Raw genomic sequence first — 72,089 nt, 5'->3', positions numbered from 1 at the left:
TATGAGGTTATTTCTCCTTGTATTTATATGAGCATTATACTGGACTATATGTGGTTTATATGGCTGTGATTTCATTGGTATTTTCGTTGCTATTATGCTGGTTATGTATGTGTTTTATTACGGTATCTTAGATCTCGTCATGTTTTTACTTGTAAATGAATGGACAATGTATCTATGACCTAATGGATGAAAGGACAGTTAATGTGTTAAGGCATCAATGTTACTTAGCGATTCTCAACTAAGTATGAGATCCCTATGCCTAGATATATTATTTACACTTGTAGATTACATATTCGTGATATGTTTGAGGAAATACCTGTCATGGCTAGTATGGGTCCAGTCAAGGTCTCATTCAAGTGATTTCATTTATACTTTGGTTTCCTTGTTATTTTATGGTTCTGAAGATGTGATTCAATTTTGGGCAGTGACCTGGGCTCTGGGCTTGAAAAAGTGGCTCAAATCACCAAGATGTTGGCATATCACTATGCAAAAGAGTCCCTAGACATTGACTTGTAGGCCTGTGAGAGTGTCCCTAGGTCCCTAGATGCTTGCATGCCCATAGAATGAGAACGTTTAGAGATCAAGTGGTCCAAAAGCTTAGTGGGACCCAGGGTTGTTTGGAAGAAAGGTTGGATTGGTTCCTGAGGGTCTGAATGCTGATGTTGAATGTCTACATGGTGTGTTTCCATTGGTTCCACTTCCTTAACATGATTTAGGAAATCAGATTATATCATAATGGCATCTTGTCACATGTTTACCCCAGTTGGCCAGTTGCTTGGGTAGATGCAGGAGGAAGGGGTTATAGAAACTATTTATAGCTTTATGATATCCAAAACCCTAACTACTAGTGGTCACTTGCATAATATAGTTTAACCACTTTATTTATTGACGATGGATCATTTATAACTAATTGTGGTCCCTTTTCTATAATGCAAGTCAACCACTTATAATTATTGTTAATGCGGATAACTGCTTATGGGATTTATTGACTCAACTAACTAACTATGACTTTGACGAGGCCCCTTGGGCTTATTACATAAATAAAGCGGTTAGGGTTGGACCCTAACATTCAAGCATGACCGAGGTTGAGTTCAATGTTGCTATCATGGCTAGCTATGAGGTAGGTTGAAAAAAATATTTGGAGACTTATTTTGAACAAGTTAATGATGTGAAATTGATACATTGAAATGATAAAGAGTGGGATCCAATTGGTAGAGATTCCCATATATGTTTGGGACTAAGATATCTTCATATATTGAGATAATGTTGAGGTACGCGACAAGCTTAGGCTTGTGGTCGTTGCCTCCGTGAGAGGGAGGATGAATAAGGTATCCTTTTATGGTGTATATATTTATTCTAATATAATATTTGATTTGATGTCCTGCATGAACAAGACACTGTTGTTATTGAGACATTATTCTTGAACTCTTCAGTGAGTTGTTTAAGTTGATACTAGATATGAGCACAATGATATTTTTTTTATCTATAGAAATAAAGACTAATCGAGGATACTGGGCTAGCTCTTCCCCTTGTTTGAGCTCCCAGAGTAAGGAATTGAGATGGAGGGCTTTGGAGTCGAGGGATCTGTGGAAAATAGGTAATCACCCCTATATTTTACGGATGGGGTCGAAGATGTTGCCCCTCTATATAGGTTTATGCAGAGTACACCCCATTTTGCATCATACCCACAAGCTAGGCTTGCTGGGATTACCGCTCCATGTCTCGCCAACGATTTGAGAGAGTGCTTGGAGGTATGTTACCGAAGATGGTTATGATGAAATTATTCTACCACATGACTACTAAGTGTCATTGTTGGGAATATCGATAGGAAATATGATGGTCGTGATCCTTACTTCATATAGCAAGTGGTATCTCGCCCATTGATTACATCATGGAATGGTTTTGATCCTTGCTTGGTAGTTTGTATCTCACATATTGCTCGACCAGATGACATGGGGAGAGAGTGTCTAATAGGACTTTCCCCACTCTCATGGACATGAGGTGAGAGTTTCCAATAAGACGTTCCTCATTTTCATTGGATTTCAGGTTGAGATGTGCTCCCTGATGTGGTTCCAATTTGAATAAGGCTCCTTGATGATATGTTATTTGATGTTTCCTTGGTGGTAGCATTGGGTTACCCACTGGCAGTGATTCTAAGTGGTGGCAGTGGCACCCTAATGGATAAAGGGTGGTAGCTTGGGCTCCCCTCCAAAGTAAAATTATTTTTCTTTTAGATTCAAGGGTGTTCAACATACGAGCAAAGAGAATGAAGAGATAAGCAGGAATAAGCAGAGATGAACTGAGATGAACAATGACGATATTTGATGACGAGATACTTGAGATAGGACATGATATGATAACAAGATTCGAATTTCTCCCTAGCTGAGAGGGAGTGTTAATTTGGCACCCCAGTGACGAATTCTAATAATGGGACTAAATTCCTCTTTTCGAGAGGCCCAATTTTGACTATTAGATTGCTTAATTTGGACAAGGGAAAGTGTATTTTTGAATTGAATGCCACATGTGAACAAAAGGACAGGTCGACCCAAAAGAGAAATTGGATACCCATGGATGGATATAAATACAAGTCAAGTGACCCTCATTTGGACATCATCATTTTGATCATTATTATTTCTTTGGGTTTGGCTCACACAGGTCTTAGGCTGGGTCGTGGAGGTTGTTTCATACATGTCCAACATTGCAACGCCCGAAGCTTGCACATGCGTTTAGGGTTTTGATTTCCAAACGTAGACATGCTTCAGGTAAATTTCGATTTCAAATGTAGGAACACAAGCTCATATGTGTGGTGTAAGGGTTTCAGCTGCATGCACATCACTCTTTGCATGTGGTTGGGAGCTAGGATTTGAATTTTATAGTAGATCGAATATTTCATCAGTTAATCGCAGAGTTTGGCAGTTGATTGTAGACATTAACAGTTGACTGTAGGCTTATGAATCAGGGTTTTGATTATTAATATTGTTGGGTTCATCTCATGGATGTTGTTTAGTTGATTTTGGTGGATAAGATTATGGATGAAGATATGGATCATTGTTCTCTCTTTTGTTGAATCATTTAATGACAATCTAATAAGAAGAAGAATTTGAAGGGGTTTTCTTTGTAGTGGGTTTTGCCCTAGTCTCCGACAAATCCTGGTGTCTCTATGTGTGAATGTTTTTCTCCTATTTTTCCTTTACGTTTCAATGCATTGATGATGATAATGTTATTTCTATATAATTGCATATGTTGTTGAATAATGATGTAAATTTGAATAATGATATGATGTTGTGGGTTGAATTTAATATGCAAGTGAAGTAATGCAATTATCTAAAGCAAAGAATAATATTGCCCATAGAAAATTTAACACCTTTAAAGGTTGGTATATGAAATGTTACAAAACTAGGGTAGTCATATAAATTAAATCGTTGATAAATCCATATTCCATAATGAGCATCAAAACACTTACTTCATTATACAACCCACCTAGTTAAAAATTAAAAATACCATAAAAACTAATTAAACTATAACTTTGATTATTATTATTAAAAAATTAATATATAAGTTCCCCTAGGGGTGTAGCTTGTTGGCCATCGAATGTATTATTAAGGCGTTCATGCCTCTGTTCAGGTCACAAGTTCAAACCTCGTCTTACTCGTGTGTTGTGCTTGGGGGTGGTGCAGTTGCACCTGGAGGTTATAGTGGTAGCCGTCGAGGATTGAGCCTGTATCACGCGAGTATGAGTGTCAGCACGTTACCAATTCCATTGATCACAAAAAAAAGAAACAAACAAACAAAAAATAATATATAAGTTAAACATTTATACATTTAAAAAAACATGGAACAAGGTTCTTATCCAAAATATTTGCCTTCATTTTAATGCCCTTTTTTTAATTAATCAATTTAATTAAAAGGGAGAAAAAGAACATAACTACTCTAAAAAAAAAATATCAACATTGAATTGTGTCTACTATTAAAAATATTATATTAAAGTTAAATCTATACCATCCTAATTAAATAAAATTATTAAAACCCAAAATATACCAAAAACTTAATATACATATAAACATTAGTAAAATAATATATATAAACATTATATAAAATACCCCAAACATTACTAAAATACCCCAAGGAGATGATTTTGAAATTTTTAATTTAATTTATGAAATGTTTGGATTTTTTAAATTATTTTATTTTAAATGCCGTATTTTATATTTAAACGTCCTTGACTGACTTTAAAGAAGAGTTTCTGGATTTTTCGATTTATTTATCAATTTTTTTAAATTTATTTTAGCAAAAGTGTGATAATTAACGTTTAGGTGATATTGACTTGAATGTTTAAAAGAGACTCTCGTTAGTTAGTGAGAGGCGGAGAGATTGGCTTTTGATTAATATTATGCTAGTGCGCTCTTGTCCAACCAATACTTTTTATCAAAATTCGTATTAAAATATCATCATTAATTAATCTCGAAAAGATCGTTATTGTGATTTTCTTATGCGAATTACATGGTCTTCCACGAGATGCGAAAAAGGCGCGAGGAATGTTTAGGGGTCGTCTTCAATCACATCTTTAGGGCGCCGAGATGCGAAGAAAGCGCCAGAAAATTGTTAAGATAAGAAGAGTTTCTGGACTAATTTTATGGAATTTTCGATTTATTTATCAATTTTTTTAAATTTATTTTAGCCAAAGTGTGATATTTAACGCTTAGGTGATATTGACTTGAATGTTTAAAAGAGAGTCTCGTTAGTTAGTGAGAGGCGGAGAGATTGGCTTTTGATTAATATTATGCTACTGCGCTCTTCTCCAACCAATACTTTAATTCGTTAATGTGATTTTGTTATGCGAATAGTAGACTCGTGTGTATTACGACAACAAGATGGTCTTCCACGAGATGCGAAAAAGGCGCGAGGAATCTTTAGAGGTCGTGTTCAATCAGCGAAGAAAGCGCCAGAAAATTGTTAGATAACTTAATAGTCTTCGTTAGATAACTTAACAGTCTGACCTTTTGTCGTGCGTATTACGACAACAACATGGTCTTCCACGAGATGCGAAAAAGGCGCGAGGAATCTTTAGGGGTCGTGTTCAATCACATCTTTAGGGCGCCGAGATGCGAAGAAGGCGCGAGGAAATTGAATACGTCCAACCAATACTTTTTTATCAAAATTCGAAGAAATTGAATACGTCCAACCAATACTTTTTTATCAAAATTCGTATTAAAATATCATCATTAATTAATATCATCACGAATTTTACGCGTCGTGTTCAATCACATCTTTAGGGCGCCGAGATGCGAAGAAGGCGCGAGGAAATTGTTACATAACTTCATAGTCTTCTTTTATTGAATACCTGGACAAACAAACTTCATTTTCTGACCTATCTGGAAACACTCCATTTTCTCATCTAAGCGACGCAGATTTTCTGTGTTTGTTCTGTGTATTACGACAATATGGTGGCTGCTGGTCTTCCACGAGATGGAAAAACTTTGGAAGAATGTTTACGGGTCCATTCAATCTCATTTAAAATGAAAATTAAAATTGGACGGTTGAGCGGGTTGGGCGAACAGTCTTCAATGGCATCTAAAATTGGACGGTTTGAGCAAGGTTGGGCCAAGAGTTTCTGGTTTTTAGTGGCGGGCAATGAGAGTGTTTTTACTAATTTTATGGACTTTTCGATTTATTTGTCAATTTTTTTAACGTTGAGGTGATATTGACTTGAACGTTTAAGAGAGTCAGAGGCAGAGAGATTGTCTTTTGATTATGCTAGTGCCCTCTTGTCCACCCAATACTTTGTCATTACTTTTATCAAAATTCGTATTAAGAGATCATCATTAATTAATGGATCATTAAGGGACCAGATTTTCTTATGTGAATGGTGCGATATAGCTACACAGAAACTCCATTTTCTGACTCAGAGATGCAGATTTTCTGTTTTCTAGTGTGTATTACGACAACATGAGGGTCTTCCACGAAGATGGAAACACTTTGGAGGAATCTTTAGGGGTCGTCTTCAATCACAACTAAAATTGGAGGATTGAGTGGGTAGGAAATTGTTAAATAACTGAATCGCATCATTGTTTAAAAGTCTTCTTTTATTGAATAGGTGGACAAAGAAACTCCATTTTCTGAGGTATCTTGAATCAACACAGATATGCATATTTTCTGACGTATCTTGAATCAACTAAGCGATGCGGATTTTCTGTTTTTTTGTGTGTATTACGACAATATGGTGGCTGCTGGTCTTCCACGAGATGTAGAAACTTTGGAAGTTTGGGCCGCCCAGATGAGAAGAAGGCGCATAGAAAAACTTTAAGGGACCATTAAGGGACCACATCTCGAAAGAATGTGATGGTCTTCCATCAGATATGAAAACTTTGGAGGAATCTTCAATCACAACATCTAAAATTGGACGGTTGAGCGGGTTGGGAGAAGAATCTTTAGGGGTCGTCTTCAATCACAATTAAAATTGGAGGAATTGGAGGATTGAGTGGGTAGGAAATTGTTAAATAACTGAATCGCACCATTGTTTAAAAGTCTTCTTTTATTGAATAGGTGGACAAAGAAACTCCATTTTCTGACGTATCTTGCATCAACCCAGAGATGCAGATTTTTTCTCTTGTCGTGTGTATTACGACAATATGGTGGCTGTTGGTCTTCCACGAGATGGAAGAATCTAAAACAGATTGCGTGGTGGTATAATTGGAAGTTTGGGTGCGCCCAGATGACAAGAAGGCGCAGGGAAAAATTTTGGAAGAATGTTACGGGTCGTCTTCAATCACAACATCTAAAATTGGACGGTTGAGCGAGTTGGGCGCGAAGATGACAAGAAGGCGCGGGGAAATTGTTAAATAACTTTATTGAAACTTAATGGCATCCTCTTGGGTCGAGAGGAGTTTGTGAACATGGAAAACGATCCTCTCGGTTTGAGAGGATGTTAGCCTCTCTGAAAACAAACAACGTCCTTCTGGCCCACTCAACTCTCAAAGTCGAAGGGTTGATACTAGTGGGTAAGATTATTTGTAAATCAATTCCAAACATCAAAATTCTAGAGACAGGAGTTAGTGATGGACTTGCATTCATATTGCATATTGCTTGTATCCTCTTACATTAAAGAGGTATAGGTGACATATAAGTGACATGTCCACGAAAAAAATTTAAACATGAGATTTAAACACAAATAAGACAAAATATTAAATTAATTAATCTTTTAAGTTATTTAAATATTTGATTTAAAACATGTACCCTTACCCCATAGGAGAATGAGATAATGCACCTGAAAAACCTACCTCACATAATGAATTTTCCATTTGGGAAAACAAGAATAGCAAGGCTTATGCCTTGATCACAACGTCTATAAATGAAGAGGTCAGACGACATTTTTTTCCAATTTCAAATGCCTTTGAAGCCTTAAAGAAGTTGAAGAAATCAAATGACTCACACTCTGAACTTGAAGCTATTCAGTTGATGATTAATTTGTTTAATCTTGAATTGAAAAATTAGGACCGTTTTGCTTTAGCATCAGAAGTAAGATCCATTATTCATGACATAAAAGCCACTTGCGTTGAAATAGATACTCCTCTCATAGCTTATGTCAAGGCATTATATCCTACCTATTCACATTATCTTAACTCATTGCAAGCAAGTGGAAATTTTAACGAGATTACCTTTGACTCCCTTGAGAAGAAGTTTGCTAAGAGAGAGAAGGATTTTAAGAAGAAGACAATTCATCGAGCTACTAAAGAAGTTGTGTTCATTTGTTAGAGTCCAACCCTAGCCCCTTTATTTATGTAATAAACCCAATAGGATCAAGTCATAGTCATAGTTATTTAAAGAGTCAATAAAGCCCGTATTAATAATTGTAAGTGGTTGACCAGCATTTAAGAAAGGGGACCATAGTTAGTTGCAAACATGCCATAATTAATAAATAAAGTGGTTAACCCATGTTATGCAAAGGACCACTAGTCGTTAGGTTGTTGAAGGTCATTTACCTATAAATAGTCATAGTTAGAAGGGAAATATCACCGAGTCTTATTTTGTAATTGAGCTCTGCTCTGCTGGAGGTTGCCCCCTCGAAGAGGCAAGTGAACATTGCTTTTATCTCTGAATAATAAAATACTTGTTGGTTTTCTCATTTTGTTCTATGTTTTGGGTTGTATTTCTTCACATATTTGGTATTCTGGGATTTCTCGCAAGTCAAGAGCATAACAAGTGGTACCAGAGCGAATTTCTAGGGCTAGTGATACCTCTATTTTTGCATAATTTTTTTTTAGGCTAGACACGTGTTCTCGCGTCTTTAAACCACAGGATCTGTCATTGAGCACATAAATCGGCAGATTTGGAGAGGCATGCATGCAGGAAATACAAGAGGTGGTCACGCTTGTTGGACTCCCTTGTAACCCCTGTGGGTACCCCTTCGAGTAGTAGCGCATTAGACAAAACCGTGCACGGACTGCACTTCCACGTACCTTCTGGGTATATCAGAAGCCCCCTAGGCTCACCTGAAACCTGACTGTAGATAAGTCGTCGGTCGTCTTGCTGCTACAGTACACTGAGAACAACACTCAGGGAGATTACTCGCGCATACGATAGGGTAGTCGGGTAGTATGACTAAGGGTACGGTTGATCCTCCTTAGTTAGTGCCCTGAAAGATTAGGTTGAGTACTATTGCTAGACCCTTAAGTATATTGTGATTTGTAGCACCTGACACTCCTTTATGACCATAGTTCCCTTGGCTCTCTGAAGATCGGCCATTATCTTATCTACCAGATCAAATCCACCAGTTGGGGTTCTACTGCCGCTGTTCAATTCAGATCTACCAGTTGGGGTTCTGTCGCCGCCGCACCATTCAGATCCACCAGTTGGGGTATTGCCACCGCAGTGCAACACACATTCAGCAGTTGGGGTTTTGCAGGCAGATCTAACTCTGCACAATGAGGCTTGTTGCTGCTATAGTCTTGGCTGATTTTCGTAGGACATTGCGTAGGATCAAGTTTTCTTGAATTTGGCCACTATAGTATTGATCCGCAGGGAGTAAAACTTTGTTCAGAGTAAAAAAAAAAAAAGTCTCAGTCCTCCCCAGAACGCTTACAAGAGACTTGGCGCATAATATTCAGGATGAAGCACTGATCGCAGTGGTACCATTCATTGGTAAGCCTCAATTTTCGGGCAGTCCCAAAGTTTTTTGGAGTGACTTCAAGTAACCGAGATCTGTGCATGATAGAAACCACAACTCAAGTCATGGTCAATGAGAAGATCAAGCGCCTTGAAACAACGTTGGATTCGTTCAGGGAACAACTGGACAACATTACAAAAACGCTTGAACAATTCACCAAGAGCAGGATGGGGTATCATCAGGAGGTGCCTAGTATTGATGAACACCTTGAAGGAGAATCCAGCCATCATATTCACTTCCATGGAAATCACCAACATTCCCACCCTTAGCCACCCAAGCTGGACATGTATAAATTTGATGGCTCTAATCCAACAGTATGGGTAGCAAAAATTGAACAATATTTCACTCTGAATGATATATATGACGATCAAACTAAACTATCTATGGGAGCCATTTACTTGGACCAAGAAAGATGGCAATGGTGGCAGTGGCATTAGAAATGTTATCCCGAGAACATAACGTGGCACGTGTTCTCAAAAGCCCTTTGTGACCGCTTTGATAGAGAATCTATTTTTTTGGTCCGTCTCACTAAGCTCCGACAAACAAGCACAATAAAAGACTACATTGTAGTCTTTGAGACATTGGCCTTCATAACGGAAGGTCTAGGAGATGAATTCTACTTGGAGTTTTTCATCAGTGGTCTCAAAGAAGCGATCCAAGCACATGTCCGAATGCACCACCCTCCTACATGGATAGATGCTTGCAAAAAGGCTGTCAAATTAGAACTTTCCTTAGCTGCCCAGTCTACTCGTCCAAATTTCATAGCCAACGGGCGTTCCACCCAAGATCAGGGCTCTACCCAAACACTTAAAGTTCAAAAGGTGTCTCCAGCAAAAATGGTTGAAAGAAGAAAACAAGGATTTTGCTACTACTGTGATCACAAATACTCCCTAGGGAATAAATGCAATGAGCTAAAATTCTTTCAAATTGATGTTACAGATCACATCGCATCTGAGGAAGCCCCACCGCTTAGGGGGCGAGAGGACGAAGTTGAGGAGACCCAGCAGGAGAATGATCTCACAACTACGCCAAATGAACTAGTTATCTCGCTACATGCTTTGGCGGGCATTTCTGCACCCCAAACTCTCAAAATCAGAGGTTTTCTTAAACATCGCCTTGTAGTAGTATTGATTGCTAGTGGTAGCGTTCATAACTTTATCCATAAGAGAGTCGCCGAAGTTATTCATTGTTTTGTAAGGGCAATCTCTAATTTCCAGGTCCTTATTGTTGATGGGGGTACAATGAAATGTGAAGGCCAATGCGAAAATATTAAACTTAAGATGGGAGACCACCACCTAAAGACCCACATGTTTGCGATTAACATGGGTGGTTGTGACATTGTCTTGGGTGCTGAATGGCTTCGCACGGTTCCAGGAGTTATATATGAGCTTCAAGCAGAATGACCACATTTATACACTCAGTGGACTCTAGGAAGGTGCGCCTTCTATCATCAACTGGCATTGAATGGAAAAGTTGTTAAAAAGGGGCCATCATGGAGTCATCACCTAGTTTAATGCCATCCGGGCCATAGAATCCACTCCTCTTCATATTCATCGTGAGATGCAACAGGTCTTAAACCACCACCAACCTGTATTTGACAAACCTAAAGAGCCTCCACCCTCTAGAGGGGAACATAATCATAGCATCACTTTGGTCCTTGGGGCCTAACTGCCTATCAATATCCTTTCACCCAAAAGAATGAAATTGAAAAAATCATTAAGGAACTCCTTGAAGTCGGTGTTATTCACCCTAACATTAGTCCTTATTCATCACCAGTGGTCATGGTGCTCAAGAAAGACGGGAAATGATGCATGTTTCCAGACTTTCGGGCCCTCAATAAGCTCATTCTCAAAGACAAATTCCCTATCCCGATTGTTGATGATCTTCTTGATGAACTACATGGTGCTCAACTCTTTACCAAGTTAGATCTTCGCTCTAGCTATCACCAAATACGCATGAAAGAATTAGACATTCCCAAGATTGCTTTCCGCACTCATGAAGGCCATTATGAATTATTGATCATGCCATTTGGTCTCTATAATGCTCCATCCACTTTTCAAAGCCTCATGAATCACCTGCTGAAATCATATCTTCGAAAATGTGTCCTCGTGTTCTTTGATGACATTCTCATCTACAGCCTAACCTGGGAAAAACATCTTCATCATGTAGACCTGATCTTGCCACTGCTCTAGAATCACAAATTATTTGTCGAATTGTCCAAGTGCTCTTTTGGCGTGGAAGAAGTTGAGTATTTGGAACACATTGTGGGTCGTGAAGGCATTAGGGTTGATCCCAAAAAGATACAGGCAATGCAAGATTGGCACCAACCAAAAACCTTGAAGAGTTTGAGGGGATTCTTGGGCCTCACTGGCTACTATCACAAATTTGTCTGCAATTATGGTCACATTGCTAGACCCCTCACTGACCTTCTCAAGAAAAATTCATTCCTCCGGACTAATGCAACACAAGAGTTGTTTGTGGTTCTCAAATAGGCCATGTGTTCCACTCCAGTATTAGCACTACCTGCCTTCACCAAATATTTTGTGATTGAATGTGATGCTTCATGTACTGGGATTGGTGTTGTCTTAATGTAGGAAGGTCAACCCTTGGCTTTCACCAGCCAACAACTAAGTGGGAAACATCTGGGACAATCTACCTATGAGAAAGAGATGATGGCCATCTTACATGCAGTAGATACCTAGCAACCATACTTATTGGGACGACATTTCCAAATCCACATAGACCATCAAAGCCTCAAATATTTTTTGGAGCAACATCTATCATCTCCACAACAAAATAAATGGTTGGAAAAAATGTTGGGATATGATTATGAGATAATTTACAAGAAAGGGCATGACAATGTAGTAGCGGATGCTTTATCGTGCCAATTTGAGGATGAAAGCACCCTGCTATCAATCTCTCTTCCCATACCAGATTGGATTGAAGAAGCCCACAAGGAATGCTTTTCACACCCCTCTCTCCCATCTCATCAATAACTTGAGAGAAGATCCTAATTTCTCAGTTGGCTACTCTTCGAAGGATGAGATTCTTCGTTACAAGGATCAAGTAGTGATATCGTCGACATCCACCCTCAAAACTTGCATTTTGGCAGAGTTTCACTCATCTCCCATTGTCGGCCATGCAGGCTTTCAAAAGACTTATGTGCGCATTCGTCATTATTTCTTTTGGATGGGAATGAAAAATAAAATTCTTACCTTTTGAGCTGAATGTGATGTGTGTCAACGCGACAAAGGAGAAACATTCAAGTTACCAGGAACCTTACAACCATTGCCAATCCCTGCCTCCATCTGGGCGAATGTTTCTATGGATTTCATTACTAGTCTACCAAAGTCGAGCAACAATTAAGTCATCATGGTGGTTGTGGAACGACTTTCTAAATATGCTCATTTTTGTGCTCTACCCCACCCATTTACCCCCACTTTGGTGGCTCAAGCTTTAATGGACCAAATCTTCAAACTGCATGGCATACCAACTTCCATTGTGTTTGATCGTGACCCGACTTTCACTGGAAAATTTTGGCAAGAACTTTTCAAGCTACAAGGAACCCAACTCCAACTAAGTACTACCTATCATCCCCAAACTGATGGTCAAACTAAAGCAGTCAACAAATGTTTAGAGACATACCTAAGGGTGCTTCACTTCAGAAAAGCAACATCAATGGGTACAATGGCTACCTTTAGCTGAATGGTGGTATAATACCAACTATCATGAAGCCACCAAGATGAATTCATATGAAGCAGTGTATGGCTAACTCCCATCTTCACCTATTTCTTATATCCCTGGATGCTCTATGGTGCAAGCCGTCGATCAACTCCTACAAAACCGTGCTGCCATGATATCCTATCTCAAAGATAATCTCCATCAAGCTCAGAATCGAATGAAGCAGCAGGCCGAACAACATCATTTAGAGCTCACATTTCAAGAAGGGGATCAAGTATTCCTTCGAATGCAACCATATAAGCAAACATCACTCAAAGAAAAGGGCTGCCCAAAATTATCTCCCAAATTCTACGGACCTTATCAAATAATTCAGCACATTGGATTAGTAGCCTACAAGCTGGCCTTGCCACCAACTTCAAAAATCCATCCAGTCTTCCATGTATCATGCCTCAAGAAAGTGGTGGGGAACAATTGCAAAATTCAAACTAGTCTACCCGAATTGGATGAGGAAGGTTCACTTTGGCTCCAACCAGAACATGTCCTTGATACTCATGAAAGACATCTGCATGACTGCCTGATCAAGGAAGTCCTCATCAAGTGGAAAGACACCTCTCCAGAAGATGCAACCTAGGAACCAACCACTATTCTTCAATAGTTTCGCAGCTTCAGCCTTCAGGACAAGGATGCTTTTGATGGTGGAGGGCATGTTGGGGTCCAACCATAACCCCTTTATTTATGTAATAAACCCAGTAGGGTCTAGACATAGTCATAGATAGTTAAAGAGTCAATAAAGCCCGTATTAATAATTCTAAGTGGTTGACCAACATTTAAGAAAAGAGACCACAGTTAGTTGCAAACGGACCATAATTAATAAATAAAGTGGTTAACCCATGTTATTCAAAGGACCACTAGTCGTTAGTCGTTAAGTTGTTGAAGGTCATTTATCTATAAATAGTCACAGTTAGAATGGAAATATCATCGAGTCTTATTTTGTAATTGAGCTCTAACCTGCAGAGGTTTCCCCGTCGAAGAGGCAAGTGAACACTTCTTTTATCTCTGAATAATAAAATACTTGTTTTTTTTCTCATTTTATTATGTGTTCTGGATTGTATTTCTTTGCATATTTGGTATTCTAGAGAAGAATCATGCACAAGATTCTTCTAGAGGAAGAGGTGGTTGAAGAGGAAGAGGAAGGAATAATTTTAGAGGCAAGGGGGGAAGACATTTTCAAGGAAAATGGTATGATATTCATTGCATACGATGCAATAGAGATGGATATGATGCTTCCACATGTAAGTTGCCTTGGGACAGAATTGCGTAGGAAAGAAATGAGGGAAAAGGTAAAACGCCTGACAAAGGGAAAGGGAAAGAACCTGAGTCCCCTTGTTATGTTATGGCGCATTGCAACATTGGAGTAAATAAATACTTATTCAATGCTTCACTTGCTTCATGGAAATATGCTTGGTTGCTTGATTCTGGAGCAACTTGCCACATGAATTTCAAAAGAGATTTCTTTGAAGAATTCACTAATAATGTTGATGAAGCAGTATACTTTGCAGACAAGTCAAAACTCAAGCCATTAGGGCTTGGCACCATTAGACTCAAACTACCTGGTCTTCCATAATTTCTTCCACATCATGTTCTATACCTCCTGGAGGTGAGGAGAAATTTGTTGTCTTTGGTCCACATCTGCCAACAAGGACACTCCATTCAAATATTTGAATGCAAAGTTAAGGTCAAAAAAGCATTAGATCACTCGCTTGTCATGATTGGGATAGAAGAAGAAATACTTTTGAAGCTACAAGGAAACTTTGTTCGTGCACAAAACTTTTCATACAATTCTAATCCAAGAGGATCCTCAAAATTCTCAAAGTTCAAAATTTTTAGATGCCTGCAAAACCAGCACCAACTCGTATAACTCGTCGCGCTGATTCTAGTTGTATATTCGGTTTTGAAAATGGCCTCAGTATGAAGGAGAAAATACACTCTGAAGTTTATGTTAAACATGTAAAAAAAAAATGAGGCCTTTGCAAGCCAAGTGGCAATCTCACATCATGACACATGGCAAGTCAAAGTCAACAGTGAAAGTCAACTGGCAAGGTCAGGGCTCAAACCCTCAACCTCTGACAAAACAGTACAAAACTTTACCAACACACCACCACAGTGTGTTGAATGACATTGGCGCAAATGTTATTTTAAAATTTATTGTATTATGTATTGCAGGGTGAGTTGGTGGAGCCCGAAATATCTGGTAGGCCCGCCAACTCAAAGGTTGATATATATATATATATATATATATATATATATATATATATCTATATATATATTGGCGATAGCAAAGTTGGAGCGAAGTTGTTGAACCATATAACAATTGCATCTATATATATAGATATATATACCACCGTCAGAGTTCGTTAACCGCAAAGCCACAGGTCAATGGTTGGAGTTATAAAATGTTATATATGGTATATATATTACCCACTAGGCCTTTGTTAAACTGTTGGTTCCAACCAACATGCCACGGGACGGGTTATGGTTCCAACCATAACACTGTTGGTTGAAAACTATACCAGCAATATATGTAGCCGCCAGGAAGTAGCCGCCAATCCAGTAACAAAATTGCACGGACAGATCCCAGTTAGCCGCAAGCCTAAACTGTTTTGATCATTAACAACAAATTCCATAGGGAAAGATACAACAAGTGCCTGTGTTTGAATATATATCCACTGACTTATGGTTTTAAACCATAATCTATGTTTATATATTGTAAAACAAATATATGATATATATTGCAATGAATTACTATGTTTTTCATTCAAAAGCGTGGATGGTCTGCGGATTTGACCTCAGGACCTGCCCATGGCCTTATAAAAGATTTTCCACTGCACCATTGCAGAAGGAGTTGTACAATGAGTTTCAAAACCAGGTTTTATTGGTGCCTGTAAATGCCTTTTTGGGCATAACTTGGTCATCCTTGGGCCTTTTTGAGAAAGGAAAGTTGCGTTGGAGAGCAGAAGTCAAGGCTTTCATTCTGACAGTAACCATTGGTGCCTGCATGCACAGTCCAGAATGGCTAAATTTTATGTAAATAGACTTTTTTAGCATTCCTAATACAATGGATGCCCACTTGGAAGCGGACTTGGAGATGTAGTCCAGGAGGGACGAACTCCGTCATCAAATATCTTGAGTTTGCTTCTTATTTTCTCTATTGTTTATGATTATGTTAATATTTCAAGCTTATGTTTAAAGGCACTTAAAATATCAATTTCTCTCATTCATTCACATAAAAGCAACCTTAGTTAATATTTGGTGAAATTGAGCAAATAGTCAATCCCGTGTTTTTTTATCATATTTTGGTATCAGAGCAAGGTTGATCATGTATAAGTAGGATATTTTCCAATGTGAATGTTGACTAGATCTAGGTTGCAAGGTGGAGAAGGGAAACTTGAAGAGTTAAATCTAGAGATTGGAAGGAGGAAAGTCTCGCAAAAGATGGTAGGTTCATATGAAGGAGAAGCTCCTGAGACAAAGGGCGAGGAGAAATTTCAGCAGGTGTTCCTTAATATGCAAAGGATGAATTCAGAACTTTATGAAGACAAGAAGACTAGAGATGCAACTTCATCTTCTAAAGACGTGAAATTGAAAAAGGGCAAGGAAAAAGCTGATGGTGATGAACCTCCTTCTCCTCCATCTTCCTCTTCCTATTCTTCCTCATCCTCTTATCATTCCAGTTCAGATTCAGACTCACAAAATAAACCAAAGAAATCTCCCTTTTTGAAGCTTGATGTTAAGTTTGAATTACCAATATATGATGGTGAAATGAATCATGAAAATTTAGATAACTGGATAAAACAACTTGAGGTGTATTGTAGAATTCAGAATATTGTTGATGAATCTGAAAAAATTCAGTTAGCTACACTTAGAATGGGGGGAACAACTTTGATTTGGTGGGAAAGTAAAAATCAATCAGATTTGAAGCATAAAGGTAAAATTATCTCTTCATGGTCTAACTTTGTTAAAGCTCTTAGAAAGAAATTATATCCTTTAGGATATATGAAACAGATTGTAATGGATTGGTAGCATATAAGGCAAGGTAAAGGACAGAGTGTGCAAGAGTTTACACAGGAATTCAGGAAAAAGGCATTAGCACTTAATAATCCATTAAACACATGGGATAATTTTTGAAAGTATATTGGAATTTTGCATCCTTATTTGCGACATACATTTCTTATGTTTAATCCAACTGACTTTGATGAAGTGTGTGTACAAGCCATTCATATTGAATCAGGTGGCAGACCTTTCCAGACAAACTTTTCAAAGAAACCATTCAAGCATTCAAAGAACAATGATTCCAAAGAAGGAAAAGGGAAGAGAAAGTTGAAAGAGGAAAAATCGACAACAGTTAAGAAAGAAGGAGAAAGGACTGCTTGTACTCATTATCAGAGGGTTGAACATGATGACTCCAAGTGTTGGAAACTTCATCCAAAACTTAAGCCAAGAAGTTCCTTAAGAAGAAGGGTGAGATGAAATCTAATGTTGCAGTCCAACAAAATTTGGGATCTGACTCCGGTGATGAAAAGAAGATAACCACTATGGATTTGACAGGTAATCCTTCTGAATCTAGCTCTAGTTGTACTTGTTCTATATCTTCTTCAAAATCTAATGATGTGATTGAAGAAAAGAAGAAAGTTGAATTGTTTGATATCAGGATTATCTCCAAGCACACTAAGATAGATACATTATTTGATAGTGGATCACATTCAAATCTAATACTTGAGGAACTAGTAAGGAAATTGGGATTGGAAACTAACCATCATCCAAAATTATATCCTTTAGGATGGTTGAAAGAAAACAGTCAGATGAAAGTCACAAAACAGTGTCATTTAAGGTTTGCAATTATAGCTAATTTTGTTGATGAAGTTGATTTAGATGTGATTCCTTTGGATATATATGGAGTTGTGTTGGGTAGTCCTTATATTTATGATAAAGATGCCATATTTCATAGAAAGGAGGATAAGTATCATCTCTTTAAAAATGGAATTGAATACATTGTCAAGGCGCACAAAATGAAGACAATCTTGGATTTAATCAATGTAAATCAAATGAAAAGACTCATAAATTCAAGTAAAAATTATGTTCTCATGTTTGTTAAAGAACAACCTAAAGATAATTATGATGCTTTTGAAGGGTGTGATTCTAAGTTTAAGGACAAATTGGTTGAAATAGTAGATTCATATAAAGAATTGTTTAAAGAACCAAAAAGTCTACCTCCTAAACGAGAAATACAACATGAGATTCAATTAAAATTTGATGCCCCTTTTTTGAATATTGGCATGTATCGTACGTCGGTCATAGAAAATGAAGAAATTAAGAAACAAATTCAAGAATTGGTTGATAAAGGCTTCATTAAACCTAGTTCTTCTCCATGTGGATCATCGATCATATTAGTCCCTAAGAAAGATGGAACTTGGCGAATGTGCATTGATTTTAGAGCCTTAAATAAAATCATCATTGAGAAGAGGTATCCTCTTCCGAGAGTAGATGATTTGCATGATCAATTAAAGAATGTTGTTTACTTTAAAAAACTGGATTTAAGAAGTGGTTATCATCATATTCGTATTGCAGAGAATGATATATGGAAAACTGTAGGAATATACAAGGTACGTTCCTTAGATAGAACACCAAGGGACACTGCTCACAAATAGATCACAGATCAATACACCAGTACTCTTGACATGGTTAAAACCCTGAAAGAGGGAAACAGTCCACGGCTTGAGCCAACACGACCACTTCAAACAATTTATTAATGTAAAAGAAAGAAAATTCACATAAGCTTCTCTCATGAACGGTCACCTTATAAATGACCCTCCATGCTCTTTAACTAGAGATCATGGCCCAATCAGGTGTTAATCCATGGATCAAGTGTCAGTAATACCGAGGAGAGAATGAACCGTTTGATCACTTCATGTCTAGAACATATCGTGACCGTCGGATTGTAAGTTACAAAAGTATAAAGTAAAGAAACACACTTTACCTAACTCTACACTAGACCAAGTTATACTTAATTATTTCCTATGTGTCGAAATATCCTAACATCCCACCTTAATAACAAATTGGGATAGGATTGAAGGATGTACAAATAAGACACAATAGGAGAAGGAAGGAAGCATTAGAGCCTATCTCCCCTTAGTGACAACTTCCTAAACTCCAACCATAAATTGAATTTTAGTAAACTTCGCCTCTGTGAGAGCCTTTGTAAAGATGTATACAACTTGATCATCAGTTGAACAATATTTCACTTCAAGAACATGGTCATGAATGAGATTTTTGATGAAGTGCATGTGTAGTTCAATGTGTTTTCTACGTTGATGTTGGACTAGATCTTTGCATAGTTGAATGGAACTTTGATTATCACACCAAAGTGTAGTCGGATGTTGCTGCTAAAAGCCAAACTCTGATAGGATCTAACGAAGCCACAAGGCTTCCTTACTAGCTTCTATGACACCATGATACTCTACTTCTGCTAAAATGACACTTTGTTTCTTGCAAGCCCATGTAATAGGTCCAGAACTAGACTTCCAATGATCAGGGTCACCAGCCCAATCAGAATTAGTGAAACCAACCAATAGAGGAGATGCTTCTGCACTGTAATGAATCCCAAACTGAAATGTACCTTGAACATAACGAAGTATTCTTTTAGCTGATTTCAAATGACTTTCATGTGGGTTTTGCATAAACCAAGAAATAAGGCCAACAAAAAAGGAAAGGTCAGGATGGTATGGGTCAGATACAAAAGTTTTCCTACAAGCTGATGGTATAAGGTAGCATCGACTTCAGGGGAAGTACAAGTGACTAAATTTTTGGCTCCAGACTGAAAGGGAGGAGGGATTGGATTACAATCTTCCATGTGAAAGTGGCATATAATATCACAAGCATACTTAGACTGGGAAATGGAAATACCTTCTTTGGATTACAAGACTTGAAGACTAAGACAATAATGCAAGTGTCCTAATTCCATTATTTCAAACTTATTTTTATGGTTGGAATTCACATGGTTTATAGGGTTGGGATCACTACCAGTAAGGATAAGATCATCAACATAAAGAACAAGAATGATAAGATACTTACCCAATTTCTTGGTGTACACAGTATTGTCAGAATGACGCCTAGAAAATCCAGTATCTAAAAGAAAGCTATCCATTTTGGCATACCAAGCCTGAGGGATTTGCTTGATACCATAAAGGTATTTCTTAAGCCGACATACAAGGTTGGAGTTTATTTGTATAAAGATAGGAGGTTGTTCCATATAGATTTCTTCATGTAAGTCCCCATGCAAGAAGGTAGATTTAACATCCATCTGATGGACTTCCCATTTGAAAGAGGCAAAAAGGGAAAGAACAAGGCAGATAGAGTACATTTTGGCAACAGGGTAAGTTCCCTAGATATAACACCGAGGGACACCGCTCACAAATAGATCATAGATCAATACACTAGTATTCTTGACGTGGTTAAAATCCTCAAAGAGGGAAACAATCCACAACCTAAACCAACGCGGCCACTTCAAGAAATTTATTAATGTAAAAGAAAGAAAATTTACATAAGATTCTCTCATGAACGTTCACCTTACAAATGACCCTCCATGCCTTTTAAATAGAGATCATGGACCAATCGAGTGTTAAGCCACGGATCAAGTGTCGGTAATATCAAGGAGATAATGAACCGTCAGATCACTTCATGTCTAGAACATATCATGACCGACGGATTGTAAGTACAAAAGTATAAAGTAAAGAAACACACTTTACCTAACTCTACACTAGACCAAGTTATACTTAACTATTTCTTATGTGTCAGAATATCCTAACAAAAACTACATTTAAGACTAGACAGGGGCTTTATTAATGTTTGGTTATGTCGTTTGGTTTATGCAACACTCCAGCAAAATTTATGAAAGTGATGAATGATGTTTTTCATCCTTTTCTTGATAAGTTTGTCATAGTCTATATAGATGATATTCTTATTTTCAGTTCAAGTTTGGAAGAACATGGAAAGCATGTTAAACATGTTTTGGATGTGTTGCAAAGAGAGAAAACGTATCTCAAATTTTCTAAGTGTGAATTTGGGAAAACTTCCTTTGTTTATATTTGTTACATAGTTGGAGGAGATCATCTAAAAATATATCCAACTAAAATTGATGTAATCATTAAGTGGCCAAGATCTCAAAATGTGACAAAAGTTAGAAGTTTCTTGGATGCAGTTCAGTATTGGAGGAAATGTACTTCTGATTTCTCTCTTATTTCATCACCACTTCATGCTTTAATAAGTTCTAAGGTATCCTTCCCGTGGGGAGGAAAACAACAAAAATCATTTGATACTCTAAAGCAAAAAATTGTGACAACTCCAACCTTAGCATTACTATACCTTCAACAGGCATTTGAAATATAAACTGATGCTAGTGGGTATGGAATGGGTGCACTGTTATTGCAAAAAGGGAAGCCTTTTTTGTTTTCATTTAGAAACATTTTCTAAAGTAGTTGCTAACTATCCAACATATGATAAAGAATTATATGTGTTAGTGGAAGGTGCTAAAAAATGGAAACATTATTTAATGGGAAAAGAAACAATGATTCATAAAAATCATCAGCCACTTCAATACCTTCAATCTCAAACTAAGTTGCAGCAGTCTCGATATTATAGATGCATGGGGTTTTTGCAACAATTCCACTTAGTAATTAAATATGAGGAAGGTACCACCAATAAAGTAGTTGATATGTTATCAATACCTTCTTTGAATGATTCAGTTATTCTTCAAAATAGTTCTTTAGCACATGAAAGTTACATTGAATAGATATTGATTTCAAAGATGTTTATGAATAACTAACTCATGTTTCTCAAGTGGAAGAAGTGAGTTATCATGTTCATAACAAGTTATTGTACCATCTTGGCAAGCTATGCATACCACAGGGAGAAAGAGTGCTTGTGATCAGGGAATCACATTCTTCTCATATTTGAGGGCATTTTGGTGTAAGACAAACAATGGCACAGTCATAAAGGTATTGCTATTGGCCTCAAATGAATGAAACAATTGCTAAGTACATCAAAGGTTGTGTCTTGTGTTCAAAAAGCAAACCAAACAACAGAAAGTCAAGTTTGTATATGCCACTTCTAGTTCCTTCTAGACCATGGGACAATATATCTATGGATTTTGTAGGAGGACTTCCTATGTCTAGAAAAGGGCATGATTATTTGTATGTTGTGGTTGATAGATTTAGAAAAATGTGTATTCTTGTTCCATGTAGAAATAAAGTTACTACTGAACAGACTGCATAGTTATTCTTTCAAATTGTATGGGTTCATTTTGGGTTGCCTACTTCTATCATTTTAGATTGGGACTCTCATTTCATGGGAGAGTTTTGGTCCACTTTGTGGGGACTCATGGACACTAAGTTGAAAAAGAGCACATCTTTTAATCCACAAATCGACGGTCAAACAGAGGTGGTGAACAGAAACGTGGTACATCTTCTCAGAGGCTATTGTAGCAAGCATCCTAAGTTGTGGGATGAATCCTTACATTATGTCCAGCATGCTTACAACCAAGCCTTGCATTCTTCTATAGGTAGATCTCCTTTTGAGACATGTTTTAGGTACCTACCAAAATCACCAATGGACTTCATGTTTGGTGAATAAGATAAGGAGGATGGATATGGGGATGTCGACAAAGAAATCAAGTTCAAAGAATCAAAATTATTCATGAAGCAGTGCATGATCAATTGGATAAAAGTGAGGCCAAGTACAAAATGCGCCATGACAAGCATCGGGTGGATCATCACTTCGAGGTTGGTGATTAAGTATGGCTACACATCAAAAAATAAAGGATGAAATATGAAATTAAAAAGTTGAAACCTATTAGGTATGGCCCATTTAAGATTGTTGAAAAGATTGGGCACAATCCATTCTAGTTAAATTTACCTCCATACATGCACATGTATTCAGTTGTAAATGTTGAAAATTTGAAGTTGTATGAACCTCCAATGATCATGGATCCAGAGGAAAATGTTCAAATTCCAACTGTAGATGATTTTGCACCTGAATGTAGGACTGTGTTATAGGAAGATACCATCTTAGACATGAAGGTATGCACTTCCAAGTGTGGAGATGTTGAGTATCTTCGAGTGGGGCTCAAAAGCATGAATCCAAGCAAGGCAAGGTGGATGGAGATCAAAAGGGTGAGAGAGTTTTACCCTCACCTCATGTTTGCTTAAAACCAAAATTTAGGTGGTCCAACAGGTTCTAGTGGAGAGGAATGATCTTGGAGTATCCTCAAAATTTTCAAAGTTAAAAACTCTCAGATTCCCACAAAAATAGTGCCAAGTTGAAGAGCTCGTTGTATTGATTCCAGTGGTATATTTGGGTTTGAAAATGGCCTTCGTATGAAGGATAAAACACACTATGAAGTTTATGTCAAACAGATAAAAAAAAATGAGGCCTTTGTAGGCCATGTGGAAATCTCACATCATGACACATGGCAATTTAAATTAAACTATGTAGGTCAACTGGCAGGGTCGGGGCTCGAACCCTCAACCTCTGAAAATACACTACAAAACTTTACCAACACACTACCATAGTTTTTTGAATTACATTGGCGTAAATGTTATTTTAATGTTTATTGTATTATGTATTGGTGGGTTAGTTGGTGGAGCCCAACATATCTAGCAAGCCTGCCAACTTAAAAGATATATATATATATATATAGATATATATATATATATATATATATATATATATATATATATACATATATATATATATATATATATATATATATATATATATATGTATATATATATATATATATATATAGATATATATATATATATATATATATATATATACATATATATATATATATATATATATATATATATATATATATATATATATATATATATATATATATATATATATATATATATATATATATATATATATATATCGGCAATACCAAAGTTGGAGCGGAGTTGTTGAACTATATAATAATTGTATATATATATTAATACCACTGTCATAGTTCGTTAACTGCCAAGCCAAGGGTCGATGGTTGGAGTTATAACAATGTTATATATGGTATATATTACCCGTTGGGCCTATGTTAAACTGTTGGTTCAAACCAAAATGCCACAGGGCAGGTTATGGTTCCAACAATAACATCGTCAGTTGAAAACTATACCAATGATATATGTAGCCACCGGGAAAGTAACCGTTACTCTAGTAATAAAATGCCATAGTCAGATTCCAATTAGCTGCAAACCTAAACTATCGTTCAACCATTAACAACAAATTCCACAGGGAACAATACAACAAGCACTAGTGTTTGAATATATATCCACTCACCTATGGTTTTAAACCATAGTCTATGTTTATATATTGTAAAACAAATATATGATATATATTCCAACGAATTACTATGTTTTCCATTCAAAATCTCAGTAGGTCCATAGGTTTGACCCCGGGACTTTCCCATGGCCTTATAATTTATTTTACATTACACCAGTGTGGAAGGAGTTGTACAATGAGTTTTAGGACATGGTTTTATTAGTGCCTGTAAATGCCTTTTTAGGCATAACTTGGTCATACTTGGGCCTTTTTTAGAATAGAAAGTTGCATTGGAGAGAAGAGGTTGAGGCCATCATTATAATAGTATCCATTGGTGCTTGCATGCACAGTCCAAAATGGCTAAATTTTATGTAAAGAAACTTTTTGAGCATTCCTAATTCAGCAGACGCCCACTTGGAAGCGGACCCGGAGATGTAGTCCAAGAGGGACGAACTCTGCCATCAAATATCTTGAGTTCGATTCTTATTTTCTTTGTTGTTTATGCTTATGTTCAGATTTCAAGTTTATGTTATAAGAAGGAGGCTTGGGGTTCATTTAGAAACAAACTAAGAGAAAAAATTGATCTGGAGTTCAATCTCTAGGGCTAGGAAGCTAATAATTTGAACTGAGTGATCAATTGCAGCAGAGGGGCAGGGACAGTTTGGGAGTATTGACAAAGAGGTGGAGAGAAGCTACTGAAGGCATCACGTCAGCTAAGAGGATTAACGTTGGGCTAATCTGGGCCCACGTAGGCCTGACGCTTGGCTAATCAGGACCCATGCAGGCTTGACATGGAGCTAGAAGGGCCAGCGCAATAGAAGAATTTTCCCTACACCCAGAAAGTTTGAACTGTTGGAACGGCTATGAAGGTTGACGTAGTAGGCAGAAGAGACAATGAGGGTCCTACGCAGGGCCAACACAAAATTAGTCGAGGTTAGCCAGTTTTGTTGCCGGATCAGCCAGGTAAAGTGAGGTAAAACTCACAAAGTTTTTCTGCCATTGTATTTTCTCTGTCACTAGATTGCGAGGAGGGAATCCAAGATTTATATTCAAAATTACTGCTTAATAATAGAAAACCCTCAGAGTTGTTGCACTGGCATTTGGCAGTAATTTAAATCCCCTTGAAGGGATTGCGCAATCCTTGTCGGGAAGAAGATATTCCGAGGAAATCTCTCTCTGAGAGATTCAACATAGAGGTATGATTTCTAGTTCATGAGTTTGTAGAGGTAGAGGGAGTGACGCAGAGCCTCATCACAATGCTTGAAGGGCGTAGTTTCTGCCAGGGCAGAAATCCATCGAAAAAGAGAAAAGACACATAGAAGGGGAATTTTCTCCTCTGAGAATTTTTTGCCAAAAAGTTTGAATTTCTCTCTAGCAGTTAAGCAGTGACTAGAGGAGTCAATTCGACAGATTGGGTGTGATGCAATCACATGGGCTCAAAGATCAAGATAGCTTGGAAGGAGCTTCCAACTATGTCATATGGAATACCATAATCTTAGTTGTTCTAGAGGAGTATGATCTCGAAGACTATGTCAAGAGTGTTGTGGTTGTTCCCTCTGACAATGATGATGCAGGAGCATTCAACCCAAGAGAAAATCAGTGTAATTAAGTAGATTTAGGAGGGGAACCAGAATTAGTTCAACAAAACTTTCTGGGATAAATATAAGCCTACGGGCAGAGCTCGAAGAGAAGCCACTGATATTGAAAACCAATCCTGTGCAAGACAGAGAAGTCTCGAATGTAATCATTTGTTTATACATATATATACAGAGATTTATTCCTGACTGTGTTAGTGTGTGTGAAATGAGTATTTCATGAATGAATTACTTGTGAATTCATAGGTTCTATAATAGGGTTGCAGGAAGAATTCTGAAGGACGTGCAGAGGAGCAAAATGATTCAGAGGAATCATGAAGGTATGTTTGAATCGAATTGAAGAAATATAGTAAGCTCTGGAAAGAAGTTGAGAAGCAAGAATTCGCAAAGGAGTTCAGCTCAGAGGAAGTTGAGTAGTGGAAAGCAGAAGGCGGAGTTCTGAAGAACTATGCAGAGGAGAGGAACGATTCGAAGGATCATAAGGGATCGTTGAATCCATTAGAGGGATCAAAGCCAAAGCTCAGGAGGAATTGCGCAATAAAACAAAAAGAAGGCCGAAACCTTGAAGAAACCCGAGAACCATCGCAACCACTGAAAACAACGTAAAATCTAAGTAAACAAGTCAAAGGAAGAAGTGAAGTATGGTTTCTCAGCAGCCACTGGATCTTTAAGATCAATGACCAAGATTAAGTTGCATCGGCGAAACACTACTGCATCGCATTGCTTCAGTGGAGAGGAACCAGACTTGTTGAACTACCGAATTCCGATATGGCGATATAACCGGACCCAAAGTTTTATAACGGCGGATTTAAAATCTTATTGGGTCCAAGAGTAGGATCGCATCGGAGCTTTTATGTGTTATAGCATCGGCCCTTAAATACTTCGACGTGTGATATTGTGATGAATCGATGCACCGATAGCCGATAATCGACGATCGGATATCGTAGGGGTCAAAGAATGGAGATTGGCGCAATGGAAAGGCGATGGAATAAGAGGCGGACCCGACAATAATTGTAGGTGTGGGCTTATGATATTTGAAGTCTGACTTTGTGTTCTGGTGGAGTTTTCCTTTGTTTTTCGTATGTTTCCTTTGTAAACGGGATAGTAAAGAATTAAGCGCTGATAGTGTATTTCAGGAAGTGATATAATCGCATATCGAGGAAGAGGAAGGAGTGTATATTAATGTGACCAGCGGAGGAGCCGATGCTCGATTGCGATAAAGGTAACCTTGAGAAGTGTGTAGAGACCATACCAAGGCGAAAAGGTATGTTTGCAGGGTTTTCCTTTGTAAATGGGTTTTTCCTTTATAAATGGTTTGTAAAGGAAAAGAGTGCCAATAGAAGCTTTTATGTGATAAATATATAATAACCAAGGTTTTGAGAAGGGAAAGGTTATATATATGCGGGTAAAGGGATAATGAAGGTTATGAGGAGGTGAAAAGTCCCGATAGGAGATTTAAGCGGGGTGATTAATTTCTGATATAAGGAAAAGGTGGGTTAATGTTTAGACTTTGTTAAGTCTATGAATCATTCCACGTGTGACTAAAAGAGGGCCTTAACCATTAGGTATTTAAATGAATATTTGACTCCTTGGAGGTTAAATACCTGGGACTAATGTGTTTATGCATTTATATGCATACTGTGGGTGTAAGTGGGGTAACCATACCATCATTTGGTATCTGAGCAGATATGTAATTGAAACAATCGGTGTTAAAACAGAACAGAGAAATTCTATGTGAAAGAATTGAGAACAGAGTATGCGTTAAGATGTTTATGCAGGCAAGGAGGGATCAGATTTTAATCTGACAGGAAGAAGGCACACAGAGGTGATGTGTAGCAGAACTTGCAGATGCAAGAAACAGAGGAAAATCCATTAAAGGTATAGGTGGAATGGTGGAACAAGATCATGCTGAGATCTTGAAGGTGAGGTGATATGCTCTGTTTTGATTTGAGAATGTATGTTTATACATTGATATGCAGGTGACAGCATAAGAAGGTGTGAAGGTTGCAGCAATCTAGAGCAAGGAGTGCTCAATGGGTTCCAGAGTAAAGAAGCAGAGTGACGCTAAAAGACTGAGCTCAAAGGAGAGAAGCTTAGTGAGGCATATGTAGCATGAAGGAGACTTGTTACTGTGGAAGTATTGTTGCAGCTCACAAAGGTAATTCCACAGAGGATGTGGGTAGAATTTCTAAAGGAATGAAGGAAGCTGGTAAGACTTTATAAGTGAAGGAAGAAGTGGTCAGAACCAAGTATTTCATGCTGATTGGAATACAACAGGACAATTGTGTTATTGAGAAGTGCAGATGAGTTGAAGCCTAGAAGGAGCAGAGAGAAGTGCTCAAAGGAGGTTCCAGAGATAGAGAACCAAGGGCTTGCCAAAAGACCAAGTACAGAGGAAAACTTGGTGAGGTAAGTTGCAACAAGGAGAACTTGTTGTTGCAGAGGCTTTAATGCAGCTCATAGTAAGTGAGTGAGGAGATCATGAAGAGAGAAAAGAAGAAGATGGCTACTGATAGTCATAGTAGAGTTTCTGAGGAAGACCATAGCAGAAGAAAGATGAAGAAAGAGGATGCCCAGGAAAATGGCATGAGGATGAGTCAAGAGGAAATTGACAAAGAGATTGCCGAGTTAAGAGAACAACTCGATGCATTAAGGAGGATACTAGAGGAAAGCCAGAGACTAGGTTGGGTCTTGAGGAAGAAGCCAGTGAGGTGGCATGAGATGCAGAGAAGGCTACAACAAAAGCAAGTAAGGTGGCTGATGGAAAAACTCAAAGAAGCTGAGTTGGAAATGGAAGAGTCCATTTGTGAACCAGAACAAGGAGAAATTCTGGGAGAAAGTGAAGATGAGGACTTGAAGACTGAAACTTCAAGTGAGGCCAAAGCATCACATGGTTTTAAATATGACAATTTGTGTATGTTTGCAGGTGAAACATGTAAAGAAGGATAATTTGCTGATATTGTCATAAAGGAGGAAAAAGACAAGCAGAATCTAAATTATGTTCTAGAAGAAGATGAGATAGATAGGTCTCATATATAGTTGGGGAAGGATATCAAGAAACCAAGTGAAAGGCTTGAGGAGATTGAAGAGGAGACCATCAAAGAATTTCTTAGTCAAAAGGAGGACTTGGAATAGCAGGGAGATATGATGGCTGAACCATCAAGTAGGACCATAGAGTCTTATGTTTTTAAGATTGATAGTTTGTCTGTGGATGCAAAACAAATGAAGGAGAATAATAATACATATGGTGAGACAAGGATAGCTCTTGGATAACATAAACAACAAGAGACTGAAGGCAAACTTGAAGAAGAAACTATGTTAGCTGAAAACATAGTAATGGAAGTAGCCATGGAAGCTATTGAGACAGTAAGAAGAAAAGACAGACATCTACTGAAAGATGTTAAGGAAGAAGAAGTCTATGCAAAAGAATTAGCAAAGGGAGAAACAGAGTAGCAAACTGAATTATTGCCAAAGGAAGATAAGGCACAGAAGCCTTATGTTTTTTGTTTTAACAAGTGTTTTGTGAGTGCAGGTTTTGTCGCAGATGCTGAAGGAAATTTGGCACAGATGAGCAGCCAAATAAAGATGAAAGAAGAAGATTCTATGGAAGAATTTAATCCATGGAACATGGATCAATTGCTAGAAAGAATGCTGGAAAATCATGATTTAGTACAGACAAAAATAATCATGAAAGAGGGTAAGGATGATAGGGAGGCAGTAAGCATAAAAGCAAGAGGAAAAGAAGAAGAAAACGTAAACCAACAACTACAAAGTAAAAGTAACCAATTGCAGTTTGAAGAGTTGGTGGACAGTAGTAACAACCTGAAGCAAAGAGGAAGAGGGAGAAGTAAGAAGCAGAACATGGACCAATCCAAGGATTGATCCGGATTTAAGCAGGAACGCAATAGATTACATAGATAACCATAAATACAGAGATGCAATAACCATAAAAATAGAGATGCAATAGAAATAATAATATGTGATAACCATAAAAACAGATGGAATCTGAGTATCGGTTGTGGAGAATGGCGAACCCTAGCTCCCCCATCTCCTTGCCATCGGCCGCCGTCAGCTCCTGGAATGCGCTGCGTAAAAAAAAGTTTGAGAGATCGAAGCATCAATTCCGGGGCTATCTCTCTGCTGCAGACCAGCAACAAGGCCACCAGCTTCGAAGCTTCCAGGCCCCAGGCTGCCGCCGTTGGGTCACAAAACGCTCGAACCCCAGCTTTGAAGCTTCCAGGCCCCATGCCGCTGCCGTTGGGTCACAAAATGCTCCGACCGCGGAAGGATTGAAGAGATCTGGGCAAAGATCATGGAGCGTTGGGGCTGTAGATACAGAAAAGTCTGCGATCCTCTTATCGGAGAGCTCCGGGAAAACATGGCCCCGTCCCCCTGCTTCCACGGCGCGACGGAGCAGCCCCCTTTCGACTATTGAAGCAGTGGATAAGAAAAATCATGCGGCTCCCTCAACCTATCCTCGGACCAGCGCTTCCAGAAAAGAAGGGACGACACTAATCAGATGTATGCCGCCCCTGCACACCAGACCAAGGCCGGATTCGAAACTCTATCAGGGCATCTGCCTTCCCGCTCCTCATAACGGTTGGGGAAAAAAGCCTTCAGAATCATCCGCAGCTTTCCAGATTCAAATCAGGCTTCTTTCAGGAAAAACCATGCTTCAATGGGTTTGCCAGGCGGATCCAGTGCGGAATCTCAAACATGCATTGGATATCAAATTGGGAATCCCTTCGGCAAACCGACGGCTTCTCTACCAAGGTAAACATCTGGAGGATCTCTTTCCCATTTCTTTTTACGGTATTGAGAAAGATGCATCTATTATCCTTTCCCTTCGTCTTAGAGGAGGAGCTGGGGGAGAGCCTTCCTCAGCTAAGGGTTTTTCGTACAAAGATGCAGTCCATGGCAAGCAAGCTGAAAAGACAGAGCCACCAATACAGACTTCACCCAAGGCCTTTCTGGTTGACAAAATGGAGGAGACCCCATCAGTTGAAATCTCCTACCCTGATCTTGAAGACGATACCCAGAAATTTGCTGAAAGAGCCATCATCTGCAGATTCAATGGGCTCTGGCCACGCTCACAGGATCTTTATGACTGGATCAAAGCCACCTGGACGGATCGTTGTAAGGTTTATTTCTGTGCCAAAGGATATTTCATAGTGTTGTTCGATGACCTAGAACATTGCTACAATGCCCTAGACGAAGGCCCTTGGTTCATGGGATCAGCTGGTCTCTTCCTAACTCCATGGTTTCCCGACTTTGACCCAGCTTCAGCAGTCATCACCAAAGCCCCGGTATGGATCAGGCTTCCAAATCTCCCAGTTCACCTGTGGCGAACAGAAGTATACAGGCAAATAGGCAATGCCCTGGGTCGCTTCTGGATGGGAGACTACCAGAGAGAGAGGCAGGGTCTCTATACATACGCCAGAGTGTGTGTGGAGCTTGATTTAAGTAAGGGACTGCCAGAATACATCAATCTCAAGATGAAGGATGCTATCTGGACCCAGTTTCTAGAGTACGAGAACACTGCCTTCAGATGTCGTCATTGTCACCAAACATGGCACCTACATATCTCTTGCCCATCGCTGTCAGCAAGAGCAAAAAAGGGCCTCTTTGCTCATACTAAGCCCAAGCGTTGGGCCCCCTGCCCACCGCCGCCAACCGGAAGCTCCAGCCCCCCTAGTATGGAAAAGGTTCCAAGTATGGAAAAGGAGGAAAATCAGTCAGAATCAGATCAGATGCTGCAGATGATGGATCCGCCCACGAACATTATGGAGCACACCCATGTCTCAGCTAATTCCCAGAAACGTCCCCATGAGACTTCCTCCTCTGACTCAGAGAAGGAGTCCCCAATGATAGAGAACTCCAGTCTCCAAGTTGTTCTTGCCCATCCTCCTCATGAGGGCTGGACAAAAGTTAACAAAAAGAAAGGGAAAAAACAGTGTGGTGTAATCACTGTCCCGCTGGAGTAACAGCCTGACAGTTTGTATTTGTTATCGCATCTTCAGGTGTAGCAGTGTTCGTTTTTTCCTTCCGAGACCGAGGTTGGTGAATTTATCATTTCCGGTCTGTCGGTCTTTTGTCTTTCTTGCAGCTCAGGGCTTGTATCTCTCTTCCGGGACCGAGGTTGATGTTTCTATCATTTCCGGTCTGATGGTCTTTTGCCTCTCCTGGTTGTACCATATTGATTTCTCTTAATAGATTTAGTCTTTACCGATAAAAAAAAAAAAAAAAAAAAAAAAAAAAAACCATAAAAACAGAGATGCCGCGGAAATAATACTTCATTTCATTAATGGAGAATACTGAAATATGCTTACAAATAGAAATAACCCAGCTAGGGCGATGGTAGCTTATCTATGAGAAGAGATGTGTCGGCTACATGCCTCCGAACTGTTTTGAACTGTGTTACAATGAGGCTCGAGGGCCTATTTATTGTTGAGAAACAATGGAAAACCCTTCACATTCCAAAACCTAACCCTAGAAGATGAAACGCAAAATTGTGGGCCCCGTTTTCAGGTAAGTTGGTACATCAACTTCCCGGGGTCGCGAATTGGTCATACTATCTCCGTTTGACGTGCATGATAGCCCGTTGGAAAGATCTCTCCGAGGACTACGACGGAAAAGACGATTTTTATTAGAAAAATTGTTGGCGGTGGATTTCCCAAAAAATGTCGTTTAGGGCCTCAAAACGGCTCCAGAAGTTTAGGACCCGAAAAACTGCTAAAAATAGTAAACTGTGCTATAATTAAGGAAACTGATAAAAACTGTAAGAAGCACTAGAGGGGATCCAAGCAGAATTAGCGGGTGGCCACCAATATCCACCTGGATCATTCCTCCCCCCTTAGGAAGCAATGGTCCCCATTGCGTTGAGTTCCTCCATGAGATGAGGGAACTTCTGCTGCACTTGGTCCCTGGTGAGCCACTTGCCCTGGTGAAGGAGTTGTCCTGCTTTGACAACTTGATACAGTTGGATATTCTGCTGGCGAGTGTGCTTGATCTATGTGTCCATGATCCGATCAGTTGCAAATTGTTCCATGCAAGCTGGATTTAACTTTGTGGGTGTGAGTTGTTCTGCAATGTCGGATGTGTCTAGTAATGGTGGAAAGTATGGCCGAAGGCGGTCGACATTGAACACCGGGTGCAGGCCAAGGAATGGGGGAATACTGAGCTCAAATGCATTGTCTCCCATAGCTTTGGCAATGGTGTAAGGACCATGTCGAAGTGGTCTGAGTTTCTGATGGGTTCTGGTAAGGCGCTCCCTCTGCAGATGTAACCAAACTTTGTCGCCCACATGAAACTTGTGTCGTACCCCTCCAGGTAACGAGAATTTGTTCCTGTGTTCTGTCATGACTGTATCCCTCTGTTGTTGCTGCTGTGTGGAGGAACCCTTCGCGGGGGTCATGGATGTAGCAATGATCTTCCCCTTACTTTGGGAACGAACCAGACAGAAAATAAATTTCCTAGTCTGTGAGATGAGCTTGCTGCCTTTATTAGCAGTGATCAAAGAGGTGGCGGTAGGTGGGGCTACCTCTGGTATCCTGTATAATGAATTATCCAAAGAAATGATGACAGCGTGAGGCCTTGACTCATACACAACATGTCGCCTCCACAAGTATGGCTGGCCTAATAGTACATCACAAACATCCAGAGGTGTAACATCACACAATACCTCGTCTGTGAAGGGCTTGATGCTGTAGGGAAGGCGGCACTGCTGGCGAACTTTGAGATCTCGTCCTTCGTGAAGCCAACCGATACTATACGGCTGTGGGTGTGGTGTAGTTGGTAGGCCCAACCGCTTCACGACCTCTGCTGAAATGAGGTTCTTTTGGCTGCCACTGTCGACAATGAATTGCAGTGACGAACCCTTCACCCACATCTGTGAGTGGAAAAGACGTTCCCCCTCCTCTGGATCTTCGGGCTCATTTTTCTGGATCTTGGCAGTAGCAACAGTGGCGCTGGGATCCGCATCAATAATCTGCTTCCCTTTGTCATTCCCCTTGTCGGGTTCTGACTCAGAGTCGGAACATGCATCTGATTCGGAAGCCTTCAACTCGGCCACCAGTGACTGCTTGGTCTGACACTCACTTGTGTTATGAGTGGGACTCTTGTGGAACTCACACCACTTTCCTGTGTCCTTCTTCAGCTTCGTGGTGTTGTTATTTTCTTGCAGCTTCGACGGGTTGTCTTGGGTCACCCCGCCTTGGCTTTGTCCTTTGAGCTTTGGATTTGCAGATCCAAAGTCTCGCTTCTTCTGTTTGAACTTTTGCTCGATTTTGACAGCATATCGGTATGCTGTGCCAAGTGAGGAGATGCTCAAGAACTCCATCTCTTCCTGGATGTATCTGTGTAGGTAGCCGCGGTATTTGAGTACCAGATGCAGCTCAGAATCTTTGATACCCAACTGTGTGCGAAGGGTATGAAAAATGTTTGTGAACTCCGGTACATCTTGGTCTCGTCCCTGCCGCAGTGTGGTCCATTTGATGTATTTGTCCTCATAGCTTCCGACGGGGTAGTACTGCTCCTTGATGGCATCCCGGAAGTCATTCCAAGTGGGTGCAGTTGAAAATAGTGAGCCTGTACTTTCATCCTTCTGCTTGCAATAGGTTTCCCACCAGTCCTTGACGTGGGGGGCTGCTTTAAGAAGAGCGAAAACAATCTTCTCCCGACTTGAAAATTCGTGAACAGAAAAATACCCATCTAGCAGATTTAACCATTTATCTACGGCATCTGCGTCTATTTGACCCTCGAAGATGGGGATTTCAAAATTAACTTGTACCTTAAACGGTGTGGCGTTTCCAGAGTCGCTGTTGGAATCCGATGCGTCGCCTCTGGGTAGCCGCTGAAGGATCTGCGCAAAGTTATCCATCATCGCGTTCCTTTGCCGCTCGAGCGCTTCTTCGAGCAAGATTTTGATAGGATCTCCTGCCCCCTCGTCTTTCTTCTCATTCGCCATGGGAGGACGTCGAGATTTGCGAGGCTGGTCTTGCAAAGGTTCGACCAGTTCAAGCCCTAACTCCTTATATCCCGACCTCGTTGGGGACATGCAAAGAAAAACAGAGAAAAAGCAGACCGCTCTGATACCACTGATCCGGATTTAAGCAGGAACGCAATAGATTACATAGATAACCATAAATACAGAGATGCGATAACCATAAAAACAGAGATGCAACAGAAATAATAATATGCGATAACCATAAAAACAGAGATGCCGCGGAAATAATACTTCATTTCATTAATGGAGAATACTGAAATATGCTTACAAATAGAAATAACCCAGCTAGGGCGATGGTAGCTTATCTCTGAGAAGAGATGTGTCGGCTACATGCCTCTGAACTGTTTTGAACTGTGTTACAATGAGGCTCGAGGGCCTATTTATTGTTGAGAAACAATGGAAAACCCTTCACATTCCAAAACCTAACCCTAGAAGATGAAACGCCAAATTGTGGGCCCCGTTTTTGGGTAAGTTGGTACATCAACTTCCCGGGGTCACGAATTGGTAATACTATCTCCGTTTGACGTGCATGATAGCCCGTTGGAAAGATCTCTCCGAGGACTACAAGAGAAAAGAAGATTTTTATTAGAAAAATCGCTGGCGGTGGATTTCCCAAAAAACGTCGTTTAGGGCCTCAAAACGGCTCCGGAAGTTTAGGACCCGAAAAACTGCTAAAAATAGTAAATTGTGCTATAATCAAGGAAACTGATAAAAACTGTAAGAAGCACTAGAGGGGATCCAAGTGGAATTAGCGGGTGGCCACCAATATCCACCTGGATCAAGGATGTACTGGAGATAGAGATTGAAGAGATGTGGAAGCTGATGATGAAGCAATCCAAATGGAGGAAAATGGTAGCAGTAGGAAGCATGATCAATCAGAGTTTGAACCTGATTGACAAGGAGAAGAAGATGGAGCAAAAGACAGCTAAAGTACAACAGCAGCAAAGCTACAAGGCATTTGGGCAATTACAAGACAAAGTATTGGATCCAAGAAGACAAAGACCAAAATACACATGATCAGGAGATCATGAATAATTTCTACTTTGGGAGTCTGATGCAGGAGCATTCAACCCAAGAGAAAATCATTCTAATGAAGTAGATTTAGGAGGGGAACCAGAATTAGTTCAGCAGAACTTTCTAGGATAAATGTAAGCCTACGGGCAGAGCTCAAAGAGAAGCCACTGATATTGAAAACTGGGATTGTGCGAGACAGAGAAGTCTCAAATGTAATCATTTTTTTATACATATATATACATAGATTTATTCCTGATTGTGTCAGTGTGTGTGAAATGAGTATTTTATGAATGAATTACTTGTGAATCTGTAGGTTCTGTAGAGGAGAGGAATGATTCAGAGGAATCATGAAGGTATCTTTGAATCCAATTGAAGAAATAGAGTAAGCTCTGGAAAGAAGTTGTTAAGCGATAATTTGCAAAGGAGTTAAGCTTAGAGGAAGTTGAGCAGTGGAAAGCAAAAGGCGGAGTTCTGAAGGACTACACGGAGGAGAGGAACGATTCGAAGGATCATAAGGGATCGTTGAATCCATTAGAGGGATCAAAGCCAAAGCTCAGAATGTATCACACAATAAATCAGCAAGAAGGCCGAAACCTTGAAGAAACCCAGGAACCATCGCAACCACTGAAAATAGCGTAAAATCTAAGTAAACAAGTCAAAGGAAGAAGTGAAATATGGTTGCTCAGTAGCCATTGGATCTTTAAGATCAATGGCCAAGATTAAGTCACATCGGCGAAAAACTACCGCATTGCATCACTTCAGTGGAGAGGAACCGGACTTGTTGAACTGTCGAATTCCAATATGATGATATAACCGGACCCGAAGTTTTATAACAACGGATTTCAAATCCTATCAGGTCCGAGAGTAGGATCGCATAAGAGCTTTTATGTGTTATAGCAACGGCCCTTAAATACCCTGACTTGCGATATTGCGATGAAGCAATGTGCCGATAGCCGATAATCGGCGATTGGAGATCGGAGGCGTTGGAGAATGGAGATTGACGCAGCGGAAAGGTGATGGACTAAGAGGCAGACCCAACGATAATTATAGGTGTGGGCTTATGATATTTTAAGTCTGGCTTTGTGTTCCGACAGGGTTTTCCTTTTTTTTGTGTATGTTTCCTTTGTAAATGGGATAGTGAAGAATTAAGCGCCGATAGTGTATTCCAGGAAGTGATATAATCGCATATCGGGGAAGTGGAAGGAGTGTATATTAATGTGACTCGCAGAGGAGCCGATGCCCGATTGTGATAAAGGTAACCTCGGGAAGTGTGCAGAGACCGTACCAAGGCAGAAAGGTATGTTTGCGGGTTTTTCCTTTGTAAATGGGTTTTTCCTTTATAAATGGTTTGTAAAGGAAAAGAGCGTCGATAGAAGCTTTTATGTGATAAATATATAATAACCAAGGTTTTAAGAAGGGAAAGGTTATATATATGCGGGTAAAGGGATAATGAAGGTTATGAGGAGGTGAAAAGTCCCGATAGGAGATTTAAGCGGGGTAATTAATTTCCGATATAAGGAAAAGGTGGGTTAATGTTTAGACTTTGTTAAGTCTATGAATCATTCCGCGTGTGACTAAAAGAGGGCCTTAACCATTAGATATTTAAATGAAGATTTGACTCCTTGGAGAGTTAAATACCTGGGACTAATGTGTTTATGCATTTATATGCATATTGTGGGTGTGAGCGGGGTAACCCTACCATCAAATGATCAGAAGAAGAAGTAAAATGCTAAGCAGGGGAAGGTGAAGAGGTTCATACCCGATGCAGTTCGAGATCATGGAGTATCACACTTGCATGGCGAAGATATAGCCCGAGAGATGTGGGAAGCTTTGTCTTCACTGTATCAAGCCTCTTCTGAACAATGGAAGATGTACCTAGAACAAAAGTTGCAGTGGACATTAATGTAGAAGGGAGAAGGGGTTAACTCCTATCTTCAATGACTTTAGGACACCAGAGACCAGCTTGCTGCAGTGGGGTCTACTCCTCAGTATACCGCGATGGTAAGGATGACCTTGAATGGAGTCTCAGATGGATGGACAGTCTTCATCCAAAGCATATTGGGTAGGGAAAGACTAACTTCATGGGAGGAGATGTGGGAAGCCCTTCAACATGAGGAAATAAGGAGGGACCTGGTAAAGGTCAACCTTAATGGCAGCAGTGGGAGTGGCATGAAGACCAAGGAGGAGGAGGAGGAGAATGCAACTCTAGCATCAAAGGGACAACAGAAGCATAAATGAAAGAAGGACATTTCGAAGGTGAAATGTTTTAGATGTGGCGAGATGGGCCACTTTGCATCCCAGTGTCCTTTGAATCGAAAGGATAAGGATGAGAAACATGATCCTAAGGTTGCTCCAACAAAAATTGATGAAGTTGAGTTTACCATGAGTGCCCAGGCATCTCCAGGAGGGAAATGGGTGATATTGAGCTGTAGTAAGGAGGACTACATGTGGGAAATATCTTTAAGGAGTAAACCTCTTGGATCATTTCTTTGCTATGGGAGCCTGAGATTCAACAGTAGCGAGATGGGTTTGGTGTCAGATGATGTAGTGGATTGTTTGGAGAGACTAACACCAGGAGCTGATCAGCATAGAGAAAGGTTGGCAGCAGTGCATATGGAACAGTGCAGGAGTCAACTGTTAGAAAATTATATATTACAGAGCAATGGAATACATAAAATATTGCAGAAATATAAACACATAAAACACATAAAACAAGAGAGACACAAATATACGTGGTTCACCTAGTTTGGGCTATGTCCACGGAGAAACAGCCAGTCCTTATTTTTATATTATCCAACAAACTGAAGTGATACAACCTACAGTAGATCCATTGTAATTCCCTCTTCGCTCTCAATCTCCTCTCTCTTCCTCACTGAGAATACAAGTATATATAGACACAATACAATTCCCTCATATATAGTGAGGGTTGCCTTCTCGGCAAAAAACCCTAAATTAAACATAACTTCTACCGTCAGATCTCCGCCTAATGAATGACCCAGATTGACTACGAAATTACAACATTTTACAAGCAATTTTACATCTATTCTTAGCTTCGGGGACGCTGCCCCCGATCCCCTCGCCATGGGGGACTCCCAAAAGGTCGCAGCCGCCCCCCTCGGACCCCCCCCTGCAATGAATATTTTACGGGCAGCGTTGCCGCCGCATTTCGAACTGGGGTCCAATGCGGCGATACCTTTGAATACATAAGATAATCAGGCTCCACACCCAACATCAACAACAAAACAGAAGATTCAAAGGGTTAGAGACTAGAGCCGTCAGATTCCAACATTCATGCTATTACGCTGAACACAATTAAATTTAGTTAATTTTGGATGGTTTTTAGTTTCTCCTCTCAGCAACTGAGTTGCAGTATGGATGCAGTGTTAGCAGCATAGCAGACGCAACATAGAAGATGCAACATCTAAGAGGGAGTTGTAATATAGATGCAGTAGTGACAGCGGCAGTGTCATGGGAAGTAGTATAGTAGCAACAACATCACAATGTTGGTGAAAGAAACATTACAAAAAGGAGGTTCTTCAGAGATAGAGCAACATGCAGTTGGACATCGTTTCTAGAGCAGTTTCCTCGCTAAGAGGGTGTTAGTTTTTGGTAGCATCGGAACTGTTCTAGACTTGAAAATTGGTGGAGAGGCTAAGGAACATGAGTTCTAAATAACGTAGAAACTATTTGGTAAAATTACACCGAGATTGTATTTTATTAAAATAATTAATATTTTTAATGGGGTTCCTAAGTCTAAACTTAGGAAAATTAAAATATTAAGGGGTATTAATCAAAGTACGAGTGAGAATGATTTAGAAGGCAGATCAAGTCAAGTTTTAATCTTAGCCATTGATTAGAGACTTAATCTTAGCCGTTGAAGTCTCAATGAGAAAATTATAATAAGGAGGCTTGGGGTTCATTTAGAACACATGGAGAGAACAAATATCTAGAGTCGATTTCTTGGGCTAGGAAGCTGAGAATTCGACCTGAGAAATCAGTTGCAATAAAGGGGCAGGGATAGTTCAACAGTAAAAACAGAGAGGCAGAGAGAAGATACTAAAGGTAGCAAAGCACTTAAGAGGACTGACGTTGGGCCAATTTGGGCCCACATAGGCCTAATGCAGAGCCAGAAGGGCCAGCATAGAAGCAAAAGTTGCTCTCCACACAGAAATTCGGAACTACCAGAACAACCGGGAAGGTTGATGCAGTAGGAAGAAGAGACAATGCAGAGTTGATGTAGAACGTGTAAGGATGATGCAGGGCCTATGCAGGGCCAATGCAGAAGTAGCCGAGGTTAGCCATTTTTTCTGCCGGATCAAATCGAATCTGCCAGGTGAAGTGAGGTAAAACTCAATCAGTTTTTCCGCCATTGTATTGTCTATATCACTAGATTGTTGGGAGGGCATCCAACATTTGTATTCAGAATTACTACTTAATAATATAAAACCCTTAGAGTTGTTGCACTGGTTTTCCTGCATTGGGTTTTTCCGGGGACTATTTTGTCCAAAAATAACTGTGTTTTATGTATCTTGTTCTTTGCTCAATTTTCTATATCATTTAATCAAATATTTAAAGTAGTTTAGGCTGCAGAAGTAATTTTCTTCAGTATTCAGAGAATAACTTAATAATTTATATTAAAATCAAGTAGGTGAATTAGATTCAGTTTTGATGCAGTAGGGGTTCCTTGGAGTAGGAATTTTCACAATCACTGCAACCATCACTGAGCCTTGCACAAGCACATCAATAAAGGCATATGACCTCTAGAACTAGTGGAATTGATAACCCATTAGAATCGCCATATAAACAAAATGGAGCCTCCAGGTGAAGGAATTGCAAACAATATCAAATGCCTACTCCTTGTTCACTAGCAAAGAGTAGATATAGTCTTGATCGTTCTCCAGGGAAATATTTCTTCATTACTTCGCTTCCTGACAATGGCGCAAAATGTTGTATCTTTTTCTTGAACAGAGTTCTTGGCTACGAAACTGTGTCAAGAAACCAACATGTCCAAACTTTAGGTTCAAGTTGGACCTCAAACCAGAGGGGGCTCCCTCAAGTGTTATGAAGCTTTTTTTAACGTTGTTCACTGTAACTGGACAAGAGCCTATGAAGCACAATGACCATACCTATGATTTATAGTTGTGGTTGTTGATTAATATATAATTATTGCCTAGAAATAAACCCTCTATTTTTGAAACTTGATCTAAGAGCCAACATACTATTTTGACATAATAACACAGTTCAATGGTGCGTGTGACCCAATATTTTATGCCACTACACATTGATGTCTTGACTCTGCACCTTCTCTACTTTAGTGCTCAAAGCAACACAGTCTTCTACATCCAATTTGTAGAGGTTCTTCACCCAAACCTTGATATGCTTCTCCTGTCCTGAGGCTATATGATGAAGGAAATCCTTTCCCTTGCTAAATATAACATCGTAGCCACAGTCCTCCAATATGGAAACTGAAACCAAATTCTTCTTCAAACCTGAAACATACATGACATCTTTTAATGTGAGAGGAGTACCAAACTCCCTCTGAAAGGTAACAGTACCGATGTCGGTCGCGCTATACCTCCCATCATCTCCCATATCGATGTGCATATGGAGGTCCTTCTTCTCCAAGTCATTGAAGAACTCTTTGTTTCCGGTCATATGGAATGAGGCTCCACTATCTAGGTACCACATACTACCCATCACTGATGTCACCATGCAAGCGATGAGGGTGAAATCCAGTTCAAATTGTGAAGCAAGAGCTTCACCTGCCGCTCCTCCTAAGGGCTTCTTACTGGCCTTCTTGTGCGGACACTTTGTGGCATAGTGTCCCAACTCATGACAGTGAAAACATTTAATCCTCGACATGTCCTTCTTCTTGCCGCCCTGATTGGAATCGGATTTGGAATGGGATGGATCCCCCCTTCCCTTTCTTCATCTTTCTAGCTAAGGAACAATTCTCCCCATCATCACATGATGACAAATGCTCTAAGAAGAATATGTAATAAACCTAATATCAAATATGTAATGGGAAAACATAATTTATTAAGTAAAATTTCCAACTATTACATTAGAGATGGGGGTTATAATGACCCCTTTCTAGAAACACATTGAAATCCTCCTACCATGGATGTAAAGGCCTAACTCACACACTATAGATTATTTCTATCATTTTCTCTCTCTTACTAGATTTTAAATCGTTATTTTAAATATAAAATAGATGTGTTGGAATATTGTTAAACATTAAAGAATTTGGCATATCTACACCATGCGAGGAAGCAACATGTACCCTCTTTTAGATCATCATTTTCCAGCATAACAATTGGACAGTCATCCTTTTGGTCTCATAATATCTAGATTCTCCTACACATTCTTCTTATAATTCCTCAAATATTCATTTGATTGTAAATTATGGCTAATGCACATATGTGAAATACCTATGATCAATCATAATCATTAGCCACCCATTGGAAACTCGCTATTAGAAACTAAATATTCTAATATTTCATTTTATTAGAGGAAAGTTTTATTAGAAACTAAATATCTCATTTTATGAGAGAAAAGTTTTCTTAGTGTGTTTGAGTTTTAACATTGTCAAAAGGTCAAAGGGTTGGAGTGTTTAGATCTTAATTTTTCTCTAAACATTTCCAAGAATAAAGAATGAATTTCTATTTTAATTATAAATTAAGCATAAAAAATATAATACTTTTCATTATAATTATAAACTAAGCTTGTTTATTACCATAAATATTACAAGAAATAACTATTATTAAACCAAAACTATTAATGAATGGAAGAATACAAAAACACATACCATTATTGAATACCCAAACCAAAAAAACTAAAATAAATAACTAAAACGGTCCTTTTGGCCTAAATTACATTTTACTTTGTCTTATTATCTTAATAAAATCAGAAAGGAATTTAAATATAGTCATTTTTTTGTTTTCTTAAAAAACTATACATTTTTTAATAGAATCATAAATATTTTTTATAAAGCCGTATTATCATTTCTATAATAAAACTTTTATATTTGATTTTTATTAATATTTTTTAATCTATTTAAATAGAACATTTAAACTTATATAGCAATTCCTATAACCGAATGTGATAAAAAAAAAAAGGTAATTCGTTACTTTTATTTCGTTAAAAAAAAGGGCATTTCGTCACCAAATGATAAGGAGAAAGATTTTTTATTAATTGGATGGACTTTCGTTTACTGAGAGGCAAGGAGAGATTTATGATTAATTTTATAGACTTTTATTTATTTATTTTATTGCCGTGCATTGAAGTAATATTTACCTAACGTTTATGGAGTGCGGACTTTTTGGACACTCATTCGACTCGCTGGGGACTCGGCAGTGCAAATGCCGTATTCCTTCCGTTGTTTTATGGTAAAAGTAAAACATCATCGTTCAATTTATTCAAACTTCAAATAGAAGAAACCTTTGAAAACCGACCGGAACAATTCACACCTATATCGCATTATCCCCACGGCGGCCGTTGGTCTTCGCGCACGAGAATGAGTGGTATAAAATGGTATAGAATGAGTGGTATAAAATGATTTGTGTTGTATGAATTTACACCCACGGCGGCCGTTGGTCTTCGCCGGACTGCCACTGTCTCCACTCGTTGTGTGGTATGAATTTACACCTATATCGCGTTATATCGCATCCACTGAAAATGATTTGTGTGGTATGAATTTACACCTATATCGCGTTATCCTCACGGCGACCGTTGGTCTTCGCGCACGAGAGAAGTCAAGTTGAGGATGGAGAATGAAAATTAACCGACCGGAACATCTCGAAAAGATTCTTGCCATTCTTAATTTGAGTCTCTTCATTCAATGCAGCAGCAGCTATATAGCTACTACATTACCAAACTCCATTTTCTCATCACAAACCATTCTTTCTGTCACGCAAGAGATGCAGATTACCAGAATGCTTCTCCTCGCCGCCCTTTCTTTCATTCTCTTTCTCAATCCTCCTTTTGTCTTTTCCACACCCATCGCCCATTTCCCTCACCATCCTCCTCGTCTCACCAATGCTTCCGATCAACACGCTCTGCTTGCATTCAAGTCTGCAATCACATATGATCCCTACCAATCCTTAGTCGCTACCTGGAAACCGAATGTTTCGTTCTGCCAGTGGACGGGTATCATATGCAGCAGGCGCAGGCAGAGAGTCGTTTCCCTCGATGTTTCAAGCATGGGATTAGAAGGTACAATCTCTCCCCTTCTCGCCAATCTCTCCTTTCTCACAGTACTCAGCCTTCGCAATAACAGTTTCCACGGTAACATTCCCTATCAATTGGGAACCCTCTCTCGCTTAAAGATGCTTCGCCTGTCTCTCAATCAACTCCAGGGTTCCATTCCGCCCACTCTCGGTAGCTGCCCCAGTTTACGGTACTTGATTCTCTCGTATAACAATCTCACAGGAAACATTCCCCCACAACTCTGTGTTCTCCCCAACCTAAGAGACATGTCCTTCTACGCTAACAATTTGATGGGAACAATCCCGCGCTGCTTGGGAAACATATCCTCTTTGCAGTACTTAGAATTAGGTGACAACAACCTTCACGGCAGTGTCCCTTCCGAATTGGGTATGCTAAGCCAGCTCATCGTTCTTGTTCTGGATGATAACCATCTGACGGGACGCATTCCGTCTTCGTTGTCCAACTGCACCAATCTTGAAGTATTGGATATAGGTGAGAACCAATTAGTTGGCCACATTCCGTCGGAGTTGTGTACCAAGAAGACCGCCCAGTTAAAGGAACTCTATCTGGGTGCTAATCAGCTAAGTGGCAGCGTTCCTTCATCCCTCTTCAATTGTACCAAGTTACAATTGATTGCCTTAGCAGAGAATCAGCTCAGCGGAATAGTGCCTATGGAGTTGGGTAAATTGACACATCTCCAGCGGCTTGAGTTGGGCGGCAATTACCTTATTAGCGGCAACACCACGAGATGCCCCATTCTTACTGCTCTTAGTAACTGTTCCGATCTACAACTTGTAGACTTATCTGAGAATAACTTCACTGGGCAATTGCCGTTTTCTATAGGCCACCTCTCTACAAAACTCTACTACTTAGACTTGGGTATCAACGAATTAGCTGGAGAAATACCTCCGGCTATTGGAAATTTAAGTAGCTTAACATTGCTTAGATTACGAAGTAATTCTTTTACAGGGTCAATCCCTTCTTCAGTTAGTATGCTTCAGAAGTTGGAGAGGTTATATATGGATTCCAATAATTTACAAGGGAACATCCCAATGGAAATTGGGCAGCTAAAGGGTTTAGGTCTCTTATCTATTTCTGGAAATAATTTGTCTGGAAAAATCCCTGATTCTATTGCTAACCTCCAACAATTAAGATATTTAGATCTTAATCATAACCAGTTATCAGGAAACATACCTGCAAGTTTAGGGAAATGTGTGAACTTACTACTGCTAGATCTATCATACAACAAGCTTAGTGGGCACATCCCTGAAGAGCTTGCAGGCCTTGCAAATTTAGCCATCTATTTCAACTTGTCAAACAATTTATTAAGTGGCCATGTACCTTTAGAACTAGGAAAGTTCGATAAGCTTCAAGCCATAGATATTTCGGCAAATCAAATAACTGGCTACATTCCAAGTATCGTCGGAAGCTGCAAAGAAGTAGCATATTTGAATCTTTCTTACAATGCACTTGAAGGTCCAATTCCAGTGTCAATCAATGAACTTCTAAGTCTTCAAGACCTAGATCTCTCCTCCAACAATTTGTCAGGTGGAATACCTATATCACTAGCAAATCTCACAATGCTCCATCACTTGAATTTTTCTTTTAACAAGTTGTCAGGGGAAGTCCCTAAAGAAGGAGTTTTCAAAAAGATTGGCGCCACAGCATTTATGGGAAATCTTGGTCTATGTGGACCTTGGGTAAATCTACCACCGTGCTATGCTCATAAACATAAAAGTGTTTTGAATCTCAAAAGAGTTATCATACTGGTTGTTGTTGTAGCAATTGTTGTATTGTGTTTGTTTCTTGCAATATTGTGGAGAAAGAATTGTAGGAGAAATATTCAGAGAGAGACTGGTCCATCATTAAATGTGGGGCATCGAAGAATCTCCTATGCAGAGCTCGTCATTGCAACAAATGAATTTAGTGATGCAAACTTGTTAGGAATTGGTAGTTTTGGAAAAGTGTACAAAGGGATTTTGAATGACGGCACAATGGTTGCTGTCAAGCTTCTCAATCTACAAAATGAAGGGGCTCAAAAGAGTTTTGATAGAGAATGCAAAGTTTTGGGTAGAGTTAGACACCGGAATTTGATTCGGGTCATAACTTGCTATTCAGATCTCCAAATCAAAGCTTTGATATTTCCATTAATGCCAAAAGGAAGCCTAGAAAAGTGGTTATATCCCGATGATGGAGAACAAAGTTGTTTGAATTTGATTCAAAGGTTGAATATAGCAATAGATATCGCCCAAGGAATGACATATCTTCATCATCATTGCTTTGTGCAAGTGATTCATTGTGATTTGAAACCCAACAATGTGTTGTTGGGTGAAGATATGACTGCATATTTAATAGACTTTGGCATTGCTACTATATGTTTTGCAAATAATGAAGATGGAGCTCTCACTTCCACAAATGCACTCAAAGGATCTACCGGGTACATTCCTCCAGGTATTATTTAAACTCTATCCCATATGAAGCAATCTTATGATTTTCTTATGTTTACTAAACATTTTCAATTAAATTTAAAAACTTAAGTTGAGGATCTATGAATGCAGAATATGGAGTGGGAGGACAAGTTACAACCAAAGGCGATGTTTATACCTATGGAATAGTGCTATTGGAAATGCTCACTAGAAAGAAGCCCACCCATGACATGTTTGTAGAAGGAATGACATTGCACAAATGGGTGGGTAGTAGTTTTCCAAACCAAGTACAAGAAGTGGTGGACATGGGTCTATTAACGAGGACTAGTATATGCATTGAAGAAGATAAAGATCTCAATTGTCTCAGTGCACTGATAAATGTGGGTTTGCTTTGCACAAATGAATCTCCTCAAGGACGACCTACAATGATGGGTATTCTAGGCACATTGCAAAACATCAAAGACACTTTTTTGAGCACTACTTCCATTCCCAAATTCCAATCAAATCTAACACATTTGTTGGGTAGTACAAGTGCTACTATCAACAACATTTGTGAAGGTCAAAGTTCTTCCACATCTTAGTCTATTGTAACAAAGTAGTGGTTATATGCTTCTTTGTACATAAATCTTTGTTGTTGATTGCATATAAATGTTTTATAATTGATTGCATGTAAATGTGAACAATACAGTTATATCTACTCATGAGTGGTGTTTTGGAAATGTGTTTATGATTATAATTTATTATTCTATCTTTAAAAAACAATTATATTTGTAGGAATTTACAGGGTAAGTTCCTCAGAAAGAATACCAAGAGGACACCGCTCACAACCAGATCTCAAATCAATACACCAGTATTTTTGACGTGGTTAAAACCCTCAGAGTGCAAGGAGGGAAACAGTCCACGGCCTGTCCCAACGTGGGTACAGACAATTTATTAATCAAAGAATGAAAATTTACATAAGCTTCTCTCATGCACGGATTACCCGAACAATGACCCTCCATGCGCTTTAAATAGAACTCATGGACCAATCGGGTGTCAAGCCACGGATCAAGTGTCGGTAATACCGAGGTCAGAGTGAACCGTCGGATCACTACATATCGTGACCGTCGGATTGTAAGTTACAAAATGTACAATGGTAAAGAAACACACTTTACCTAACTCTAACCTAACTCTATACTAGACCAAGTTGAACTTAACTATATCCTATGTGTCGGAATATCCTAACATCCCCCCTTAAGAACAACTTGGGATAGGATTGAAGGATTTACAAATATGACACAATAGGAGAAGGAAGGAGGCACTAGAGCCTATCCCCCCTTAGTGACAACTTCCTGAACTCCAAGCATATATCGAAGTTTAGTGAACTTCGCCTCTGTGAGAGCCTTTGTGAAGATGTCTGCAACCTGATCATCCGTTGGACAATATTGCACTTCAAGAACATGGTCAAGAATGAGCTTTCTGATGAAGTGCATGTGTAGTTCAATGTGTTTGCTGCGCTGATGCTGGACTGGATCTTTGCATAGCTGAATGGCACTTTGATTATCACACCAAAGTGTGGTTGGATGCTGCTGCTCAAAGCCAAACTCTGATAGGATCTGACGAAGCCACAAGGCTTCCTTACTAGCTTCCACGGCACCACGATACTCTGCTTCTGCTGACGAAAGAGAAATGGCAGCCTGTTTCTTACAAGCCCATGTAATAGGTCCTGAACCAAGAGTGAAGACATAACCGGCAGTAGACTTCCGATCATCAAGGTCACCAGCCCAATCAGAATCAGTGAAACCAACTAACAGAGGAGCTGCTTTGGCACTGTAATGAATCCCAAACTGTATTGTACCTCGAACATAACGAAGTATTCTTTTAGCTGCTTTCCAATGACTTTCACGGGGGTTTTGCATAAAACGAGCAACAAGGCCAACAACAAAGGAAAGATCAGGACGAGTATGGGTTAAATACAAGAGTTTTCCGACAAGTTGACGGTATAAGGTAGCATCAACTTCAGGAGAAGTACAAGAGACTGAAAGTTTGACTCCAGACTGAAAGGGAGAAGGGGCTGGCTTACAGTCTTCCATGTGAAAATGACGAAGAATATCACAAGCATACTTGGACTGGGAAAGGAAAATACCCTCTTGGGATTGCAAGACTTGAAGACCGAGAAAATAGTGTAAGTGTCCTAAGTCTGTCATTTCAAATTTCTTTTTAAGGCTGGACTTCACATGGTTTATAAGGTTGGGATCACTACCAGTAAGAATAAGATCATCAACATAAAGAACAAGGATGATGAGAGAGTTGCCCACTTTCTTGGTGTAGACAGTATTGTCAGAATGACACCTAGAAAAGCCAGATTCTAAAAGAAAGCTATCCATTTTGGCATACCAAGCTCGAGGAGCTTGCTTGAGGCCATAAAGGGATTTCTTAAGGCGACAAACGAGGCTGGAGTCTGTTTGTATGAAGCCAATGGGTTGTTCCATATAGATTTCTTCCTGCAAGTCCCCATGCAAGAAGGCAGATTTAACATCCATTTGATGTACTTCCCATTTTAAAGAGGCAGCAAGGGAAAGAACAAGGCGGATAGAGTTCATTTTGGCAACTGGAGAGAAGGTTTCAGTGTAGTCAATGCCTTCAACCTGTGAAAAGCCCTTAGCAACTAGACGAGCTTTATGTTTGTCAACTTTCCCATCTGGTCCATACTTGGTTCTGTAAACCCATTTGCATCTAACAAGTTTGCGTCCCTTTGGTAGAGGAACAAGATCCCATGTATCATTTGTCATCAATGAATGATATTCTTCATTCATAGCTATTTCCCAATGTGGATGGCCTGAAGCTTCTGCAAAAGTGTCAGGATCATGATTCACTGGAGCTTGAGCCAGTAAAGAAGAGGCTCTTTCAAACTGAGAACGTGTACGTCGCTGATCTGTAGGATCACCGGCAAGATCACCTGCTGCATCCCGAGTAGCACGGACCCATCTTGGAAGTTGAGGATCCTGAGAAGGTGGGGAAGGATTATCATCCTCGCTTTCATCATCAGAAGAAGAAATGTTCTCAAAGATAGAAGAGATGGGAAGAGGTGGCACATCCGCCGGACTAGGCTCGCAGGCCGATTTATTTTCATCAAATTTTACATCTCTTCTAATGATAACATTTTTGGACTTAAATGGAATAAGTCTATAGCCTTTTACATCTTCAGAATATCCAACAAAAGTACATTTCTCACTCTTAGGTTCTAAGGCTTTATGCTTTTCATCTGGAATATGGGCCCATGCTTCACTTCCAAACACACGAAAGTGACTTACATCTGGTTTAATGGAACTCCAAGCTTCTTCTGGAGTGATATTCTCTAGAACCTTAGTAGGAGTGCGATTGATTATATAATTTGCACAATTAATTGCTTCGGCCCAAAAACTAAGACTGAGTCCTTTAGATTGCAGCATACAATTAGCCATTTCCTTTAAAGTGCGATTTTTCCTTTCAGCTACACCATTTTGTTGTGGAGTGTATGGAACAGTATGTTGCATTTGAATTCCATTTTCGGTGCAAAAGGTGATGAATGCATTTTTAACATATTCTCCACCATTATCAGTTCTTAGCTTAAGAATTTGATGTCCAGATTGTTTTTCAACGAATGCTTTGAAGGCCAAAAAGGTGGTAAATACTTCGCTCTTGAGTTTTAAGAAGTATACCCAAGTGCGTCTAGAGAAATCATCAATGAAAGTTAAGAAGTACTTGCAGCCAGAGAATGAAGCAACAGGAAGAGGACCACATAAATCACTGTGCACAAGCTGTAAAGGGGCTGAGGCGTGCCAAGAGGCACGTTTGTCAAAACTGTCCCGATGATGTTTTCCGAGTACACATCCGGAACAAACACCATCTTTGCAAGATACCATAGGAAGACCTGTCACCATGTTTTCTTTACATAGATGCTGAAGGGAGCGATAGTTTAAGTGACCATACCGCTCATGCCAAAGTTTGCTCACTTCATCATTATGAGCAACAAATACTGAGGGAAGATGGGATGACCCAAAGTTGTGAAACTTATACAACCTTTTGGAATCATCAGCAAGACCAGTAGCTAGAATCTGTTTAGGATCTTTTAGATCCTTGATTACAACATCATGAGGTGAAAATTCAACGATTTTACCTTCACCTGAATGAGTTATCTGATAGACAGATAGAAGGTTGCAGGATAAGTTTGGAACACATAATACATCATTGAACTGACCATTGTCTAGATGAACAGTTCCAGTCCCTACAACATTAAGAGATCTATCATCACCAACATATATATTTTTGGTGTTACAATCATTTAAAGAAGAAAACATGGCTTGGTTTTTGGCCATGTGACAAGAGGCTCCAGAATCAATGAGCCACTCATGAGAATGAGAAGAAGAAGAAGATACATTTAATGCATAACCAGACTGAGATGATTGACGATGACATGCAGAAAATGCCGTTCCGGAAGTTGAAGTTGAAGTAGGCTCCAGATGGATGTTATGTTTCTTCATTGCGGCTTCCAAGGCTTCCATCTTCTTAAAGCATTTAGATTCTAAGTGGCCATCTCGATTACAAAAGTTACAATGTCTATCAGTCTTCTTCCATTTGTTTTTATTGGTCTTATCATATTGCTGAAATGATCTTTCATCTTGAGGCTGAGTTGGTTTAGGACCATTCCTTTGAGGATAAGACTTCTTAGGATTCTTTGAATTTGGATACTGCTGGGCGGCTAACGCTTTTGTGGAAGAGTTTCCAAGATTAAGAAGACCAAGGTGTAAGAGTTTTTCTTGTTCTCTTATTAAGGAATCACAAAAGGAGTCAAAGGAAGGGGGCTTGTAGTCTTTGCCTTGACAAATGAAAGCTTCCCTGGTAGAATGGAAAGTGGAAACAAATACAGAGTAGGCTGGTCCTAACTTAGTGAGGATGGAATAAATAAGGTTACCATCATCTTTCTTAACTTTAACACCTTCCAAGAGATATCTAAGGTTCTTGAATTTGACAAGAAATCTTCAATGCAAGAAAAATTATTAGGATCCAAAGTAAGCAGCTCATTTTCAAGTTGATGGGATCTAATTTCATTTTTAATCCCAAAAACTTTAGCAAGTTTTTCTAATGCTTCATGAGGAGTTTCAATTTCTGCAATGTGGAATCTAAGATCAGGAGAAACAGACATTCCTATCAAGCCACGTGCTTGATCTTGTCGATTTTCCCATTTTTCGGCCTTGTCTTCATCTTTGGGTTTCTTCTCTTGGTCTGTGGCTATTCTGAAGAGACCTTTACTTCTAAGTAAATCTCCCATGTAGGCTACCCATTGGAAGTAGTTAGTGCTGTCAAGAATGACTTGGCATGGACTTTCCATTTTTGAAAAACAACTGAAGCTGAAGATGCTGAAAGTAAGTGGTCCAATGGATAGATCTCGAAAAAATAGGCGGTTTTAAAAAAAACGGCTCTGAAAAAGGCTTCCGGATGAAGAAGTTATGGCTTTTTTTAAAAAAAATTGTTGACGTTGCCGGCAAAGTGCGCGAATGTGCGGGAATGAAAAAATCCGCCCCCACAAAATGGAGACTTGAACCCAAGACCTCTACTCTCTTAAAAGGTCTTTGAACCAATTGATCTATACAAAATATTTGAGAGAGAGAGAGAGAGAGAGAGAGAGAGAGAGAGAGGGGGGGGGGGGGGGGGGGGGGCCTCGATTTGCGTGCTTGCCTTGGGAAGACTCTTTTCCCCTACAAAACACAAAACACAAAACCCAACACGAATATCCAAAGAAAAACGAACCTTACGGCTCGAAGTTAGCTTTAGCCAAAAAACTAGAAATTTTAAAAAAAAATCTCAAAGTTAGCTTTTAGCCGAAAAACTAAATATTTTCCTCAATGTTTCTGATTTTCCGAGATCACACTAAGGTGCAGGGAAAAGAGCATACGCATGAGAAAAATCCTTTCTTTCTGTTTCTGATTTGCCCAGATCGCACAGAGTCGCAGGGCAAAGAGCATACGCAGAAATGAAAGGTATAGATCCGGGAAAAAAAAGGCTAAATAAACCGAAACCGAAATAAGCAGAGAGAAAATGACAGTAAACTGCAAAAAAAAACACTGTATACCTCCCGATCTGAAAAATGACGCAGCTAGGGCTACCGGAAACCTTTTCGCGTGAAACGAAAGGGGTTCCTCACTGAAACAGATGCTCCGAATGCAACAGAGCAGTCCTCTCGGCCCGAAAGCAGTCAGAAACAGCAGATCTAGGAAACAACAGCCGCATGCAGTTCTACCGGCTTCAGATTTGGATCACCAACGGACGCGGCCCTCAAATAGCTCCGATACCATGTAGGAATTTACAGGGTAAGTTCCTCAGAAAGAATACCAAGAGGACACCGCTCACAACCAGATCTCAAATCAATACACCAGTATTTTTGACGTGGTTAAAACCCTCAGAGTGCAAGGAGGGAAACAGTCCACGGCCTGTCCCAACGTGGGTACAGACAATTTATTAATCAAAGAATGAAAATTTACATAAGCTTCTCTCATGCACGGATTACCCGAACAATGACCCTCCATGCGCTTTAAATAGAACTCATGGACCAATCGGGTGTCAAGCCACGGATCAAGTGTCGGTAATACCGAGGTGAGAGTGAACCGTCGGATCACTACATATCGTGACCGTCGGATTGTAAGTTACAAAATGTACAACGGTAAAGAAACACACTTTACCTAACTCTAACCTAACTCTATACTAGACCAAGTTGAACTTAACTATATCCTATGTGTCGGAATATCCTAACAATATTCAATATCCTTTACATCTATATGAATGTGTGACACTCTTCTATATGAATGTGTGACACGCTTCTGGTACTAAATACAAGAAGAATTTTGTATTTGTTATGTTTTTTAGTTTTTATACTACACTTTCCGAGTAAGAGTAGAAAAGTCTATCTTTCACTTTTAAAACTCGTCATAACCAACATAAAAAATGATACTATGATCTAATTTAAAGGAACAAGAAAAGTTAATTAACACACATCTTTGACAATTCAAACCAGCTTTAACTTTAAATAATCATAGTTCACAAATTTTATCATAACAGCTACCAGGAAAACATATAGCTTTTCTATCTTTAAATAAATTAGTAAATATGTAGCTAAATGTTGCAATGATGTTTACAACAACCAGAGTTTTGAGTTTTTTAGAGTTTTTTAGAGGAGCATCTTTGTGACTAAGAGGCAGCTATATCTACAATTCCCCAACTTTAAATACAATTCCCCCAACTTTAAATGCACTGTCCGCTTCCATTGCGAGATTCTTTTAAATGCAATTTCCAACCTTCACTTCGCCTTCAAAATCTCCAAGGTGGATAGCGGCAAAGAGGTCCATTTCTCTCTGCGCATTTCTACTCACAACTTATTTCGTTTTTCTTGAAACAGATTCTGTTAGTTAAGGAAGGGGAATGCAGCAATGGTGGTTATTGAAACGACTTGTTATTGAAAGCAGATTGTACAGAAAGTAGATTTTACATCAAATTTGATCTCAAATTCTCTGAGAAAAGCATGATGGAGTTGTCAAGATTTTCGACATCACTTATCCCACTCAAAAGCCCACCTGTGAAATCTCACTAGAACTTGCTGAAAGGATTGGAAAACTTGCAGTGGTGGAGCATGATTCTTCCCTTCTGACTATGTTCATCCAACTTCCATCCAACTTCCAGAGAGCCTGTGTATTAATTGAAGCAATACACATAACATATTTGTGATTTCTTCATTATAAACAATCTGGGGGAAGCACGAGGAAAAACTAAGCATAAATGTGAAGCTCGTTGCTTTGCTTTAGATATTGAAGAAAAAATAAGCACGAATGATCCTAAAGATAGATAAGAGATAAAATGATAATAAATAAAGAAGAGATAAAATGATAATAAATAAAGAAGAGATAAAGTAAATAACACAGTAATATAAATAAAAGGTTAAAAAAAGTTACATCAAAATACTTATTTATTTTAAAATAAATTTAAATAATTTTAAAGGGGTGAAATTAATAATAATAATAATTAAAAATTAACTAAATTATAATTTTAGTTTAAATTATTATTAATTATAAATAAATTTTATATTCACAAAAAAATAAAAATCAAACTTAATTATATTAAGAATAAAAACAATTAATATACTTTAAATATATAATTTGATAATAAAAATAATTAATATACATTAAACATATAATTTAATAATAAAAATAATTAATATATATTAAACATATAAACATTTAAAAAATATGCAACAAAATTATTAATAAGATGCAAATATTCATTTCTTTTAGACTTTCCTTATTAGGTTTTTTCTTTCTTATTTCTTCCCTTCTTTCTTCTTTATAGGGTTCTTATGTTGCTTAGATTCTCAAAAATAGAAAGAAATTGATGGTGCCTTAGATCAGGTAGATGATTATTGAAAGGAATAATGTTAGATATAATCTTAATTTATAGCGAGCCAAAATTTTTAGGGGAATAAATGATGGGCAAGCAGCTTGAGATACTTCAGTAGATATCCAGATATCTTCCCTTTATCATGGAGATTCATTCCATGATAAACAATTCATTCCACATTAAACAAGATTTCTTACAATTTATCATGGAGATTCATTCTACTTTAAACAAAGTTTGTTACAATCTCCCCTTTACCATTGAGATTCATTCCACTTTAAATAGGCTTTCTTACTATACCACATGCCAAAAAACCATCACTCACATTCATATGACACAGGATCATATGGCATTTTAAGAATATTCTAGAATATTCTATAAAGTGAAATCCATACCGCACCAAATAATCATTGACAATTAAATTAAAATTTTGGAAGCCCTATTCCAAAATAAATATGCCTATCACCATAAATACAGGAAAAAATAAGCACAAATGATCCTAGACATCAAGTATAAGAGATTTTTTTGAAGGAAAAATCATATTTTATTCAACTTGAAAAACAAGGAACAAAATTACATTCTCCATATGCTCAACAACATTCAATCATATCAGTCTTGCAATTGATGCAAGATAAGAAGAAAGAAACTACTTTGGGGGAATGCATGAAGATGGGTTACTCTTTTGGGACAAATGTAGCTTTAAAATTTCAAAATTTTTAGAATTGAAGCCCTCAATATTCATATATGTTGTGAATTTTGATTCGAAGTAGAAAGACAATTTGTGAAGAACTATGTTGTTGTCCTGTTGACGATGCTGGACCTGCCAACATTTAGGGGATCTCCCCGGTATGAAGCCCCAACTAGACCTCACACCATTTACTGTAGGAGTCCCATCCAGTATGATGGCACGGTTGCAATTATCTTAAACATATGCCTTAGCTCTTGCTTGTCAGCACATGAGAGTGGTATACTTAGTCTTCAAACAACAAGGTTCGTGTGCCTGGAGAGTGCTTAGTGTAACTCGTGTCTAAGTTCTTTCACTAAGAGGGAGAGGGTAAGAGTGAGTCTCAAGTCGAAAGGGAATAGTCCCAACTCAGTTAGAAACACACAACACAATAGGACCCGTGCAGCTTCCGGCTGAGTTGTCCACATGAATGTGGCAATCACAAACACAAAGTGAACAGATAGCACGTACAACACCCAGCGGAATAGTCCACACAAGTGCGACGGTCATTATAAAAAGTTTATAAGGATGAACCTGTCAAGTGTTCAACAGAGTAGTCCACTCGGGCGAGACAACATTAACAACTGATACAACACATTTCCAACAACATATGCACTAAAACAACCAAAATAGTTCAACTATCTTAGTATGGGTTAAAGCAACATGCATTACAAGCATCCAAAGAATAATCTTACAAACGAATACAATACATGTGTGAAAATGTGCTAGCATGTTAACGGACTTCTAAATTAAGTGAAAGTTCCAAGACACATTCGTACACCATACATCACTAACCCCAATAGTGGGGCGTTGGAGCCATTACTCGCTCCTCAAAGAAAAGACTACAGACTCTCAAGGCTATGTGGGAGGAGCCAAGCTGAAAAAGTCTTTTGCATGTACAAATGAGGAGTATATTTAGCCAAGGGTGAACTTGACCCTTGTGACTCTTTGAATTTCCTCATGAATATTTGACTTACATGACTCTTCAATTGACATGAATCTTCAACTTTGTATGTGGGTCTCTTGGACTTCCATGCTACATTACATTGATAACAACAATATGGCCCACAATAGTGATGTGGCTGAGACAACTCATGACATGACTCGACATGACAATACTGGTATGTTCATGTTCATGGTGGTGTCCATGTCGAGTTGCAGTGTTGTTGAATGATGAGTGTGCTCTTAGTGTATCATAGCTTCACCTCTGCATGAAAAGGTGTGTGGATCCTTCGATGGTCTTGGAGTTCGCTTGATTATGCATGTACATGTATCCCCTTCGCTAGTACTCGGCATGCATCATGTGTTCATCCATTCGCGAACAAGTCTCCTAGCATGCATTCCTTGTTCATCCCATTCATCGTCGCGCCATGTCTCATCCATGTACCTGTATCTGCAATCACTCATGACTAGACGACATCAAATCCAAAAATCCCCTAGTCTACCATGATGCATCATCTTTCGCTTTCCATGATGCATCATCTTTCGCTTTCGGGTGGAGGTGACCAGGAGAGAGGACAAGGCTTTTGAAACTGCGAAGAGCATATATCATGCCGGGATGCGAGGCTTCGAGACACTGTCGGGAAAACTGTGCAGAGGTCACTGAGAGGTTGGGTTGAGCAGTCTGGGAAAGGAGTGACACCTCTAGAATCTAGCTCAGCTAGGAGGCAAAACTGCACAATTTTTTCAAGGAAGGCAGTGCGGGCACCAGGAGGCACTTGCAGTCAAAACTACATAGATTTTTAGAGGAGGCTAGGAGCAGGATGCAGGAAGCTTGCTGGCCAAAACTATGCAGATCTGGGAGGCAGTCATGCAGGACATGTTTGCATAGTTTCCGGGCTGAGCGGGGTGTCAGGAAGCTAGTGGACAATCCAAGAAAACTACGCAATTTTCAGGAGGAGTGGCAGGTCGGCCGACAAGGGGATTCCCTGACAAAACTGTGTAATTTCCAGAGACAGTGCAGTGACAGGCAGTGGGTGCCTATCCCTCTTTTCTGTGCAATTTCTTCAGTTAGTGCAAGCGGGCAGGATGATAACTTGTGCACAATTTTTGGGAGGAGTGAATCCCGGGGTCACTTCCAAGTCAAATTCTCTGGTTGACCAACAAGAGGCTTGATGTATAGGCTTGCAGGAAGTGCAGATTGAGATAGCTTCTTGGGAAACTTTTGCATTTTTCTGGGTGACAGTTAGCCATGTTGATTCCAGGATTATGCAGTGCAGACTACTTGGGAGGCAGCCTCAAGCTCTGTGCAATTCTGGGCAACAACGCTTGGTCAATGAGGGTTGAGACTGCATAGTGCAGCTTAGTGAAGGTCTGGCTAATGGAGGGTGGTCCGATCGATAGATCTTCGGAAAAATGGTTAAGTGTGTGAGTGATTGAACTCATGTATACATGACCTTGCGAACGCACACTCAACATGACTCAAGGACAAGACACCTCAAACAAACCAGGCAACATGCTCAGTGTGACTGACTAACGGGTGCAAACGAAAAGTGAGACACTTGAGATAGATCGTTGAATGATCGTGATGACACTTGCATGACATTGCATACACCTTCTTGTGTGAGTGCAACAAATGCTTACATAGCGAACACAACTTGTACACTCGAAGATAGACCTTGAACATAGCCAGAACAAGACTGCAAGCATGACATTGCAACCAACATGCTAAAAGATGACTAGTGAACGGTCAAGAAAAGAGGGTTTAAAGACTCGACATGAGCTCATGAGATGAGAGCAAGTGTTTGCAATCATCAAGGAAAAACCAAGGAAGGCTTCGAAATTGGATGTAGGCCAAAATTTTGGTGGGTGTTGCAGCTGCTACAACACTTGGCAACACACTGGTTGAATACCATCTTCTCTATTTCACTCCATTTACAACACAAGCCCTTGGTCTATCAGGGAGTATTGAATCTTTGTGTTGGTTAATTTGGTTTCCCCACTTACCCCATGTACAAACATGGTTCACCTTTTTCCAACTTAGTCGAACACACAACAAGTTTCAGCTTGATCATAGTGTTTCGAAATCGGGAAGGGTAGTTTGGCTTACGAGTTTAAAATTTTCATAGTATAAGTTTTCATCTTTGGTGTTGCTCTGCTGCTAGTAGGCCTGGACAATACCCCAATGGATTCACAAAGGAACACACATATTGCCCCACTTCCAGCGAGCCTAGTCACTACCCTGGTGGAGTTGCATGCTTCACCTCTTTGTGCAAGAATCCTTTCTCTTCTTTTGCCTTTGTATTTTTTAAAACAGGACTGTGCATAGGCACTTATTTACTTTTGGGTCTGAAGAGGGATCCAGACTTGTTGAGAGCAAAAGAGGTTGTTCCTTCAGAGAAGCATGTAAGACCTCTGATTTAGGTTTTCTCGTTTATATTTTCACCTTCTCCGTTTCTACTAGTTGGATGAGCTTGAACACATAGAGTAGAAGATTAAGTACAGGAATGGGGTTTCCCAGTGTGGACACAGGTTCATGGTTGGACCAAAGATCCCCTTACATACGGCTCATATTTTTCGTCAAGACTTCATCAGCCAAAGGTTATAACCAAGCATAGAGAAGACATACACATGGCTGAACAAGTGTTGCAGTGTCACAAGACTCTTTGGATCTTAGCCACATACTCATTCAAAATCCAGAACTCAGTAGAGGGTAGCACTCATTGACAAAACAAAAAATAGCATGATATTAAGAAAACAAAACAAAGCAAAGAAAAAATAGCAAAGCAAAGCGAAAAGACAACAAGCAGTAAACAGACTATGTACATGGTGCATGGCGCGAACCCGACTTACTGAAAGTAGTGCTTTAAGTCTTGGTCGTTGACAGGAAGGTTTTCAATCCTCTCATCAAGTGATTGCAAACGGTACGTGTGTGGGCCAATATTTTCCTAGACAGTGTATGGACCAATCCATAGGGATTAGAACTTCATATGTTTTCCTCTGTCTTCATGGGGCTTATCACATTAAGGCTATTTCAACCACGTCGAAGTTAGTATTCCATGCAGACTTCTTTTCGAACCATCTCTTGATATAGTTTTGGTGGAATGTAAATTTTTCTTTTGCTTTCATCCTTTCTTCCTGCAACTTGTGAAGTGTATCCATCCTACACTGAACTAGCAGACAAGGCTTTCCTTGGGATTCTTGGGACAATTGGAGCATAGGCAAGTAGATGTTTGGTAGAATGATGGCTTCTTTCCCATAAACCAAGAAGCATGGCGAAGTTCTCAGAGAGGGTTTGGGTGTTACACGGTCAGCCCATAATGCATTCATCAAAGAAAAGTGCCAGTTACGCTACTCAGAGTAATGGTCTTCTTGATAATGCAGATAAGGTATTTATTTGTAGATTCAGCGAGACCATTTCCCTGTGGGTAGTAGTTAGCTGAGTGTTTAAGAACGATACCATATTGCAATGCAAAATCATAAAGCTTTAAAGACAAAAAGTAAGTTGCATTTTCAAAAACAAGTGATACCTGAATGCCAAATCGTGAGATGATGTTTTGTTGGAGGAAGCTAATGACTTCCTGGTCATTCACTTGCTTAATCGGAACTACTTATGTCCACAGCGTGAAATAATATGTAGCTGTCAAGATGTAGTGGTGTTATTTCGACGAATATGGGAATATTTCCCCAATGATGTCCAGGCCCCACTGTTGAAATGGTTCAGTCAGTGCAACAAGGTGGAGCGGGTCTACTGACATTTTTATATTAAAAAAATTTAAAAATCAATTTAATTATATTAATAATAAAAACAATTAATATACATTAAATATATAATTTGATAATAAAAATAATTAATATACATTAAATATATAATTTGATAATAAAAATTATTAATATACATTAAACATATAAACATTTAAAAAATATGCAACAAAATTATTAATAAGATGCAAATATTCATTCTTTTAGACTTTCATTATTAGGTTTTTTCTTTCTTATTTCTTCCCTTCTTTATAGGGTTCTTATGTTGCTTAGATTCTCAAAAATAGAAAGAAACTGATGGTGGCTAAGATCAGGTAGATGATTATCGAAAGGAATAATGTTAGATATAATCTTAATTTATAGTGAGCCAAAATTTTTAGGGGAATAAATGATGGGCAAGCAGCTTGAGATACTTCAATAGATATCCCGATATCTTCCCTTTATCATGGAGATTCATTCCACTTTAAACCGACTTTGTTACAATCTCCCCTTTACCATGGAGATTCATTCCACTTTAAACAAGATTTCTTACAATTTATCATGGAGATTCATTCTACTTTAAACAAACTTTGTTACAATCTCCCCTTTACCATTGAGATTCATTCCACTTTAAATAGGCTTTCTTATGATACCATCAGTTAATACCCTTACTATACCACATGCCAAAAAACCATCACTCACATTCATATGACATGGGATCATATGGCATTTTAAGAATATTCTAGAATATTCCATAAAGTGAAATCCATACCGCACCAAATAATCATTGACAATTAAATTAAAATTTTGGAAGCCCTATTCCAAAATAAATATGCCTATCACCATGAATACAGGAAAAAATAAGCACAAATGATCCTAGACGTCAAGTATAAGAGATTTTTTTGAAGGAAAAATCATATTTTATTCAACTTGAAAACAAGGAACAAAATTACGTTCTCTATATGCTCAACAACATTCAATCATATCAGTCTTGCAATTGATGCAAGATAAGAAGAAAGAAACTACTTTGGGGGAATGCATGAAGACGGGTTACTCTTTTGGGACAAATGTAGCTTTAAAATTTCAAAATTTTTAGAATTGAAGCCCTTAATATTCATATATGTTGTGAATTTTGATTCGAAGTAGAAAGACAATTTGTGAAGAACTATGTTGTTGTCCTGTTGACGATAATGGACCTGCCAACATTCAGGGGATCTCCCCGGTATGAAGCCCCAACTAGACCTCACACCATTTACTGTAGGAGTCCCATCCAGTATGATGGCACGGTTGCAATTATCTTAAACATATGCCTTAGCTCTTGCTTGTCAGCACATGAGAGTGGTATACTTAGTCTTCAAACAACAAGGTTCATGTGCCTGGAGAGTGCTTAGTGTAACTCGTGTCTAAGTTCTTTCACTAAGAGGGAGAGGGTAAGAGTGAGTCTCAAGTCGAAAGGGAATAGTCCCAACTCAGTTAGAAACACACAACACAACAGGACCCGTGTAGCTTCCGGCTGAGTTGTCCACATGAATGCGGCAATCACAAACACAAAGTAAACAGATAGCATGTACAACACCCAGCGGAATAGTCCACACAAGTGCGACTCACATTATAAAAAGTTTATAAGGATGAACCTGTCAAGTGTTCAACAGAGTAGTCCAATCGGGCGAGACAACGTTAACAACTAATACAACACATTTAACATATGCACTAAAACAACCAAAATAGTTCAACTATCTTACTATGGGTTAAAGCAACATGCATTACAAGCATCCAAAGAATAATCTTACAAACGAATACAATACATGTGTGAAAATGTGCTAGCATGTTAACAGACTTCTAAATTAAGTGAAAGTTCCAAGACACATTCGTACACCATACATCACTAACCCCAATAGTGGGGCATTGGAGCCATTACTCGCTCCTCAAATAAAAGACTACAAAATCTCAAGGCTATGTGGGAGGAGTCAAGCTGAAAAAGTCTTTTGCAGGTACAAATGAGGAGTATATTTAGCTAAGGGTGAACTTGACCCTTGTGACTCTTTGAATTTCCTCATGAATATTTGACTTACATGACTCTTCAATTGACATGAATCTTCAACTTTGTATGTGGGTCTCTTGGAATTCCATGCTACATTACATTGATAACAACAATATGGCCCACAATAGTGATGTGGCTGAGACGACTCATGACATGACTCAACATGACAATACTGGTATGTTCATGTCACACGGAATCAATCAATAGTGCGGACACAACCGACCTTCCTAGAAGTCTAAGACTTTCCAATGACAAACAAGACAAAATAGAACAATCCTTCTCTAAATATGCATTACAATATGAGAAATCAAGTGTTTAGCTCTTACCTTTAACCAAACGCTGTTGTAGTAGTCCAGCTTCGTTGATCCAGATGAGCTCCTCCTTCTCTTCGGAACCTGCATTCACCAACAGTCAAACCATTAAATAGCACCTGATTATAACATAAAACAAAGCATATTCAACATATAGACCAAGGAGTATATGAAAGAACTCATAAATAACAAGTTATTGAGAAGAATGGACTAATTTGTATTAAAGGTAACAAAAGGAATCATTACAACCTGAGCCTTGGTGTTGTGCAAGCTCCTTCCAGGGTCCACAAGAGTTCTCCTTTACTCTGATCAGCTCACCCACCTCCCAATGGAAACAAGTAAAGATGGTAATCTCTCCTCACAAGCTCTCACAAGGAAGTCCTAATTCCAGCAGCATCTACCCTTAGGAATGTTCAGCTTTCAACCTCCCTCCCTCTGGCCCAATGCCTGTATTTATAGTGTTCTAGAGGAAGTTAATTAGCTCCACCATGGATGGGATAAGCCCCTCTTTCAATGGGATAGGCTCCCCTCTTCATGGGATAAGTCCCTCTTTCTTTGGGTACATGAACCATCTGGAGGCGCTTCATACATGTCAAACAAGCTTCTAGAATTCTCTAGAAATAACCACAAGTAACTTTTTTAAGATGAAACTTGCGCCTTTTGACCTTTACAGGAGTACGCACCCATCCCTTTACATACAGAGCGTACATGTACGCAGGCATTGTGAACTTGGGCTGCGTACTCGCAGGTAAGGCTAAGAGAAACTGCGTACCAGAGATAATTGACTTTAAATGACTTTTCTCTTCTTTCTGGAGTTTGACATGCAGAGCAGAGGCATAAGACTTGCCAAGGAGGATAATATGACAGTGGATTGAGCCATACTAACTGCAAATAGTCATGGTGACATTTTTTAGTGTAACAGATTGCCCCCTAAAGTGCGAAGCCTGTAGTAGATTAGGGTTTCATATGATCTAGGAAGGGTGAAGTACTTTATCATTTCAAGGAGTATCTTACGGAGAGCCTGGTCAGAACCTGCAATTATTCAACACAAAAGACATATATAAAATGATATCATCACTGGGGTAGGCATTCCCATACTCAGATTGAAAACTTTAACTAACAATCTAACTACTGCTCTGATACAAGAATGATTTTGCAGTACATCACAATCATAGACTTCTGTAGACACAGTATGGACGCAGCCATCTATTTATAATAAGTCTACTATATAATGAATACAAAACTCCTCGCAGCCTGGATGGCGGAAACTAGATCCAGGGTCTTCATCTCTACTTCTCGAATTGGTACGATCCTATCCATGCGAATAAATGAGTTGATGTCGAGCATGGTAGAAACCACTTGATTACCGGTCGATGATGTAAACCGTTAACAAGTGTGAGAGAGACCACCAGTGATGTCAATGGTTCTCAAAGTACCCAGTACAATCCATGAAATGTGAATGAATGAGTTGATGTCGAACATGTCACAAAATCCCTTGATCGAAAGTCAATGATGTAAACTGTCGTCAAAGGCGAGAAACCTGCCATTGATGCATGCAGACTTCAAGGTACTGAAGATTTCTAAGTCATCTTTCTAGATAATGTGCTGATGTCGATAGAAAGCGACCCGTTGCAGGCAAGCCTACAACACGAAATCATTGTTCAAGTTGAAGAAATGTTGCTGTAAGGACTGACTCAGGGATGGTCAAATGGATGACATGTGTTTTGCGTATGAATGGTTTATTTGCAGAGACCTCTTTAACACATAACGACACGACAGATGGCTTTGGTGACGATTGACCCAAAGTTAATACCCAAAAGGGTTGAAGACTTTCAAAGAGGCTTAATCAACTTTTAGGGCAAAGGATTTCCCAACCCAGGTGAATGAAAAGTGTCGTGTTCAAGAGCGGTGATAAGGTTCTTCTGTAGCAAAGGATAACAAATAGGTTCATTCTTCTCTCTTTTCCCCCACCATTTCTGGCAAGTACCTCTTTATTTTTTACAAGCTTGAGGAGTATAACATATGCTTGATTATAAGCTCATCCTTCGAATGAGTCCAACTTAGTTTAGTTTCGGACCCTAAGAAGGAGTGGTCCGTTCCTGTTTGTAATCGAATAGGCCCTTTACTGTGAAATTTTAACGAGTCCAGTATAGGAGAAACTCGGTGTTTTTCACTTTTAGAGAGTCTGAAAAAACCAAAGGAGACTCCAAGATGAACTTTTTCGTAAGTTTGTGTCTCTCAAGCCCGAAAAAGTATAAAATAATACCTGAGAGAACCGCTTGATCTTGCGACCAAGGAGTACTTTCATGCTTAGTGTCGTTGACCTGAAAAGTAAAAAGCAATAAAAAACACGTCGTTTTATTTCCAATATCGAGTTTGAAACGACAAAAACCCGACAATCTTTTCGCGTTTTTACGGTCGGAAAATAGCTATAAGAAGACTGTCTTTCAATTCCATTTTAACGAGTGTAAAAGAAGCACTCGGCAATCTTTTCATGTTTTAGGAGTCAGAAAAGGGCTTAAAAAATGACTCTGACGTGAAAAATGATAATTTACCCTAAAGTCCCATTGTCCTGCACAAAAACAACACATTACTCATACCTGTTTAAGATGGGCAAAAATACATTGAAAAATATCCTTTTACGGTGAAAAATAAACAAATTTAGCACTCATTTATCCAAAAAACCTATAAAAAGACTTCTTACCATATCATTTTTACCATTTTACTGTTGAGGTTGAGAAAAGGGCTTTTGGCAAGAAACTTCCCGTGGAGATTGCGGAGAATCCGACCGTCAGAATCGAACGCCGTTTCACCAGGTATTCTACAACACCCCTCTCTTCCTTTCCATCCATTTAAAATTCATTTTTAAGCTTCTACTTCATTTTTTGGGGGTCTTGGGGTTTCAAGATGCGCACTTCGGGGTACGCAGGTCATGCACTGCTGACCTGCGTACCCCGATATTTTCTCAATGGGAAAATTACGGGGTGTACGCACCCGACCTTAAGGGAAGCTGCGTCCAGGCGCTATGTTCCTAAAGGCCGGGGTGCGTACCCCGCAAAACGCAAATTGAAACCCCCATACCTCCAAAATAAACCAAAATTTTTACATTTTATGAATTCTAATTGATGTTTAATGATGTGTAGGGAGAACACCATGGTTGATTGGCGCGAAAGAGAGCACGAGGATGTTGATTTAGCCGTAATAAATCATCAACCCTCCATTGATGCTTTGAAGGCATGTGGGCTATACAAATACTGGGCCATATCTGGCATGAGGGTACAGGTGCCATTCTTGGAGTGGCTGGTTGAAAGGTGTAACGTCCAGGAACAATGCTTTTACATCGGAGAGCACCAGCTTGAGATAGAGCCCTCTGATATATATTTTCTCACTGGCTTGCCCAACAGGGGCGAGAAACTGACTCTCTTCGGGACTAGGCCGGGTGGCCAATCCCTTGCTAGCCTCCGGCTAGAGTGGTGCAACAATCAGAACCAGGAGAAAGGGATAGAAATCAAGTATATATCCCTGCCTGAACTTATGGTAATTTCCTTTACAGTTACCAGACTCTGCGGCGCAGCCGCCTTGCACATTGCCACCGGGTCCCAAATGTGGATCGCGATAGATTGCTACCAAGGCACCATTTTCAACTGGTGCGAAGCTGTGTTGGCCAACATGAAGGCCCACCTAACTAGGGTAAAGACCAGGAAACTAAAGACCTTTGGGTATGGGCCTTTGGTTGTGAGCTTTGCCCTAGAAAGAGTTCCTATGTTGATCCCTCAACAGCTTACTATTCCAGTTGGGGCTCCTCGGGAGCCTAAGTTGACGAGATGGGTTACAGTGATGGCCCAGCATCCTGATGAGGGCACGACAGTGGTTTGATTTCCTGATGGTTACTTTCACTGGCTAGAGGGCCAGGTCTTTGCTATTCAGGATTTTCCTTATGCCAGAATGGATTTTCGGAACGATCCGGACATGGTTCTTCCACCGAGAGAACAATGGGATGACAGAGGTATTTCATTTTTCACAAGTTTTTAAATTATCTATTTTTTTGTTTTTTATATATATAGCCTCAGACTGACAGTAAATTTTTTTCAAAATGCAGATGTAGGCCCACGGCGTCCAGCCAATCTCCGGGATTTTGAGAGGAGACATCCAGTTGTACCGGCACCGGCTCCACAGGATGCGGCCGCAGAGATGCTAGCTGAGTTGGAGCAGGATCTAGAGCGTCTGACGGTGGACATACCAGAGACGACCATAGATGATATTCCTATCAAACTGCAGCGCTATGTAGTCGCAGTCCCGGGGTCTTTTAGGAGATTTTTATGTAGGGTAGCCCGTGCAGTGGTGTCTTACAGAGAGCATCACCAGTGACTGGATGGTCAACTTTTGTAGTCACATGTGACATTTTGACTTTTTGTACTTATCATTTTGCCGATCATAAGGTGTTTTAAACCTATGATTGAAGACGATGTATATTTTTTTTGACACACTCCTATCTATATATATATCATTATTACCGGCTTATTTTGTTTAACATGTATGATGAAATGTTTATAAATTTGCATTTATGATTGTTTACAAATGTCTATTTAACATTCGAGACGCCATTGCATCTGCTAATGTGTTTAAAGACCTTGGAATATGTTGATATTCAATGTAATCAAATTCACGTTCCAAGAGACGCACCCTCAAGAACAATCTCAGCAACACCGGATTTCTAATGGCATAGACTCTATTAAGCTGTAATACAACGAGTTCAGAATCTAACCTCAATATCAAACTCCGAATCCCAAATGTAATAGATTCAGATAATAATTCAATCACTGCACTGTATTCTGCAATGTTGTTTGTTGTTTGACCGAGGCTCACCCCATGCATAGAAACTAACTCGTCAGAGGGCGAATAGATAACCTAAGTTGCGGAAGAGATATTCCGTGTACTACGACAAGCACCATCAGCAAATCCAATGTACGGTTGGAGAGGCGTCGACATCTGCAATATCAAGAGCAAAACCAAGATAAGCCAGAATAACGACGAAAACACACTCTTCTAGATTAAAGCACACTGTCTGAACTAAGCACACAGTCTAAACTAAGCACACATACTGGCTAGAAAAGAAAACTAAACTAACTAAGATCTCCAAACCCATCATTTAAGCATAATACCTCTTTAGGTAAAGTCCATTTCTGGGTTTACCCAAAGAGTCCCCATCAAAGTCTACCAGCTCATAGGGCCCTTTTGCTAGCTTTCGCTTAACAATGTAGGGCCCATGCCACATAGGAACAAATTTTCCAGCGCCTAGCTTATCATTAGCTTGATCATATAACAACACTAGGTCTCCTTCCGAAAAACTTCGAGGGGTCACATTCCGGTCATACTGAGCTTTCATTCGCTTTGCGTGAGTCTCGATTGCTAAAGCAGCTTCACGTCGAGTCTCATCTAATTTAGCTAAGTATAACAGACGCTTCTCCTCTTCGGAAGTAGCTGGGAGTAATTCGATGGCCATTTGCAGTGATGGGATTTCGCATTCAATGGGTAACACGGCTTCCAAACCATAAACTAGTTGGAAAGGAGTGAACCTAGTTGATTTTTTCACTAAGGTTCGGTATGCCCATAGCGCCGAAAATAACATGTTGTGCCAATTCGACCGATGGATACCAATGATCCGTCGGATCATGATGACTAGAACTTTGTTGATAGACTCAACCAAACCATTTGCTTGGGGATAATAAGGAGTAGAACTATCATGACGTAAACCAAGCTGGCTTGTAAGTTCTGTCATCATAACGTTTCGAAAATGACGCCCATGGTCAGTGATTATCGCTTGTGGGACACCAAACCTAGCAATAATGTGATTGAATACGAAAATTGCTACTGTCTTGCCGCTTGCCTTGAATGTAGGCATCGCCTCGGCCCACTCAGTAAAATAATCAACCGCAAGGATGATATACGCATGCCCCCCGGCCGAGTGAGGGTTACAAGTAATAAAGTCGATACCCCATTTGGCGAAAGGACCAACGACAATTATAGGGTGGAGAGGAGCAGGTGGCACGCGCATCTTTCGATCAAACACCTGACAGTTGTGGCATTTTCGGACCGCAATAATACAGTCTTTAAATAAGGACGGCCAAAAATAACCAGCGCGCAATATCTTTTGGGCAGTGGCATACCCCGACATATGGCCGCCACACGCTCCAGAGTGACAGTCATTCAAAACCCTCTCAGCTTCCTCATGAGTTAAGCAATGTCGAAAAATCAAGTCCACCCCACGACGATAAAGAGTATCTCCAATAATTTTGTATTTTTGGGACTGGAACCGAATTTTTCGACGTTCCGACTTTGAGATTTCGGGCCGAAAGGATTGGGTCTGGAGATAGACGATTATATCCCCATACCACGGATCTAAAGTGCTGATAAGAAACAAAGATTCGTCCGCAATGGGCTCCTCTGCCACAGTCTCTATATCAGTATGCGGGAAATCACACATCAACTCGGCAAAAACTAAGGATTTCTTAGACTTGGACTTCTCGAACTCCAAATCGAACTCTTGCAGGATAACAATCCATTTGGAGTACTTGCCCCCTAGCAATTGTTTAGTCAAAATGTAGATCATAGGGTTGCAATCCGAAATCACTGTAGTTTTGCGGAGAAGAATGTAGTGACGAAATCGCTGGACAGCTTGAACGGCTGCCAGGGCCAACTTTTCCACATGTGAGTATTTTAACTCGGTGGGATTTAAGGTCCGACTAAGATAATATATCACATGTTCCATTCCGAATTCATCTTCCTGAACTAAAACCATTCCAATGGTGGAGTGGGAGGCGGCGAGATACAAGAAGTAATCTTGGTTGTAGTTGGGAGGATGCAGCAATGGTGCATGGGTTAACGCGTGCTTAAGTGCATCAAAATATTTCTGAGCTATCTCATCCCAAGAGAATTGAGCATTTTGTTTCAACAACCAGGTGAAACCCTTTGTAACCTCGGCGTAGTTAGGAATGAATCGTCGTAAAAAGTTTGCTTTCCCCTGCAAACTTTGGAGTTGGCGCAAACTCGAAGGAGGAAGCAATTTGACGATGGCTTCTACCTTCGAGGGATCGACGCGGATACCGGCTTTTGAAACAACAAAACCTAGCAATCGTCCCACTTCTATGCAGAAGACACATTTGTGTGGGTTCAAACGAATTAGATAATGCCGACACCTCACGAAAATAGCTCGTAAGTGAACAGGGTGATCAGCTCGACGTAAAGAGTGAGGAGGCAAATCATCGAGATACGGTTGCACAATGTGTTTGATGTCGTGAAACGCGTAAGACATTGCCCGTTGGAAAGTGGATCCGGCATTCTTAAGTCCAAAAGGTAATTTGCAGTAAGCAAACGTCCCCCAAGGACAAATGAAAGCCGTCTTTGGTTGATCGGCAGGTAGAATATTGATTTGGTTGTAGCCGGAAAAACCGTCCATGAAGGAAAATATTTCACTGCCGGCACAATCATCAATTATTTGATCGATATAGGGCGTGGGATAGTTGTCTTTTGGACAAGCACGATTTATATCCCTATAGTCGATGCATATTCTTATTGTTCCTTGTTTCTTGTTAACTGGAACAATATTCGAAACCCAATCCGTTAACGGGATCGGATAAATGAAACCTGCTTTCAACAGCTTCTCGACTTCTGCTTTAATTGCAACCGCTTTCCTAGGGTGTATCTGACGCAGACGTTGCCGGACGGGTTTAGCGTCCGGGTAAGTCTTAATCTCATGAACAACAATGGAGGGATCAATTCCTGGCATCTCCTCATAAGACCAGGCAAAGACGTCGTGGAACTCTTGGAATAGGGCCTTGTAATTTTGAATTTCGTCGTTTGTACATGAGGCACCTATATGAATGTTCTCAATAGTTCTTGATTTGACTGAAATGTCAATGGCAATAGTTTGAGAAATGTTTGCCAAATTCAACTCTGAATCAGGATGTTTCATGGGATTCTGAGCGTCCTTGACATATTCAACGTTAAAGATGGATGAAAAATCATTTTCAAAGACATCACCCTCAGGTAAAAACGAAGATCTGTGATGGAGATCTTCCCATGGTAGATCATCTACACTTAGGATTTCACGAAGTTGTTCGTCAGATGACACAACTTCAGGAAACGTTATCCGTTCCGAGGTTGACGTGAAAAGTGATTCTTCACCGACCACATTCATTTGGTCAATTTGGCTTGAACTTGGGTCGGAAAAAGACTGCACTGCTTCATAAGCAATTTCATATGGACTCAAAGGCATAGCATCACCGAATGAGTCTATCTCAGATTCAGATGGGATAATCCAAGGATCATCGTAAATAATAGTGTCTGAAGTAATCATATGAATAAAAGCAAATGAAGGGTCTGCATTGAGTGGAGGAAAAAGAAAAGTTCCCAGTAAACCGGAATATTTAACTAAACCTACACCAATATCCTTGTAAGGATAGTCGTTTTACCGACATGCTGGATACTCTCAGAAGAGGCTGGGTCGGATGAAAAGTAAGCCAGCTGGTCTATGGTCATGATCTTTCCATTGTGTGGAGATTTTATAACTCTGAAGACCGATGACACGACCGCTGTCATAGCGTAAGACCAACTGCGACCCAAAAGAAGGTTGTAGTCTAGAGGGGCATCAACCACTTCCACATCCAGACTAACGGTTTTTCCTTCAACCCCTATAGGAAAATCCTGTAGAATGCCAAACGGATGGAACCCATGGCCATCGAAGGCCTTAAGAATGGTCGGGGATTGGTTCAATGCAGGAGAACCAAGCGATCTCCAACACTGAATCGACATAATACACATAGAAGCTCCTTCATCAATTACAATCCGATGAATGGGCCTGTTTTTGACTATCATTGGGATCTGGAAAGCCATTTGATGAGGGAGTCGTGGTGTACTATTTTCTAGATCGAAGATTATCAGGTTCGTTTCCTGAATATCAACAGCTCCTATAGCTGACAAAAGTAATTTGCGTTGTGCTGGACATGATTGCAGCACTTCCAAAGCCGACATTGCTGAAGGTGAAACAGCTAAATCCTCAACAATATTATAATTCTGAGCTGCTCTCGCATGTGGATTGAAAGCAGACTTTCGAAGTATACCCTTGGCGGGCGGTTTGATTACTAAATCCAGGTTAGGTTTCTCGATCTGTAGTGGATCGGAACCGGGAGCTGAGGTTGATGGATTAGAATGAGAAGATTCTGCTTCTTTACCATCAACATGACTCTTACTACCATAATCTTGCATCGAGTCGCAATCCATACATGAGACATCATCAATATGGGTTCTTCACTAGCACTTGAGGAAGAACCTATCATATTACTTTCCTACTTTGGAAATGGATCTTTCAAAACAACAGGAGTTGGGGAACCTTTAACGATTTTCACAACCTCCGCCCGATGAGGGAAATCTCTTGTGAAATGATCTTCTTCACAAATTAAACAAGGATATCGAG

The 72,089-nt window shown here is 39.5% G+C and overlaps 1 protein-coding gene across 1 annotated transcript; it reads left to right on the top strand.

The window, feature by feature from the left end:
• Positions 1-43,572: 43,572 nt before the first annotated feature.
• On the top strand, positions 43,573-47,163 carry LOC149256761 (uncharacterized). The gene is made up of 2 exons (XM_089460858.1): positions 43,573-46,486; positions 46,594-47,163. Exons 1-2 carry the CDS (start codon positions 43,600-43,602, stop codon positions 47,040-47,042), a joined length of 3,336 nt encoding a protein of 1,111 aa, XP_089316984.1. The 5' UTR covers positions 43,573-43,599; the 3' UTR covers positions 47,043-47,163.
• Positions 47,164-72,089: the final 24,926 nt, after the last annotated feature.

Source organism: Pinus tabuliformis, chromosome 7, assembly GCF_031772625.1.
Source record: "Pinus tabuliformis cultivar Carrire ecotype Pingquan chromosome 7, CPIR1, whole genome shotgun sequence".
Taxonomy (NCBI): domain Eukaryota; kingdom Viridiplantae; phylum Streptophyta; class Pinopsida; order Pinales; family Pinaceae; genus Pinus; species Pinus tabuliformis.
The sequence above is the reverse complement of the archived record's forward strand: the minus strand, read 5'-3'. Positions and strand labels throughout refer to the sequence as shown.

Coding starts and splice junctions, on each gene's coding strand:
- LOC149256761 (XM_089460858.1), top strand. CDS start 43,600: ATGAAAATTAACCGACCGGAACATCTCGAAAAGATTCTTGCCATTCTT. Junction 46,487..46,593: donor TACCGGGTACATTCCTCCAG/GTATTATTTAAA, acceptor CTATGAATGCAG/AATATGGAGTGGGAGGACAA.